At 44.6% G+C, this 62,290-nt stretch overlaps 4 non-coding genes across 4 annotated transcripts; 1 reads left to right on the forward strand and 3 right to left on the reverse strand.

Moving 5' to 3' along the window:
• Positions 1 to 26,053: 26,053 nt before the first annotated feature.
• Positions 26,054 to 26,125, reverse strand: trnac-gca (transfer RNA cysteine (anticodon GCA)). The gene has a single exon. It is a non-coding gene; the product is annotated as a tRNA-Cys (tRNA).
• Positions 26,126 to 26,351: 226 nt separating this feature from the next.
• trnas-gcu (transfer RNA serine (anticodon GCU)) lies at positions 26,352 to 26,433 on the forward strand. Its single transcript has one exon. It is a non-coding gene; the product is annotated as a tRNA-Ser (tRNA).
• A 23,937-nt stretch (positions 26,434 to 50,370) lies between these two features.
• trnas-cga (transfer RNA serine (anticodon CGA)) lies at positions 50,371 to 50,452 on the reverse strand. Its single transcript has one exon. It is a non-coding gene; the product is annotated as a tRNA-Ser (tRNA).
• An 8,243-nt stretch (positions 50,453 to 58,695) lies between these two features.
• trnar-ucu (transfer RNA arginine (anticodon UCU)) lies at positions 58,696 to 58,786 on the reverse strand. The gene is given in 2 exon segments: positions 58,696 to 58,731; positions 58,750 to 58,786. It is a non-coding gene; the product is annotated as a tRNA-Arg (tRNA).
• Between the last annotated feature and the right edge of the window lie 3,504 nt (positions 58,787 to 62,290).

Genomic DNA, 62,290 nt, shown 5'->3' on the forward strand with positions numbered 1-62,290 from the left:
GTAAAACGTTTTTTCACGCAGCGAGTGCTTAATGTGTGGAATGGACTGCTGGAGACTGGAGGAAGGTTCAATTGAAGCATTTCAAAATGAATTCGACTGCTATTAAAAAAATGAAAAATGTGCAGTGTTAGAACATAGAACATAGAAAGCCACAGCACAAACAGGCCCTTCGGCCCACAAGTTGCGCCGATCACATCCCCACCTCTAGGCCTATCTATAGCCCTCAATCCCATTAAATCCCAGGAAAAAGGCGGAGATATTCATTTTCTGCCAGAACGTTAATACATTCTCATTCGTCACTCATCACTGAATTGAGTTTGAACGGTTCGCTTGTCGTCTCCATACGAGGTGAAGTGCAGCAATGATTAAATGACAGAAGAGTTGTTGGTGTACGTCTTGAAGACGGGAATGGGTGAATGAATCTTGGAACACTTGAGCATTTAGACTCACCTCTGTAATACTTAAGAGATTCGTGAGGGGTACTGGAGAATTCATTGTTTTTGTTAAAATTCATTGTTTTCGTGCATCCAGACCAGATAAGAGGAACAAATATTCCTGCTGTCTCCAGCTTATCGTATTCAGGAACGCGGCTAACCCAGCTCGAATAAGCTAAGCTGGATTCCATTTTTTGTTACTTTCTTGAACATGATGGAGTTGACATGTATGCCTTCTGTGACCGTATAATCATAGATTCACATATATTCATGATATTCATCCTCACTATATAGATATAGAGTGTTATACAGACCCTGATACCCTTGTATACATATCATTTAACTTGTTTGTGCAAAACCTGTGATGTTTTTCAAGGCTATGAATGACGAACAGGATAGAGCAGAAACAATCGCGGCCTTGGAGATTGCACAAACTACGCAAGGGAAGAAACTGTCGGTGCAGCAAGAGCCACACAATGAACAATGAACAGTCACATATATCTTGGAAAGTTGCAATGTAATAAAGAGCGGGAACCGGTCTGTATAAAACTCTGTTCTTACTTGTGTTCGAGGAGAAAGGCTGGGGCTCCGCTGTTAGGAACCTGGCTTCTGCCAGAATTGTGAAAATAAACACTGCATTTTGATGTACGGCTAGGCTGAGGTATTTTTTACCTACATCAATCTAAAGGGGAAGGGGAAGAAACCAGATGTGTGTCTAAAATGTGGTGAGGATGGCAGAGTGATGAACAGCCCGAAAGAAAAACAAGAGTAGACAAGAGAATAAAATAGAAACCTGCAAAGAAAATTGGAACAGAATGGATCTGAGTTTAATGTCTGAAATTGTTTGACTCGATGCTGAGTCTGAAAGGCAGCAACGTGCTTCATTGAGGGATGAGTTTCCATTTCTGGAGTTTACATTGAGCATCATTGGAACATTGCAGGAGGCTGAGATGGAAAAATCAGTAAAAAGCAAGATTTAGAATTAAAATGATAGAAGACTGAAATCCAAGTAATGTTTCTTGACTGAATACAGGTGTTTCACAACGTCTGCCCAATATGACAGACAACTTTATCAGCATTATAACGCCTTTAGATAAGAAATATAGAAATTAATGTGACACCTGGATTGCGTGGTGAGGGCTCTGAGCAGTGAGGATGGAAAATGGAACACATCAACCCACAATTCTGATCAATTTTCTATGTCCTCAAAAGATGATCTGCTCGCACTAGTGTTGATGTGGAAGTGCCGGCGTTGGACTGAGGTGGGCACAGTGAGAAGTCTCACAACACCAGCTTAAAGATGGAATCACCAGCTTTCGGAGCGCTGCTCCTTCTTCAGATGAGTTGAAGGAGGTTGACAAATAGACGCAAATACAATAGTACGAGAATTACAGATTGAAGTGAAAACAATGGTTCGAATGCGAGTCTTTTCAGGTAATCTAGACGTTAAAGATACAGACAGCAAGGGTGGAGGGAGGGATAATCACAGATTAAAGAAGTGTGTCTTCTGTCAAGTCAGGACAGTTAGAACGATTTTGCAAACTCAGAGAGTATGGTGGAAGTTATGTGTCGGGTAACTTGAACCCAAGATCCCGGTTGAGCACTTCCTCATGCATGTGGAACTTGCCTGTCTGTTTCTGTTCGGCGATTCTGCGTTGTCGTTTGTCTTGAAGAGACCTGAAGATCGGAGGCTGAATGGCCTTGACTGCGGAAGAGTTCCCCTGTTGGAAGGCAATACTGCAAACTGGTGATGTCGTTGAGGCCGCAAACACTTTCCGGTGGTTTGGTGGTTAGGATTCGGCGCTTTCACCACCGTGGCCTGTGTTCCATTCCGAGTCAGGCAAGCTACTTTCCATTCCCAAAACAAAGGAATTTCATTCCCAAACGAAATTTGGCATGTCAGCTATGACTCTTAGCAACGTTTACAGATTCACGAAATAAGCTTTCTTTCTTGTTCTATCACAGTTTGGTGTGGATCGTGATCTGTGCTCCACTGCAAGGAACAACAAAAGGTTGTGAATGTTGCCCAATCCATCACGCAAACCAGCCTCTCATCAATTGACTCTGACTACACTTCCCGCTGCCTCGGCAAAACAGCCAGCATAATTAAGGACCCCACGCAACCCGGACGTACTCTCTTCCACCCTCTTCCGTCGGGAAAAAGATACCAACGCCAGATGTCACGTACCAACCGACTCACGAACATCTTATCCACTGCTGCTGTCAGCCTTTTGAATGGACTTACCTTGCATTAAGTTGGCCTTTCTCTACATCCTATCTATGACTGGAACACTACATTCTGCACTCTCTCATTTTCTTCTCTATTAACGGTATGTTTTGTTTGTAGAGCGCGCAAGAATCAATATTTTTCACTGTATGGCTAATGCATGTGACAAAAATAAATCAAATCAAATCAAATCAAATGAAACAACTGATCAGATCACATCAGACTCTGGCGAGTGGCTTGCTTTTGCGCTGCAGGGATTACGTGGTTCTATGTTGCAGACACTGCTTGGAAATCTGTTTGATTATCGAATCCGTGGCCGAACCATGGACAGCAGAGCCTCAATTGAGCTTCTTAAAATTATCATCTGAGATACAGAATAATTAACCTTCAACTTCATGAATTCAGAAACGGTTTGTAAACTTGGTTCATTTTCCAGTGGCTCACGAGATATGCACCAATAAGATTTTAACTGAGGCAGCTTTTATCAAATGAATCGAAATCAAACAACTGATGAGATGATAATAGCCACAGAAATAAGTTTTCCATGATTATGTGAGAGTGGGAATGATATTGTCTGTCTTTGCTCAATCTGCACCTATCCCTCGAGCAATGCAAAAGACAATATAATTGAAGGAAAGCATCTCAGCTGTAAAGCACTTTGGAACTTCCAGCGGTTTGGAAATAAAAACGCAGTTCCAGACAAGATAAAAGCAAAATACTGCCGATGCTGGAATCTGAAACAACAAATGAAAATGCTAGAACATCTCAGCAGGTCGGACATCATCTGTGGAGAGAGACCAGCTGAGATTGTCTCGCATGTTCAGATTTCAAGACACGCCGTTTTTCCTCCAAAATTAAAAAGAACATTCAGTTTGAAATGAACGGTAAATGCGCCTTTCTGTCTCCACCTGGTTCTTGTTCTTTTTCATGCATCCATCTCATTGTCTTTCCTGCCAATCCAAAAGTCTTTATTTGTTGGTTAAAGCCGCTGTTTGCATTAAATGGTACTCCGTAATGGGGAAAAGAACTGATCTCGTCAGAACTCAGTTGCCGCTCTGAAAGTGTAAGTGGCAAGTGTACAATACATCAAACATCGCTTCTTCGTTAGTATAGTGGTTAGTATCCCCGCCTGTCACGCGGGAGACCGGTGTTCAATTCCCCGAAGGGGAGCATCTTGCAATTTTATTTTGTCAAATTGTTCCTGTGTTGTTCTCCAAGATTGAAAACAAAACCCTCACCTGAGATCAACCCGAACCTGAGATCAACGCTCGTTCGATTCATCAGCATTTTGGCTCACCTTTGATGTGGCGATGCCAATGTTTGGGTGGGGTGGACACAGTAAGAAGTCTCACAACACCAGGTTAAAGTTCAACAAGTTTATTTGGAATCACGATCGCTTGGTGCGCTGCTCCTTCATCAGGTGAGTGGAGGTTGGTTCACAAACAGGGCATCGACAGGCAAAAACACAATTGCAAGGTAATTTCAATTTGGAATGTGAACAATGGTTCGAATGCGAGTCTTTACAAAGAATCAAGTCTTTAAAGGTACAGGCAGTGCGACTGGAGGGAGGGATAAACATAAGTTAAAGAGGTGTGAATTGTCGTAAGTCAGGACAATTAGTAGGATTTTGCAAACCCAGAAAGTATGTTGGGGGTTATGTGTCATGTGAACTGAACCCAAGATCCTGGTTGAGGCCTTCCTCATGCATGCAGATCTTGCCTGTCAGTTTCTGCTCGGAGATTCTGCGTTGTCGTGTGTCTTGAAGGCCACCTTGCAGATAGCTGACCCGAAGATCAGAAGCTGAATGCCCTTGACAGCTGAAGTGTTCACCGACTCGAAGGTAGCACTCCTGCCTGGTGATGTCTCTGTTGTCATGTACGCCCTGATGGTCTCGTGGTTGGGATTCGACGCTTTTACCGCCACAGCTCTGGTTTGATTCCCAGTCTCGGAAACAACTTTTCATTCCCAGAACAACAACATCGGGCTCTGGCGGGGAATTTTTTTCATCGCTTATTTATTTCACGACAAGCACTCTATTGTACAATATTTCAAATGTTTGCAAAGTTACCAAGGGTATATGGGATGTCAGGCAAAACTGCGAAGTGTCCCACGTATCAGCGTCGATGTTATTGGCCTCGGTCAGTGGTAGTGCAGAGCAAGATGGTGAAATGATGAAAGTTCCGTCCTTACTCGATGGGACAAATGGTTTGATTTTGCGCTGCAGAGATTCCGTGGTTCTAGTAATCACTGCTAGTCGTGAAATAAATAAGTGATAAAAAAGAATTCTCCGCCAGAGACCGATGTGATCTCATCAGTTGTTTTGGGAAGGAAAAATAACTTTCTTAACCGGGAATCGAACCCGAATTAGCATTTTTACCGTGCTAAACCTCCTGACACAAATGGCCATTTTCGCATGATCAATCCTGCTACTACATGCGATTCGGGAAAGACAAAATCTGCCACAAGTCATGCAAATGAAACTGGCATCTTCTTTTGAGCTTTTGAAACCACATGTTTTCATGGAGGCAAACTCCTGCCTCAAGCTGGTATCCTGATTTGAATCGATTGTCAGCTTGAGGTTTTCATTGGATTAGAAATATGGGAATATGGAATGTTGCTGGTCTATTCACCCCCTCAAGCCTGTTGGTCCAAACTTCATCTTGTTTCCGTGAACCTCGACACATTAACTGAACGAATAATCAGTTCACCCTCAATGCGGAGGCAGAGCAAAATCATCACCAACGAAGATGGGATTCAAACCCACGTGTATAGAGCATAGTAGAGGAGCAGTTATATCGTCTGCACCACTCGGCCACCGCGTCATGCTAAAGGTCGCACCAAAGCAACTCTTGTGTTTTTCACGCCCGGAACAAAAACACATTTCTCCCCCAGGATTATGTTGTGTTTCTGCTCTCTCGTTAATCTTGTTTCACTGTTACTCTTCCATTCGATGTAATTCCACAGAAGGCTAAAAAGGGAGACAGTTCTCGTGGCGCAACGGTAGCGTTCTGACTCTAGGTTGGAAAGTTGCGTGTTCCAATCGCGTCAGGTTCACGGAACGTTTCTGCAGTTGGTCTTTAGATTTTGTGTCTTGGTAAAGTTGATCGTTTGCAAATGTTCCCAAAATTATGAATTTCTAAACTATGATAGAAATGATATTTTAGGGATGCTTCCTGTTCACATGCTCAGTTTATATTTTTGTTTGCACAGTTTTACATCCAGACAAGGTGTGAGGGATGTGATGTGTCCATGGCTTGTAACATTACAGCAAGATCCACATTCCCAGATATTTCTTTGGGTCGTCTAAGACGAGAGCTGACTGGTGGTGATTTATCCGGAGGATACACTCCTCAGGCGAGTAGCAAGGCGAAGAAGGCGGGGCCTTCGTGAATAATCTCAACCAATACAGGAAATGATCCCGAGCTGTTGGCTCAATGAACTGTCTAGCCAACTTGGACAAATGCACTGTTCCACCCACTGTAATGGAGATCAAGATAATGAGGCAAATTTAATGCTGAGAAAGTCAGGATATGCCAGTGGGCAGCAGCCGATCCATCGACCTTTGGGTTGTGGGCCCAGCACGCTTTCGCCGCGCCACTCTGCTCCATACGTCGAAGCTCTCCTGCCTATTACCGTTGCGCGGGAGCCAAAAAAACGATTCACTGTCTCTTTTTATTTAAAAAAAAGACCCACGTGTTGGGAAGCTCACCCTCGTTGGACAATAATACGTAACATCAACCCGCATGTAGCAGACAGAGAAAGACACACAGAAAAGCAGTCAGAGACCATCAGGACACACACACAACGTAGACAGAAAAGATGCCGAGCAAACAAGCAAGATACTGAGCTGGTCAGCTGATTATTTATGAAAAGCTGTTTCCTGTTACACAAAGGTAGGCCCTGTTTTGAAATGTATTTCCTGTTGTGTAACTGTGCTCTCTGCTGCGAAACGGCTCTCTCTGTTGTGGAACTGGGACTCTGCCGCTGACAAATCCTAACTGTGGTTGTTTCAAATTCTTACCTGCTGTGTAAATTTGTTCCCGGTTGTGTAAACATCATCCGCCTTGTGCAGAAGTTTTCTCTGTTCTATAAACGTGTTACCTGTTGCGTGAAATGTTTTCAGTTGTTCTGCGAAGATGTTTTCTGTGGGAAAGCAATGGACGGGAATTTCAAGGCCGCTGCTGTTGAAGCTAGCTTTCAATTACAGAATTATTTAGGCCGAATAGACTACTTCTGTTTCTGTTTGCTCTCCATGTTTCTATGTATTACATCAGTGAATTTAAATTTCGCCAACTGCAGAGGTGAGATTTACTCCGTATCCCCAAAGGTCAATACGGCCTCTGGATTACCAGCCCAGTGACATAACATTTCATCCGTGTAAACACAAACAGTCAATTCAGCTCATTATTAATCCTCTTCCTGAGGAGATTAGGATTTCCTCTACATAATTTCAATCAACCGATTGATTCAAATTTTGTTCGACTTTGGAACATCAATAATGTATCCAGATCAAACAGACATTGTGGAATTGTTGGGAGCTAAAAATACCGACATTACTTAAAGCTTAATGGGCAAAAGTACAAGGAAATACATTCTGAGAAAGAGCCTTGCAACGTTTGGAAGAAAAAGAGGATTTCAGATGATGAGCGAGAACTCTGTTCCCAGCAAATAACACAGATTCTATATAAAGTGACTGCGGCATGACACGAACCTGCAATCTTTCGTTCCCACGAAATCATGAGCAAGATGGAAGCCAGATACTTCATCCATCATACCACTTAGTCAACACGCCGACAGCTGCCCTGATATTAGCATACTGTCAATAAATACTGTGATTTTATATTTTTTCAGTTCTATTTTTGGATGATCCACTGATTCCCAGATCCCCGAAAATACAAAGGAAACCTCCAGCTGCCGCACATTGTGTTTTTCAATCTTGGAAAAACCTTTGAGTCTGTGAGTTGTGAAGATTCATGCAGCGTGATGGATGGAGTATTAATGAATGACTGTAAGAGCAGGAAGGTTCACATCGAGCTGGACAAATTTTCGGTGACGCCACATCACCATGAACCACTACAGTAAGGATTTGATTGCTCTGGAGAGGGTGCAGTGGCCATTTACTAGATCGTTTCCTGGGATGGAGAATTTGAGCTATGAAGAGGTACTGGATTGTGTCAGGTTGTTTTATTTCAAGCAGTAAAAGCTGAGAGGAGACCTGATTGAGGTGTGTACGATTTTTAGACTATGCACAGAGTGAATAGGAAGTTGCTGCTGCCTCATAGCACTGGGGACCGGGGTTTGTGTCACTGTCTGTGTGGAGTCTCCACGTTCTCCCGTATTTGCATGGATTTTCTCTGGGTGAACAAAGAACCAAGAAAATTACAGCACAAGAACAGGCCCTTCGGCCATCCAAGTCTGCACCGACTATGCTGCCCGACTTAACTAATACCCCCTACCATTCCGGGGACCATATCCCTCTATTCCCATCCGATTCATGTATTTGTCAAGACGCCCCTGAAAAGTCACTGTCGCATCCACTTGCACTACCTCCCGTGGCAACGGGTTCCGGGCACCCACCACCCTTTGTGTACAAAATCTGCCTCGTACATCTCCTTTAAACCTTGCCCGTCACACCTTAAACCTGTGCCCCCTTGTAATTGATTCTTCCACCCTTGGAAAAAGCTTCTGACTATCCACTCTGTCGATGCCTCTCATAATCTTGTAGACTTGTAGCAGGTCGCTCCTCAAACTCCGTCGTTCCAGTGAGAACAAATCAAGTTTCTCCAATCTCTCCTCATAGCTAAAACCCTCCATACAAGGCAACATCCTGCTGAATATTTTCTGTACCCTCTCAAAAGCCGCCACATCCTTCTGGTAGTGTGGACACCAGAAATGAACACTGTATTCCAAGTGAGGCCTAACTAAGGTTCTATAAAAGTGCCACATGACTTGCCAATTTTTAAACTCAATGCCCTGGCCGATGAAGTAAGCATGCCGTATGCCTTCTTGACTACCTTCTCCACATGCATTGCCACTTTCAGTGACCTGTGTACCTGTGCACCCAGATCCCTTTGCCTATCAATACTCTTAAGAGTTCTGCCATTTACTGTATATTTCCTATCTGTATTAGACCTTCCAAAATGCATCAACTCACATTTGTCCGGATGAAACTCCATCTGCCATCTCACTGTCCAAGTCTCCAACTGATCTATGTCCTGATGTATCCTCTGATGGTCCTCATCAATATCCACAAATCCACCAACCTCTGTGTCGTCCACAAACTTACGAATCAAACCAGTTACATTTTCCTCCAAATCATTTATATAATATTGCAGCAGCAAAGGTCCCAGCACTGATCCCTGAGGATCGCCACTTGTCACAGCTCTCCATTCAGAAACTTACCCTTCCACTGCTATCCTCTGTCTTCTTTGAATGAGCCAGTTTTTTATGCACCTTGCCAGCTCACCCCTGATCCCATGCGACTTCACCTTCTGCAACAGTCTGCCGTGAGGAACCTTGTCAAAGGCCTTACTGAAGTCCATGTCGACAACATCCACTGCCCTACCCTCATCAGTCATCTTCGTCACTTCTTCGAAAAACTCGATGAAGGTCGTGTGACACGGCCTGCCTTTACAAAACCATGTTGCCTCTCACTAATACGGCCACTCATTTCCATGTGGGAATATATCCAATCTCGAAGAATCCTCTCCAATAATTTCCCTACCACTGATGTAGGGCTCACCGCTCTGTAATTACCTGGATTATACTTGCGACCCTTCTTAAACAAAGGAACAACATTGGCGAATCTCCAATGATCTGGGACCTCCCCTGTACCCAGTGCGGATACAAAGATTTCTCTCAAGGCTCCAACAATTCCCTCCCTTGTCTCTCTCAATATTCTGGAGTATCTCCCATCAGGCCCACTTTTTCTACCTTAATGTTTCTCAACAATACCAATACTTCCTTCTTTTTGACCTCAACATGACCGATACGATCTGCACGTTCTTTCTCAGACTCATCATCAACCTAGTCCTTCTCTTTGGTGGAAACTAATGCAAAGTATTCATTTAATCCCTCACCCATTTTCTCTACCTCCACGCAGAGATTCCCTCCCTTGTTCTTGAGTGGGCCAACCCTCTCCCTGGCTCCCTTCGTGCTTTTTACGTATGAGTAAAAAACTTTGGGATTTTCCTTAATCCTGCTGGCCAATGCTTTTTCGTGACCACTTTTAGCCCATTGTTAATGATATTTTCTATCTTCCTCATCATACAAGGAGCCCTGGCTTTGGTTCCCCTCCCTTTCACCCTTATTGAAATGTACAGAATCTGTGCCTGAAACATTTCGTCCTGAAAGATCACCCATTGTTCTGTTACAGTTTTTCCTGCCAGATTTTGGGTCCATTTGACTCTGGCTCAATCCCAGCTCCTCCCATTGAAGTTAGTCCTCTTCCAATTCAGATTGTTTCTTTAGATTGTTTCTTGCTCATGTCAAGCTTGTGATACAATGATCACTGTTACCCAAGTGACCACCCACTGACACTTCGTTCATATGGTCAACCTTCCTGTCAGTCTGTGAACACAGTAAGCAGTCTCACAAAACCAGGTTATAGTCCAACAGGTTTATTCGGTAGCACGAGCATTCGGAGCGCCTTCATCAGATAGCTCGTGCTCCCAAATAAACCTGTTGGACTTTAACCTGGTGTTGTGAGACTACTTAATGTGCCTATCCCAGTCCAACGCCGGCAACTCCACGTCAGTCTGTGAGAGAATGTAATTAATTCTACATCTGTCATCCATGATCTGCATACAGATTTGCTCCTCTATCTCTTTCTCACCACACCTCTCTTTTTTCCTTCTCTATCACTCCTGTTCACATTGTATTGAATAGTAATTGCCCGGTGTTCTCCATTTCTGAACCGCATTTTCATCATTGCCATTCTCATGTATTCCTGTCTGGATTTTTGTGCTTCTAACTCACCAACCGTATTCACCACCCTTTGTGTGATTACACGGATGCTTTCTAAACCTGTCCTTGTTTTCCTCTTAGATTCCATCTTCATCCACTCCTATCTTATATGGTCCTATTTCCTTCTCTGGATATTCCTCCTTTCTAATTCTATATACTGTTGCCCATCCCCCTGCCAGTTTAATTCAAACCCTCCTCATCCACACAAGTGACTCTCCTCATGAGGACAGAGACATTGTGTCCAGAATCATGCAAGTTTTGCTGAGCCTTTAGAAAGCTCTGATTGGACCACAGCTGGAGTATTGAGTCCAGTTCTGCTCAGCACCCTTGAGGAAACGTGTGAGGATCATTCAGCGGGTGCAGAGGAGATTTGCCAGAATGGTTTCAGCAATGAGGGGTTTTAGCCACAAGGTTGGATTGGAGAAGCTGGGGTTGACCTTTTTGGAGCACAGCAGATTGACGGGCAGATCTGACAGAGGTGGACAGGATTATGGCAGGTCTGGATCAGGTAGACAAAGAAACGCTGTTCCCATTCGCTGACAGTACAAGGACGAGGGGGCACAAGTTGAAGGATTTGGGAAGACACAGAGAGGGCACGTGTGGAAGTACTTTTCATGCAGTGAGTAACAACCTGGAAGTTGGTACCCCTGAGGGTAGAAACAGAGACGTTGAATAATTTCAAAGAGGAATTGCGATTGACATTTGAGGAAAGTAAACTTACAGGGCTATGGGGATAGTGCAGGGAAATGGGACTGACTGGATTGTTGCATGGAGAGCCAGCATGGACTGGATGTGTTTCCTGAGATTCATTTGCAATCCCACAATCAGTCAGAGCTGGAGAGACAGACATTGTTTCCATGTCACTCCAACTCAATACCACTGACAGGTAGATACATAAATCTCAGTCCAAATTTTCACCCACGATCAGGTTGTCAGTGTGTCAGTCCGATAATGTTGCAGCATTGGCTGCAATTAAATTAAATACCAAATACGACTGAATAATCGTATAACCCGAGACACAAATGTGATTATTAAAATAAGAATACATATAAATTTGATGAGTATAGCCTGAGATACAGATCACATATCCAAACTAATGCCTCATACAGTGTATGGCAGATATTATATTCTAACAGTGAAAACTAAGCTCAACATTCACGTATAAAGTTCTTACAACCAGAGTGAATGATGAAAGCATCAATTTGATTAATAAAAATTGAGTAACACTTTCTTACACTTTGCAACGATTGTGAGATGCAAAGATACATGGTCCTTCCCAATTGTGTTCAAATAGAAAGTGATTTAATACTAGGCCAAATTCTCAATCATTTCATTTAAACCTACATTAATGGTTTGTTTCTGTCCTGAAATTTCAATATGGAATGAACTCAGATTGTTAAACAGTCCCAGAGCCTGAGGTTCTGTAATGTATACCACACTGATAGAGGAGCAGAACTGACAGATGGAGAACCATTCTCGAGCACATGTCCATTACCAGACACTGACAGATACAGACTGTTACTGAACTCATCCTGAATGACACTAATCAATCTGAAACACAGATATGGTACCACTGACAGAGTCAGAAATCATCACAAATCCACATATACTGATTAATGTGCCCACACACTACACACTCCATATTCAAGAATGAGAGTTCCAGACCCACATTTTCATACAGGTTTTCCACATTCCCAGAGAGGATCACTGAACTATAACAAAATAATGCAATACTCATACCCAGCATCAGATCCTGGCAGACACAGAATGAATTTCACATTCACATAGAGCACCAGAATCTGGTATGAGTATTCAACACAGTCAAACACAGAGAGACACACTTCTTACACCACTGAAAGAGGATTTTTGGCCTGTCAATTCCTGGCTGTCCAAGCGAGTAACACACCTAGTGCCACTCTCCCCACATCTCTGCACATTCTTCCATTTCAGGCAATGATCCGATTCTTTCTTGAATGCCTCGAGTTGAAGCAACCTCTCGCAAACTGTTTGGACCCACATCTCATATCATAATCACTCGCTGAATGAAAAAGTTTCCCATCATGTATCCATTCCTTCTTTTCCCAATTCCCTTGAATCTGTTCTCTCTGCTTCTCAATACTTCCAGCAATGGGAACAGTTTTTCTCTGTCGACTCTGTCCAGACTCCTCGTGATTCTGAATACTGTTATCAAATCTCCTCTCAATCTTGTCTGCTCCAAGGAAAGTGGTCCCAACTTCCCCAGTTTATCTCAAAAGATTCTCATCCTTTACAATGTGATTCCCTTACACATGCTTGAGGCTACATATGTTTGTATACAGGGTCCGAACAATTGATCCCAATCTCATACTCAGCACCACCGACTGATAGAATAAATCCTACTCTCACAAACAACGCTGAAGAGAAACAGATGGAGAATTGGTGTCAAAGATCCCCTGATTTTGAAAATGATTCCCACATTCCCATTCATTGCGAGTCGCTGACAGATACATGCTGAATTCCAATATCACATTGTGCAGAGAACACACTCGGTGGCCCAGACTGAAAGGGGGTTTTAGTTCAGATGGGCAGCATGGTTGGTGCAGGCTTGGAGGGCCGAAGGGCCTGTTGCGATGCTGTAATTTTATTTGTTCTCTGATAACCAAAGAACACACACTAATTTGCACTGCCCCGGAGACTGACAATGAGCGGATGATTCTCACAGAGAGTTGCAGAGATTGATAAGTAAAGAATGAACCCAGACACCTCATGTAGTGGCCGAGAAGGACAGTTAAAACATTAATCCCAAACTGGCATACCATTCCAGGGAGAGAATGAATCCCGCACTCACTCTCAGCCCCCAGTAACTTGCAAACACACAATGAGTCTCCAACACAACCAGAGGCAGAATGACTCCATCAGCAACATAGTGCCCGAGACTGAAAGATACAGAATGATCGTCACCTTCACACACTAACAGAGAGTTAGTAAATCCCACACTCTCACTATATCAGCGAGTAGTAAATCCCACACACACACTGTGCCAAAGTGTCAGGGACCCAGGTTCAATTCCACCTACGTTGATTGTGTGGTGTTCCCACGTCCTCCCCTTATTTGCATTTCGGTGGATTGACCATGCTAAATTGCCCCTTGGTGTCCCAAAGATATTGGTTTGCGGTATTAGCAGGATAAATATATGGGGTTACCAGGATAGGTTCTGGGTGAGATGCTGTGTCAGAGAATCGGTGCAGACTCGATGGGCCAAATGGCCTCCATCTGCATGGTCGGGATTGTATGACAGTTAAGGCTGAAATGGACAAACTTTGGTTTCTCAGAGAATCAAGGAATAAAATCGAGATGAAACCGAAGATCAGAAACTCGACAAGCAGTTGGTACGCCCAGCCTGCACCCACATTTTGGAATCCGCACTTTCAAAGAAAAATACAGCTCATGGAGAGAGTGCAAATATGTGTTACCAGGAAAATGGAAGGCATGCAGGAATACTTTATGAGGGATTGAAGAGTTATTGGATTGCAATCTTTAGAGAAGGCTGATTTATGGTTCACTTCAAGTTTATAAATTGACACATTTTAATTTGACATGGAAGTATTCTATGAAAAGTCTGACACTGAGAAGTTCTGAAGAACAAACGGACCTTCGCGTGTTTTCCATAGATCTCTGCAGGCGGAAAGGCAGGTTAATAGGATGGTGGAAAAGACATATGGCACACTCGCCTTTATCAATCGGGATATAGATTGCAAAAATTGAGGGGTCAGGATGGAGTTGTATGGAGCTTTGGTGAGGCCACAGCTGGAATACTGTGTGCAGTTCTGGTCGCCACATCATAGGAAGGACGTGAACGGACTGCAGGGGGTGCACAGGAGATTTACCAGGATGCTGCCTGGGTGGAACATTTAATTTATGAAGACATCTTGGACAGGCTTGGTTTGTTTTCGTTGGTGCATAGAAGACTGAGGGCGACCTGATTGATGTGATAAAGATTATGAGGGGCATGGACAGGATGAATAAGAAGCAGCTAGCCCCCTTTAGTTGAAGTGTCAGTTACGAGGGGACAAAAGTTAAAAGTGGGTGGTGCGAAGTTTAGGGGGGATTTGAGGAAAAACGATTTTACTCAGAGGATGGTGACGGTCAGGAATATGCTGTCTGGGAAAGTGGTAGCGGATGGGTGCCTCATATCCTTTAGAAGGTACTTGGATGAGTATTTGGCACATCATAACATTCAATGCTATGGGCCGAGTGCTGGCAAGTGGGATTCGGTGTGCAGGCCACGGCATTTCGTGCATCGGCCTCTTCTACACTGTCGTAATCTGTGATTCTGTAATACATGGTCTTACTACACAAGCTTGAAAAGTTAATTATCCATAGATAATGTATTTTGTGTGTGCGTCAGTCTAAACTACAGAAATTTGATTCAGAGTTAATAGTCACAGTTTTTTTTCCCGCATAGAATTGTTGATATTTCAAACGCTTTTCCTGATTTTTTGTGAATGCTGAAAATGTCGTGACCTTTAGAACACTTGTCAGAAACATGGTGTGATTTCTATCTATGCATTGTCTGATGTTGTTGTTGCTGTTCTTGTTCTTAATACTGTGACTGTGTTTTTCACTGTCTGGCAATAAATAAATGAATGACTCATGATCGAATTGAATGGTGGAACAGAGTCAATGTGCCATGTGGTCAATGTCTGTTCTTAATTGCTGTGTTCTTGTTACTGGAAGAGACGGATCCATGGATACTGAGGGAAATAAGGGTGGAAATTGCAGAGGCAATGGGTAAATGTTTTCCCACCCAGCTAGCTATATGAATGGTGCCGGAGGACTGAAGAACTGCAAATGGTAAACACCCACTTCAGAAAAAGCTATAAGTATCAGTCCAATCAGTTCAACATCAGCAATGTGGAATATTCTCCAAATAATAACTGGAGATAAAATTAACACTCACTTGAGCTAATGTGAATTAATTAAGGAAAACCCCGACGTCATTACATAGAAACATAGAAAAGCTACAGCACAAACAGGCGCATCGGCCCACAAGTTGTGCTGAACACATCCCTTCCTTCTCGACCTACCTATAACCCTCCATCCTATTAAGATCCATGTACTCATCCAGGAGTCTCTTAAAAGACCCTATTGAGTTTGCCTCCACCACCACTGACGAAAGCCTATTCCACTCGCCCACCACCCTCCGTGTGAAAAACTTACCCCTAACATCTCCCCTGTACCTACCCCCCAGCACCCTAAACCTGTGTCCTCTCGTAGCAGCCATTTCCACCCTGGGAAAAATCCTCTGAGTGTCCACCCGATCTATGCCTCTCAACATCTTATACACCTCTATTAGGTCTCCTCTCATCCTTCGTCTCTCCAAGGAGAAAAGACCGAGCTCCCTCAGCCTATCCTCATAAGGCATGCCACTCAATCCAGGCAACATCCTTGTAAATCTCCTCAGCACCCTTTCAATCTTTTCCACATCCTTCCTATAGTGAGGCGACCAGAATTGAGCACAGTACTCCAAGTGGGGTCTGACGAGGGTCTTATATAGCTGCATCATTATGCCCGGAGTCCTGAACTCAATCCCTCGATTGATAAAGGCCCGCACACCATATGCCTTCTTAACGACTTCCTCCCCCTGCGAATGGTGAATCGCATTTCATGAAATTGCTCGATATTTTCATGAGGGCAATGGAAAAGGCGAGGGTTCAAATCCCATTCCTGACATTGCTTGGGAGAGGCAGTGGCATCGTGGACAAGTAATCCAGAGATCTTGGGTAATGGGGACTTGCGTTCAAAAGGGCAGATGGTGAAATTTTAATTCAAGACAAATCTGCAACTAATTCTCGATTTGTAATAAAACGCCATGTGGTTTACTGATGCCCTTTAGGGAAGGAAATCTGCTGGGCAGGAGGAGTGTATTTGAATCAGCAAGTCCAGAGGTAACAAAAGCATGGATGAGGGTTTCAGGTACAGGTGAGTTCAGGCATTATCAACAACGTGTGAAGTGACACAGCTGGAAATAGGTGATCTTGGTGGAGAAACAGATATGTGGTCCGAATCTAATTTCCGGGTGTAATGATGTGCCAGGGACGAGGGAGAGTGATGGAATCATTAACTGGGAATGGAATTTGTGGTGGGATCTTTGGTCTTCCAGATATTATTTGGGGAATTCTCCGCTTATCTGGTACAGGATATCGGATAAGCAGTCGAATTATTTATTAAGAGGGATTGGTTCTGAGTGGTGATGGTGAGCATGAACTGGGTGTTGTCAGCATACATGTGAAAACGAGCACTGTTCTTCAGATAATGCCACTGAGGGGTAAGGTGTAGAAAAAAGAGGGAGCCAAGGATAGATCCTAGGGGGATTCGGAAGGTAACAACACAGGAGGGAGAAGAGAAACCATTGCGGGTGATATTGTGCCTCTGACGAGAAAGATAAGAATAGGACGAGGCGAGTGCAGTCTTCCCCAGCTGGACAACCCGCGTCATCCCTCTCCACACCTTTGACATGGTTGGCTGCACCATCATGCTCCAATATATTTCCACTGTCAGGTCACTGTTCACAGCAGATGAAGATGTTAATGTACCTGACAACCTGAGGAAACGAATGAGGAAGGAGCGGCTGGGCCTCAGTGAGCGAGTGTAGAGAAGGGTGGAGTCCTGAATCATCATCATCTCGGGTGAGATCAGGCCATTCTGCCCAGTCAGGAACACCCAGACTGACTGTCAGAGAGAGAGAGTCTGTAATTAGAACCAAACAGTGTGAGAGATCCATTCAGAGAAACCAAGCATCACCCCCAAAGCACAGGACAGGAATATCCCAGTTTCTTTCCTTGGCCTCTGCAATGTGAAATGCTCTAACCCGGTGTGGCACTGAGACCCACACACAGAGCACAGGAAAATCCCAGTCTCTGTGCTGATTGGTCTGACTCCACGGGGTTTGCAGCGCCGCCACTGCCTAGACTGGGCAACTGCAGCGTGACATGTTTACATAGGAAGCTGCCGTTGGAAGCACTCAGCTGCGGAGTTGCAGCCAGGCGGAACGGAATCTCCGCTGCCAAAACCCTTCGCGGATCTGGAGTTCCACTGCTGACTCAGGATCCAGACATTGTCGCCAGGTGTCTGATGGGCCCAGAGTAATCCCCGTCCTCTGTCCAATCACAGAAGCCGACCTGTCACCGACAGCGAACGAAACCAATCAGAAATTGAGACATTCTTGTCATCCAGTAAACGCTGTGCGCTGATTGATCCTGATCACCCAATCGGTGAGCTCAGTCTGTCTGAAATGTGCGCGAACAATGGAAATGACGCTTCATAACGGCCAGGAGCAGAGCGATCTGCTCCGCTCAACCCCCGCCCACTATACGATTGACATCGATTTGAGCCAATTGAAGAACGCCGTTGTAACACACATACCAATCGGTTTGCGGTGCTGTTGTTCGACTCCAGCAGCGTCTCTCCCAAATCAGCGTCATTGCGTCATACCGCATGTTGCGATCTGCGGCTGAACCCTCTGAGAAATCAGACAGCTGGAGGCGGGTAAATAATTCTTAAAGCGGAACCGTTGTGAGAATTACCGTTGGACAACCATAATTCTCTTATGGCTGTAAAAGCAACAACAGGATTGGTGAAAGTCAGAGCGTGGGTAAAGTAGAACTTGAGGGAAAGAAGAGAGGAAATAAATGGACGAAACGCGATAGAAATGGAAGAGGAGGAAAGCATGATCGAGGCAGTGAGGTTGAGAGAATGAATTCTGGAGCTGAGTCCCAGAGAACTGGAAGCACGGCCATCACTGGTGGAGTGAATCGAATCAGGGATGCTCAGGAGGCCAAAACTGGAGGAGTTCCGATATCTCAGTGGGGTGTTGGGCTGGAAATGAGAAAAAGGGTGAAAGAACTGAGGCAATTGAGGGACTTGGAAACACGGGTAAGAATTTTAAAATGCAGGCATTGCTTAACCACGAGTCGGTGTTTGTCAGTAAGCACAGAGTGAATGGGTTAACGGTATTTGGAGTGAAATCTAAAATGTGAAATGCATAGTAAAACGGAGGAGATAGTCATCCACTTCAGCAAGCAGAGTGGAGGACATGCCTCCGTCTACATCAACTGTGATGAAGTGGAAATGGTCGAGTGCTTCAAATTTCTCGGTGTTCAGGTCAGCAACAACCTGTCCTGCTCACTCCATGCTGATGCTATTGCTCAGAAAGCCCACCAACACCTCTACTTTATCAGGATTCTTCGGAAATTTGGCATGTCCGGTACGATTCTCACCAGTTTTTTCCTATGCACCATAGAAAACACCCTTTCTGGATGTATCTCAGCTTGCTATGGCTTCTGCTCTGACAAAGATCACAAAAAACAACGAAGGGTTGCGAACGGAGGCCAGTGCATCACGTAAAATAGCCTCCCATCCATTAATTCCATCCACAGTTCCTCAGCAAAGCAGCCAGCATCACCACACACACCGACACACAATCTTCCACGTTTTTCATTTAGGAAAAAGGTACTAACTAAACTTACCAGCTGACTTTACAGCAACATGGGATTTAGAGTTGAATTTCCCTACTTCTGATTCTTCGAGCCTGCTGTTCCATTGCGGCAGATTATGGCAGACCTTTCCCTGGGCTCAAGAATAGCGTTTTCCCTGCTGCCATCGGGCTTTTGAGTGGACATACCGTTTATTAGCTTGATCTTTCCCTGCACCCTAGCTATGACTGTAACACTATATTCTACACCCTCCCCTTTCCTTCTCCCCTATGTACTCTAAGAATGGTATACTTTATCTGTATAGCGTGCAAGAAACAATACTTTTCACTGTATCTCAATACATGAGACAATAATGAATCAAATCAAATCAAATGGTCAAAACTCACCGAGTTCAACGGAAACAGACAGGGAATAAAGAGCAGAGAACGGAATATAAATGATAAATTAGGAACTGAGTGACACCAAGCTTCAGTGTGAGAGCCTGTAGACTTCAGGTGGGGAGGATAGAGTTCAGTCGTTATCAGATGCAGAGAGAGAACAAGGAAAGATTGCTATGCATTCCAACAGAGTGAGGATATAGGAGAGGCAAACTGTCAGACGGTGTATTGAGGCTGTAGGAGGGACAAGAGAGGGATAGGCTATAGGATTCCTAGGGTGTTTGCCAGGGTAGATGCAGAGAGTTTGCTTCTCCTTATGGAAGAGTCGAGGACCAGATGGCATAATCTCACATAAAGGCGCTGCCCAGTTAAAAAATAGGCATTTAGCAATTTCTTCTCTCAGACATTTGCGAACCTGTTGAATTTTTACCACAGGAAGCTGTAGAGGCTGGGTCAGTAAGCATGCTTAAAGCTGAGGTAGACAGATATTTTGATCATACCGGATCTATCATGATCTCACGAAGGTGGAGCAGATACGGCGGGCTGGACGGTCATCTGTTCCCAAGTCTTCTGGTTTTATGAAATCATTTTTTCTTCATTTATTGGCTGAACTGCCGATTCTGGAAAAATAGAATCTGCCACGATGGCCGCAAATGAAGCTGGCGTCTGCTTTGAAGCTTCTGAAACCATATGTTTTCATGGTGGCAAACTCCGGCCCAAAGCTGGTGTCCTGTTTTGAATCGATCATCAGCTCGAATTTCTCCTGTGGTTAGGAATATGAAAACATGGAATAGTGCTGGACTCTTCACCACACAAATCTGACTCGAAATTTCATTCGTGAATTCCAAAACAAATCATTGATTCGCCCTGAATAAGGGAACGTGTCACTGACAAGCATGAGATTCAAAGAGACTCGTGCAGAGCACAATGGACCAGTCGTCCATTGCCTTAACCACTCAGCCACCTCATCAGGAAATGCTTTACCAAACCAGCTGTTAACACCCTTCAAAAATCTGAAAGAAGGTTGGCTTTCACACAGGTCCTAACTCCGCAGCCAGATGTGAAATGTTGGAAATGTAGTTTCTGTCAGTAAATTCCATTTCCATCACAGCAGCTCAGGGGTTGTTATGAATGAACTGATGTGAAACACTTCAACACCATATCCAACATCTTTCCACACATTGCAAATACAACACCGCGGAAAGACTGAAAGATACAATCGTTTGATGTAAAGGCAATTAATTTGGAATGTAACCAAAAATTTGGTGGTCGGCTTACTCTTCAGCCAGTGCAGTCCATGTAATGTATGGACATACAGTTTGCTGTTCGGGAAGGAATTCCAGGACAGCGAGCCAGCCACAGAAACGGGAGATATTTCCTGGTCAGGGTGGGCTTGAAGTAGAACTTGCAGATGGCCATTGTTTTACAGTATCTGCTGCCCTTGGGCATCCAAGTGAAAGAGTTCGTAGGTTGGATGGTGCCTAGTCAAGGGTAAAAACAGACAATCTCAGGAAAGGGATTTGAATGCAAGCCTCCAGAGAAAACTGCGACCTGATTACAGCGCCTTAGACCAGTCGACCACCGTGACACACTTGGTAATGGATATACACTCTCCACACAAACTGTTTTGAATTCCATTTTCATCTTTGTTTTTCTGTTGTTCCCACCAAAATGAATCACTTCATTCTTCAACTGCCACATGTTCTCCCATTCCACCAACTTCCCCACACACTCTGACATACAATCTTCCACGAGTTCGACTGGAATTTCTGCAGCTCTTTTCACAACCACAGGACCTCCCAAACCATTTTACTGACAATAAAGTATTTTGAAATGTCGTCACTGTCCAACTGCTGAACTTTTGAACTGTTTGTTCAAAAACGTCAGAAATTCCCATATGGGAAATGGGATGGGAAATAAATGCTGGAGGTGTGGCTCTAAGGTGCAACGGCTGGCATGTTGAACTTCGAATTATTGTCTGATAAGAGATTCAAAGGTTGTGTGTTCGAATCCCGGCGGGTCTTCCTTTCCATAAAGTTTGAAAAAGTAGGAACAGGTTTTTCAATGTTCTCTGAAAAGTGAACAACCGGCCCGAGCTTCATTCTGTTAAAGGCAACTCCAATCATTCCCCACTTTCCCATCAGAACAACTTCACAGAAATAAACTCATCACAATCTCAGAACAACCATTCAGCACAAAAATCAAATCTTTCCAAAATGTTGACCAGAGTCAGTCTGCTCACTCCTCGGGCAGATTGCAAACTGGACATTTACATCAGCGGGTACCTGCTCAATAGATTTTCCAGACTCCTTGTGACAGACAGCTCGAAAGAAGGATGATGTGAATCTACACCACTGAACGTAAAGACCGACACGTTCATCATAGATGTAATAAGCAGCTCCTGTTGCAGCTTTCGATCAGACAGTGGAGGATTATCGTCGGCGCTCTGTCAGGCAGCTTGTTCCTTCAGAAAGCTTTCCAACTGGACACATGGAATGAGCGGCTGTGCGAAGGCGAGTGGTTCAGAGCGAGATGCTTCACTGACCAGACTGGAGGAAATGAAAGATTTGGATGAAATATATCTCAGATACAATGTACCAGAAAATGACAGATAGGGAATAAATCTAACATTCACCGATAGCTCCACTGACAATGTATCCTGACAAGTTCAGAATGTCTCTGACACTCTCACACAGTACTAATGACTAACAGAGACAGAGACTTGAAAATCGAGCTGGCGAGGAATTTGGCCACACTGTCACAGGTGAAGTTTGGACACAGCGTTTGATAGGCTTGAGGAGTGAATAGTAGAGCACCATTCAATATACCCATCTTTCTAATCCTATGAGAAAGACGAGTTGGCAATTTCAGCAATTATTTGAGAAAAAAGTTCCATCAGCGAATGCAGACAGGCAGGAGGAGATACCTGTAACTCAATGCTCAGACAATGTGTGAAAGGACGTGTGTGTTCCGATGGTCAGTGTTCTGTGTGAAGCTGGGAGGGGTTTGATTTTTCCTATTTATCTGCAATCCTTCAGTTAGTTCTTTGTGGAGCTGTTTCTGTGTGTGTTTCCGAGTCAGGGATGTTGGGAATGATCTTTAGTTTTCTGAATGTTACCGACCAAATTCCTATCTGCTTCTCAGAAGGAACGCTCAGGGAGCTGAGGCCATGTTTCTGAGTGAACACCCACTCAAGCTTTCCCTGCAGCCGAGACCATAAGACCATAAGACATCGGAGCAGAATTAGGCCACTCGGCCGATCGAGTCTGCTCCGCCATTCAATCATGGCTGATATTTTTCTCATCCCCATTCTCCTGCCTTTCCCCCAAAACCCCAGATCCCCTAATTAATCAAGAACCTATCTATCTCTGTCTTAAAGACACTCAATGACCTGGCCTCCACAGCCTTCTGCGGCAAAGAGTTTCACAGATTCACTACTATCTGGATGAAGAAATTCCTCCTCATCCCTGTTTTAAAGGATCGTCCCTTTCGCCTGAGGTTGTGCCCTCTGATTCTAGTTTTGCAGTTTGCAGTTTACAATTTGCAGTTTTTCCTACCAGTGGAAACATCCTCTCCACGTCCACTCTATTCAGGCCTCGCAGTATCCTGTAAGTTTCAAGAAGGTCCCCCCTCATCCTTCTAAACTCCAGCGAGCACAGACCCAGAGTCCTCAACCGTTCCTCATACGACAAGCTCTTCATTCCAGGGATCATTCTTGTGAACATCCTCTGGACCCTTTCAAGGCCAGCACATCCTTAGATATGGGGGCCAAAACTGCTCACAATACTCCAAATGGGGTCTGACCAGAGCATTATACAGCCTCAGAAGTACATCCCTGTTCTTGTATTCTGGCCCTCTCGACATGAATGCTAACATTGCATTTGCCTCCCTAACTGCCGACAGAACCTGCATGTTAACCTTAAGAGGATCTTGAACAATGACTCCCAAGTCCCTTTGTGTTTCTGATTTCCTAAGCATTTTCCCATTTAGAAAATAGTCTATGCCTCCATTCCTCCTTCCAAAGTGCATAACCTCAATGACTGAAGAGAAATTTTGCCTTTAAAATGAAGAGGGTGCAGGTTGAACAATTTCCTGTCCTTCCTTTGATAATCTCCAGAGTAAGTTGCTGGGTGACAGGTGCAGTATTGCAGTGAGGAAAATGGAAAAGAGAATTGGGGCAACGTCACAACCTTGTTTGGCTGCAGACTTCACTGAACGGGGTTTGTGTTGTTTCACTTGGTGAGTGTCACTGACTGCATGTGATTGTGGAGTAGGCAGAGGATGGTGACACATGTCAGTGAGCAGCCAAGTCTTAGGATAATGGCGAGAGAGTCATGCAGTACAGAAGAGGCGCCTCAGCTCACCAAATCTGCACCGACAATCCTACATTAAACCTGCACCAATCCTACCCTCCAGCACTGGGCCCATGGTCCTGAACGTTATGACATTTCAAGTGTTCTTCCACATGCTTTGAAAATTTAGTGACATTTTCCCGCCTCTACTACCTTCCCAGGGATTGCAATCCAAGAGTCTCACCAAGCATTGGGTGTAAAAAATATTTCCCTCAAATCCCTTCTAAACGTCCTGCCCCTCACCTTAAAATTCTGCCCTTGTTATCAATCCTGAAACTGAGAAGAACATCTGCTTCCTATCCAAAATGTCCATAACCTTCATAATCTTATACACCTCAATCAAGTCTCCCCTCAGCCTTCTCTGCTCCAAAGAAAACAACCCGAGCCTATGAAATCTCCCTTCTCGTCAACATCCTGGTGAATGGCATGAGTACCCTCTCCAGTACAATCCTATCCTTCCTGTAGTGATTTGACCAGAACTGCAATCAGTACTTAAACTGTGGCCTCACCAATGTTTTGTGCAGCTCCAACATTGCCTTGCTGCTCTTATAATCATACACTCATGCTCCATTCCTGACGCTCCATGTATCTTCACGACTCACAGAGTTAAAGGCTTTTTCGACGTCGAAAAGTATTACGCACGTTGCTGGAGCTTTCCCTTGTATTTTCGGGGATCTGGGAATCTTTGGGTCATCTTACAATGGAATGAAAAATAATATTGTCACTATATTTGTTCACATGGTGCTCACGTCAGCTGAGGCGTACGTGAGCTGACCGCATGGCCTGACGTCGGTATTTCTTACGATGATATCAGAAGTTTCCACGTTCGAGTCTTGCCGCGGCCGCTTTATACCGAAATCTGGTGGAACTTCATGGGAACCGAGTTTTTTCGCGTCATATGAAGTCTACTTTTTCTTCCAAACGTTGCAGGGCTCTTTCTCACAATACATTTCCTTGTTATTTTGTCAATTAAACTCCCACTCATGCCAATAATTTTACCTCCGAACAATTCCACAATATCTGTTTGTTCTGGATAAATTATTGATGTTCCCAACTGGCACAAAATGCTTTGTTTCGATCGGTTTCATGAAATTCTGTGAAGGAAATTCTCATCTCCTCGGAAGAGGATTAATAATGATCTAAATGAACTGCTTTTGTTTACAGGGATGAAAGGTTATGTCGCTGGGCTGGTAATCCAGTAACCCGCACTAATCTTTGGGGACACGGAGTAAATCCCACCGCGGCAGCTGGTGAAATTTAAATTCACTGATTTGACACATGGAAACATGGATAGAAAACAGCAACAGGAGTAGGCCATTCAGCCAATCTAAGTCTGGAATTGAAAGCAAGTCTCTGTAATGGTGGCCTTGTAATTTCCGTCGATTGTTTTCCACAGACAACATATAGAACAACTGAAAACATGTCACACAACAGGAAACACCTTTACAGACCAGAGAAAACTTCTCCTCAAGAAGGATCATATATACACAACCGGGAACATATATTTACATAACAGGGAAGAATTTGACACAACCACAGTGAAGATCTGTCAACGTCAGATCACAGTTCCACAACAGAGAGAAGAGTTACATGTCATTGTCCAGCCATGGTGCGCTTCCCAAAACGCGGGTCTTATTTGAAATAAAAATGCAATGAACAGCTTCCTCTCTCCAGCGCACCAGGAATAGGCAGGGACCGGAAGACATTCCGGAGCAGAGTGGCATCGCGGAAGCGTGCTGGGCCTATAACCCAGAGGTCGCTGGATTGAAACCATTCTCTTGCTGTCATATTCTCACTCACTCACGTCAAATGAAACATTCGGCTGCTGCCCAATTTTCTCAACCACCTGGTCGAAAACAGATTGTGATAACTGAAGTTACCAGTCTCGTTATCCTTACTCTTTGCCTCAGTTGGCTGGACAGCCTTTTCAGCTAAAAGCTCGGGATCAATCCTTGTATTAATTGAGATTGTTCATGAAGGCCCCGGCTTCTCAGCCTTGCTCCTCGCCTGAGGTGCGACTCCTTCGGTTAAATCACCACCAATTATCTATCCCCTTTGATGACCACGACAAACACTTGGGACTGTGTACCTTGCTTTAACTTTAGAAGCAATGTACGAATCACATCCCTGACACATTGTTCAAACATAAAAGTACTGAGCATGCGAACCGGAAGTATCCATAAAATTTAACTCCTTTCGTAGTTTTGAGATTTGTCGTTTTCCAAGAGCCTGACGTGATTTGAACACGCAATCTTCTGATCTGCAGTCAGACGCGCTACCGTTGCGCCACAAGCTCACAGTGTTGGCTGCTCTTTTACATCTGGGATATGTTCGTTGAATTCAAAACTCAAACAGGGAATTGACTCCCTCTTTTCTTGCTCGGGATTTACATCGAATGAAAGAGTAACAGCGAACCAAAATTAACGAGAAGGTAGAAACACAACATTATCCTGCAGGAGAAATGTGTTCTTGGTGCCATGTGTTAAAATCACAAGAGGTGATTAGAAACGTTGGCATTGCATGTCGAGGTGGCCGAGTGGTTAAGGCGATGGACTGCTAATCCATTGTGCTCTGCACGCGTGGGTTCGAATCCCATCCTCGTCGGTGGTGCGTTTTCTCTTTATTGAGTGTGAACTGATGATTGGTTGGTATTTTGAGATTCACGGAACCAAGATGAAGGTTGGACACAGAGTTGGACAGGCTTGATGGGTGGATATTCCAACTCAAATCCATATTCCAGATTCCAAATCCAATGAGAAGCTCGATCTGGCATCGATTCAAATCAGGACACTAGCTTTGGGCGGGAGATTGGCACCACGAGAACATGTGGTTTCAGAATCCCCAAAGTAGACTCCAGCTTCATTTGCGGCCCGAGTGATATGTGAGGTTCCGGGGATGCGGCCTGCGTCGGATTGTTGTCGGTGCAGCTCGATGGGCCGAATGTCCTTCTTCTGCACTGTGGGGATTCTATGAAGTTCGAGGCGGCAGTTTCACTTCTCTGAGAACATTGATACACCAGTTCCTTATTTCTACAAACTTTATCTAAAAAGCCGACTCCGATGAGATTCTGACCCACAACTTTTGAATATCTCACCAGACAATGATGAGAAGTCCAACATGTCATTCTTTGCGCCACAGAGCCACAGCTGCAGCATTTATTCCCCATTCCCATATGGGAATTTCTGACGTCGTTGAACAAACAGTTCAAAAGTTGAGCAATTGTATAGTTTCAAAAATACTTCATTGTCATTAAAATATTTTGGGACATCCTGTGGTTGTGAAATGAGCTCCAAAAATTTCAGTAGAACTCCGATAGGACACAGACAGGTTGGTCAAATGGGAGGACATGTGGCAGATGAAGAATGAAGTGATTCCTTTTGGTGGGAAAAACACAAAGAGACAACATGAAAGAAAGGGTATAATTACAAAACGAGGCGCAGGAACCGCGGGAAATGGGTGGGCATTTGTATAAATCATTGAAGGTGGCAGGACAGGTTGGAAGTGCCGTTAATAAAGCGGACAGTACCCATGGCTTTATAACCAAAAGCAAGGACCTGATAACAATTTACTGCAAAGAAAATGCTGATTAGCTATTAGATAGCACTTTAGGTATTCTCAGCCTTGCCTCTCGACTGAGGTATGGTAATCCTGAGACTAAATCATCACCAGTAGACCCTCCCTGTTGAGATGGGGATCAGTGGATGGTCATTTGGGACTATGCTGACTTTACCTTTATATCTGTGTCATATTCAGACTGTGTTTTTCATTATCTGCTGCTGTGTGAGGGTTGGGATCTTTCTTATTCTGTCATGGAACTGTGCGTGTACAAGCGATTTGTTCTGACAGTCAGCTCCGGGAACTGTAATTTAGTTTTGAATTCATTCCGTGTTTGCAATGTCTAGGATTGTAAACGAGTTGATGGATCACCTCATTTTGAATCTCCGATGTATTTTTTTCAGCGTCGCTGACAGGGCCAACATTTTGTTTTTATTCATTCATGGGGCTTGGGCGTCACTGGCTGGGCAGCATTTATTGCCCAAACCTAGCTACCGAGGGCAGTTGAGATGTAATCACACTGCTGTGGCTCTGGAGTCACATTTAGGCCAGACCGGGCAAGGGCGGCAGATGTTGTTCCCTGAAGGGCATTAGTTTACAATATAAGTTTTTCCGACGATGGTCAGTAATTTCATGGTCATCAGTAGATTCTTGATTACAGATATTTTTTATTGAATTCAAATTTCACCAGCTGCAATGGCCCCTGAATATTAACTGAGTTTCTGGATTAATATTCCAGCAATGATACCACAAAACCATCGCCTCCAAATTTTCCTCAAACCAAATGCTTTGGTAGGTCAACTCCAAGAGTAGCTCAGGGTGAACTACATTGCTGTGTGTCGGAAGTCACATGTAGGCCAGACCAAGAAACCCTTCCCAATAGAACATTACAGAATCAGTTTTTCTTTACGACAATCGATTCAAGGTCATTAATCCAGATATTTTTATAGATTTCGAATTTCACCGTGTGTGTGTGTGCACTTGTGTGCGCTTGTGTGTGTGTGTGTGTGTGTGTGTGTGTATGTGTGTTTGTGTGTGCGCGAGAGAGAGAGAGAGATTGACTCATTATCAGGCTGTTCGTGAGTGTGCATCAATCCCTTATTTTCCCTCAGAAGCACAGTGCTGCTCCTGCGCTTGTCAAATCCTATGAAAAAACACTTCTACCACTGTGACCCTGGTGGGCGGGTGGGGTTGGGAAGAGGTTTGACGGCAATGCCTCAGGATGCTGAGTGTGATAACAGCCGATTTTAAAGCATGTGTGTCAGAAGGTGAAGAGTGAACTTGTCTGTGAGAAGATCAGAACAGCCGTGTCTGGAGCTGTGTTCGAGAGACAGGCTTTGGGTTGCCAGTAAATGAACTCCTGAAATGAAGACACAAAATGAGAAACAGGAAATGCTGGAAATATTCAGCAGTTCTGAAAGCAGCTGTGGAGGGATATTCCTGTTGCCAGGATGTAACTCTCCAATTGGATAGAAGGGGATAGATAGAGTGAACGTTCAAAGACTATTTCGTCGGGTGGATGGAGCTATTACAAGGGGGCATAACTATAGGGTTCATGGTGGGAGATATATGAAGGTTATCAGAGGTAGGTTCTTTACGCAGAAAGTGGTCGGGGTGTGGAATGGACTGCCTGCAGTGATAGTGGAGTCAGACACTTTAGGAACATTTAAGCAGTTATTGGATAGGCACATGGAGCACACCAGGATAGTGGTGAGTGGGATAGCTTGATCTTGGTTTCAGATAAAGCTCGACGCAACATCGTGGGCCGAAGGGCCTGTTCTGTGCTGTACTGTTCTATGTTCTATGTTCACGTTGCTCAGATTTTACAATCTCAAAATCTTCGTCTCAGGAACAGGGAGGACGGGAATTGGATCTTTGTTGATTTGAGCAAACAGAGCAATGCAGCAATAAGAAGCTCTCCCCCCCCCCCCCCCACCCCCCCCCCCCCCCCCCCACCCCCACTCCCCGCCGGCTTCGGGAAGGATGGGACTCAGATACGGGCTCCTGGCTGGGGTTGAAAAATGGAAAAGCAGATCGAGTTTTAAATGAGATGACAATGAATATGCAATTCAAATCGACTTGTGCAGATTCGGTTGTCTAACAAGGGAGTCAGGCTGGCCAAGCAGTTTAAGGCGCTGCGTTAAGGTCGCTGTCTCCTCTAGCGGCGTGAGTTCAAATTCCACGCCTGGTATTGCTTTTTCCTCCTACGCCAGGGACCATCCAAACCCGCGAAATCTCCCACCTGGAAGCACAAGGGCAGCAGATGCACAGAAAAAACGACCATCTGCAAGTCCCACTCCGATAGACACACACCATCCTGACTTGGAAATATATTGCCGTTTCTGTGGCTGGCTCACAATCCTGGAACTCCCTGTCCGAAGGGAGTGCAGTGGCTCAATAATGAATTCACTCTCAAATTCTGGGAGATAATTAATTCTGGACAATAAATGTTTCGCGGGCCAGCGACACACATGTTCCGTATAAATGAAGTTCTGAAGATATCATCTCTTGTCACAGGAGGAGCACATCTGAATTCAGAGCAGAAAATTGGGTGTGTGAATCACATCCTGAACATGGCTACTTTTATATCAGATGTGTATCTGAACACAGTAAATGGAACCCAGCTCACGATAGGCCGCTCAATGTTCAGCCGAGTGGTTTCACTGAGTGATGTGTGTGATATTCTCTGATGTACAATGTCGGGGGGCGGGGGGAAGGACAGATTTGAAAAGTTTACAGGGAAATTGGTGCAGTCTCGATTGGCCACTGTAGGGATTCTGTATTTTTTTGACTTATGATTCTATACCCAACCCATTACATCTGTGGAGTGAGAAACAGGTCGGTCTAGTGAAAGGTCAAGATTTGAAATGTGAGCTATCTCTATTTTCACAGATACTCCCACAGCTGAAATTTATTTCCGACATTCCATTGTAGTGCGATTAAATCTCTTTCAAGTGATCTATGCTATCGCACAAGGCCAAGTATCACTTTCTTGCAAGTTAATATTGTTTTTCACTTTCCAGTAGGTGTTCTGCAGAGATACAAAATAACCACATTTCGATACTTCCCGCAAATATCTCTGCTGTTTATTTAGAGGATACAGGAATTTTCATCAGCTCCCGCTTGAAGTAAACTATTTAATCTGCAACAAACTCACTGCTGTAAATGCTACAAACACAGCATTCCCCCTTTCTCTTCGTGAATTTCTAACACAGTCTGTTTGCCTGAGAATCATAGAATCACCACAGTACTGAAGGAGAACGTTCTGCGCTTTGAATCTGTACCGACTATCCGATAGAGCATTCCACACAGGCCTTATCCCCAGAGCGCCATGCATCCACCCCGCCAATCTACTTACCTACACATCTTGGGAAACGGAAGGGCAATCTTGCATGGCCAATCCACCCAACCTGCACATCTTTAGACTGTGGGAGGAGGTCAGAGCACCTGGTTTCCTGAGGTAACTTTCCTGGGTGTCTGCATCTTGAGCAACAGTACAGACGTTTAACACAATCTAGGATAAAGCATCTAATTTCATTGTCTTCCCATCCACACACATTCACTCCCTGCACCACGGACGCACAATGGCAGCAGTGTGCACCATCGCCACGTTGCACTGCAGAAATTCGCCAAAGGTTCCTTTGACAGCACCTTCCAACACTCACAACCACTCTAGACTGGAAGAGTAAGCGCAGCGCATACATCGGAACAACACCAGCTCTTTGCAGGACACTATTATGTATTGATTATTTATATTTATTTATAAATTGTTTGTTTGAGTGTGTTCCTTAATCTTCTTTACGTTTCGTTTAGTGTAAAAAAGCTAAATATCTAATTGAACAGGATGTTACTGTAACTAACTGAACTGGCGAACGTTGTGCCAAACTTTATTAAAGAAAAACAGGATTTGCGATTTATTCTCAAATCCGTGGTTTCTCTGGGAACCGAGTAAACAACGTGGAGAGATGGCAGAGCAAAAAATGTTGCCGCAGCTTCCCCTCTCTGAAACACATCAATGTAGCAGCAACTTGTTTGATTTGATTTGGTTTGATTTATTATTGTCATGTGTATCAACATAAAGTGAAAAGTATTGTTTCTTGCGCGCTATACAAACAAAACATACCGTTCATAGCGAAGGAAATGAGAGAGTGCAGAATGTAGTGTTGGAGTCATAGCTTGGGTGTAGAGAAAGGTCAACTTAATGCAAGGTAAGTCCATTCAAAAGTCTGACAGCAGCAGGGAAGAATCTGTTCTTGAGTCGGTTGGTGCGTGACCTCAGACTTTTGTATCTTTTTTCCGACGGAAGAAGGTGGAAGACAGAATGTCCGGGGTGTGTGGGGTCCTTAATTATGTTGGCTGCTTTGCCGAGGCAGTCGGAAGTGTAGCCAGAGTCAATGGATGGGAGGCTGGTTTGCGTGATGGATTGGTCTACATTCACGACCGTTTGTAGTTCCTTGTGGCCTTGGGCAGAACAGGAGCCATACCAAGCTGTGATACAACCAGAAAGAATGCTTTCTATCTTGCATCTGCAAAAGTTGGTGAGAGTCGTAGCTGACATGCCAAATGTCCTTATTCTTCTGAGAAAGTAGAGGTGTGGGGGGACCAGGACAGGTTGTCGGTTATCTGGACACCTAAAAATTTGCAGCTCTGAACCTACTGCCCACCTGATTCAGAGTGAGAGTTTGCTGGGATTCGAATCTATAACGTTTAACGGCTGACTATCATGTAGAAGTCCAACGCACTATCCATTGTGCCACAGTCCTCTCCGCACAGAGCTGAATTTAGAAGCTCATGTATGGATTTTTGACAATGTAGAAACTCTCCCTAAGTCCAACAATCTCGTAGTTACAACATCGAAAACTGTGAAGAGGAACTTCGTTGATTACAAGTCGTATCGGGACATCTTATGTCTGTTAAAAGAGCTGTGCAAATACACATATTTGTGTCCTCTATAAACGATATCTGTCCAACACAGAATGCTCCTCCCTCGCTCTCTCTCTTCCTCATTCTCCTGGACAATCTCGCAGGTTTGATAGTCTGGAGCCACATTCTAGTCTGCCTGCCGCAGGGCTGATCAGAAAGTGTTCCCTGTTCCAGGTAAACACCTGCACAGAACACAGAGCAAAATAATGTGGTTGCTGGAAATCTGAAACACAAACAGAAAATGCTGGAAACAGCTCAGCAGGTGAGGCAACACTTTTGATGAATGAAGATTTCTGTAAAACAAGTTCCTGAAGCACTGCACAGCAGCACAGTTTAAAGTTTCCTTTCATCCACATGGATGCTCCATTGTATGATTTTGAACAATTCAAATTAATAAAATTAATTGTTATTCTGGTTGCTCCAGCCTGAAAACGTCTCCCAGCAACACCCTGAGATGTGTAAATATTGAAATCCATTCTCTTTTTTTAAAGTCTCTTTTGGAACTGTGTCCATCACCCGCTCAGTTCTTTGTTAATGAAAAGAGAATTGAAGATATATTTGGATAAGACAATAAGAGCAGGCATAGGAGCAGAATTCGGCCAGTGGCCCATCAAGTCTGCTCCGCCATTCAATCATGGCTGATATCTTTCTCATCCACATTCTCCTGCCTATTCCCAATAACCCCTGACCCCCTTATTAATGAAGAACCTACCTAATTTCCCTTTGACAAAATTTGTACAGAAGCATAAAGAAGGGAATCACACACAGCACTTCATGAAACTCACCGCTAAACATTAAAAAGTGACAGTGTTTAATCATGGATGGTCTATTTGTTCACTTGTTATTCATGGAGCATAACAAAGGTGAGACAGTGTGCAATCTGAGCAATATAACTGAGCAAGCTTAAACACAATGAGGATTGGGCAGGATAAACCACCATTGGCAGTGGACAAAGTGGAGGTGCCAATGTTGACTGGGTTGTGTGACAGAACAGGAAGACGTGGCAGGGAGAAGGTAAATAGGAAAGTGGGAACGCTAAATGTTTAATGATCACTGTACAAATAGACGGTGCAATGTAGACTGCAGGCTGGATATTCAATGGGGTCTGAGATGGGTGAATAGGCTGTGGAATCTTGGTTTGGTAAAGGTTCAATAGTGATAAGGACCGGTAAAGGTATACTCTTTATTTCATATCACCTATCCTCGACCTTCTGAACAAAATGTGTCACTTCACACTTCTTTACATTCATTACATTGTACCTGTCACGTGATTGCCCCATTCCGTCAGCCAGTCTATATCTTCTTGACGACTATCAAGTTCCTCCTTCATTTGGCGCATAATATTTCAGAGTCTTGCATCATTGGAAAGTTGTTCTGAGTTCTGAGATGGGTGAATAAACTGTGGAACCTTGGCATGGTAAAAGTGCAACAGGGATTAGGAAGAGGATATCACCTCTCATCGACCTTCGGACTGAAATGTATCACTTCACACTTGTTACATAAATTAAAGTTTATTTATTAATCACAAGTAGGCTGACATGAACACTGCAATGAAATTACTGTGAAAATCCTCAAATTAAACGTCATGTGCCACGTGTCTGCCCATTCCAAAAGCCTGTATATATCTTCTTAAAGTCGTGCAATATCCTACTCACTCAAGTTAATTATATTCCAAGTCTTCCATCATTGGCAAATTTTGAGATTGAAACCTATACACCAAGATATAGGTCAGTAATATAAATCAAGAAAAGAAAGTTTCTCTCTATATTCCATCCCCAATCAAAGGCAAGAAAACTTTACTGTGTTCGATGTTTGAATAGGTTTGCACTAGTAATTAAACTGCTGCTTAACGAAATTCCAACTATGCTAAACAGCTATGATTCAAAATGCCACTTGGTTCAAAATAAAATGCCTACTGGCACTAATCTTTTCACTTAAAAAGCATAGCCTTGCTCATTTATCGGGATTTAAATGGTGAATACAGGGGAAAGCAGCGTATTGATAGATTAGGAAATGATATGGCCAATGCATGTAGCATTCCTAAATTCCTCCGTCCCAGGTTCAATATAATTCAATATAACAAGTTCCAAATTATACCGACTACATGGGAAAGTACATTAATATTGAATTCTTTATGGGATTTAATGCTGACATCCAATCATTAATTCCTGTTGGATCTACCTCTGCAACAGGGACAGTTCATGTAAATATCTTCCGCTCTGTTGCAGTTCTGAGTTGCGGCCAGTAGATGTCAGCACACTCGAGCAGGCTGAAATTTAGACAACTGACAGGGACACAACAATGTCGAAACTTCAGTCTACCAGAGTGTGCTGACATCTACTGGCCGCAACCCAGAACTGCTACAGAGCGAAAGATACCGACCTGAACTGTCAGTGTTGCAGAGTCAGATCAAACAGGAATTAATGATTGGATGTCAGCGTTAAATCCAACAGAGAATTCAATATTAATGTACTTTCCCATGTAGTCGGTATAGTTTGGAACTTGTTATAGGCTGGAGCAGTTGACTCGATTAATTCAGCTGTATTTAAGCTGAAATCTAGGTAATGAGACGATGGGCAATGAAATTCAGAGATAAGCAGGTGATGTTACATTAAAGATTTGACCAGAGAATCGTGTGGAATTATGTACTAAGTGCACCAAAAGGCCCAATTTCAATTCGATATCTTCCGGGTAGAATGAGTACAGATTTGCAAAGTGTCTCAAAGAACAAAGAACAAAGAACAGTATAGCACAGGAAACAGGCCTGTTGGACCTCCAAGCCTGTGCCGCTCATTGGTCCAACTAGACCATTCGTTTGTATCCCTCCATTCCCAGACTGCTCATGTGACTGTCCAGGTAAGTCTTAAACGATGCCAGCGTGTCTGCCTCCACCACCCTACTTGGCAGCGCATCCCAGGCCCCCACCACTCTCTGGTTAAAAAATGACCCTCTGATATCTGAGTTATACCTCGCGCCTCTCACCTTGAGCCCGTGACCCCTCGTGATCGTCACCTCTGAAGGAAGGATTCCTCTCAGAATCCTTCTGACTCCTCTCAGAAGGATTTATAATGAATATCACACACTTATGTTGTACCGGAGACAGAATGCGTCCAGCACCTGCAGAATCTTAGAATAGATACAAAAGAGAGAGAGAGAGAGAGACCATTACACCCTTTGTCTGTGTGCTGTCCTGTCCAAGAACAAATCATCTCGTCCCTTTCCCAGCCATTGTATCATAAACCTGCAAATCATTTCTCTTCAGGTGCTAATTCCTTTCCCCTTTGACAATTCTGATTTGATGCTGTCTCTGCCACACGCTCAGGCAGTGCATTCCAGTTCCTAAACTCTCAGCACATTAAAAAATATCCTTCTCCACTCTGCCAATGGGAACAGTATTTCTACATCTAGTCTCCTTGGACAGCACAATCAAACCCACGACTGCTACCGTCTAGGAGGTCAGTGGCAGCAGATACATGGGAACACCAGCACCTCGAAGTTGTCCTCCAAGGTACTCACCGTCCTGGCTTGGAAAAATGTCACCGTCCCTTCACTGTCGCAAAATCCTGGAACAACCTCCCGAACACTATTCGGTTACGAGCACTGTGGCGGTACCTACATCTCAGGGACTGCAGCGGTTCAAGAAGGAAGCTCACCACCACATTTTCAAGGACAACGATGGACGATACACTGGTGTTGGGGTTAAATAACAATACAGCAATGAATATTTCTCTGGCGATATTAATAGGCAGCAAAAGTTCAGAGTGCTGGAGCAAAGTGGCACTGCGGAATCGTGCTGGGCCCATCAGCCAGAAGTCGATGGATCAAAATCATCCTCTGCTAACTTCTGTTAATATTGATAATAAAATCTCTTGAAATCAACACCAATGCATTTGTCACTGTTACGTGGAGTATGCAGACATTCGCTTCAGTTTTTTCGTTAAATGCCGCAATCTGCAGTGAATCACGTGTAGATGCACACAAGCTCGAAATACTGTGAAAATGCACCAGCATGTATTAGTGTTCGAGGTAATGTTGCACAGGGCAGAGTTCCTGAATTTGTGGATAATGTGAAACTTGGAAGTGTTGCGAAATGTGAGGAGGATCGTGCAAATCTTTAAAAAGGACATAGACAAGTTGTTCGAATGAATGGAAAAGAGGCCGGTGGAATTTAAAGCAGAGAATTGTGAAGGGATTCATTCTGGTGGGAAGATGAGAGAGACAAAATAAAGTAAAGGGTACAACTCCAAATGAGGTGCAGGAGCAGACGGAACTGGTTGTGCGTGTGTATATGTCACTGAACAATTCAGGGCAGGTTAAGATACGTTTAATAAAGCATATTGAAGGCTACCCTTTATGAACAGGGTCATGGAGTACAATAGCAAGGAGGTTATGTTCAAATGGTGTTAGACACTTAAAAACATCCAGCTGGAGTATTGTAGCCTGTTTTGGATGCCACGCTTTAGGAAAAATGAAAAGGCATTGGAGAGAGTGCATAAAAGGTTCATGAGATTGTTTGTGACTGAGAATCTTCACGAATGAAATGGATCAAAGACTTTGGACTTGCTCTCCTTGGAGAAGGGAAAATTGAAGGAGATTTAATAGGGATATTAAATGTCATGAATCGTCTGGATGGAGTGGATAGGGACAAACTGTAACTACTCTTGGAATGATCAAGGATGAGAAAGCAGATGTAACACCATTAGCAAAGGATGGAATAGAAACACAAACAGAACCTTTCTCACACAGTGAATGCTTAATTTGAGGAATGCACTGCCGGAGAGTGTGATGGAGGTAAGTTCAATTGAAGCATTCTAAAAAGAATTAGGCTGTTACATGAAAAAGAAAAATGTGCAAGGTTACAGGGAGAAGTTGGAGATGTTCATTTTCTGTCAGCACATTAATAAATTCTCATTCGTCACTCATCACTGAATCGAGTGTGAACTGTTCTCTTGTTGCATCTAAACACGTGAATTACAGCAATGCTTCAATGACAAAACAGTTGGTGGGGTAAGTCTAAACGGGAGGTAAAGAAACCAAGTTTGTGTTGAGAAGGAAGTGAAACCAAAAACAAGAGTAAACATGAGGGTAAAAACCAAAACCTGCAAAGAAATTTTGGAAGCAAAATGGAGCTGAGTTTAATGTCGGAAATTGTTTGACTCGGTGCTGCGTCTGGAAGGCTGTAAAATGTTTCATTGAGAGATGAGTTTCTGTTCCTGGAAATTACATTGAGCTTCATTGGAATATTGCAGGAGGCTGAGATGGAAAGATCAGTATAAAGCAAGGTTGAAAATTGAAATGACAGAAGACTGTGAAATCCGAGTGATGTTTATTAACTGAACAGAAGTGTTTCACGAAGCAGTCACTTCCTCTGCGACTGGATCCTGAACTTCCGAACTTACAGACCACAGTAAGAAAGGGTAGACAATAAGACCTTCTCCACGATCATCCTCAGCACCGGTGCCCCACAGGGCTGTGTTCTCAGCCCCCTACTATACTTCTTATACACCTATGGAGAGGAGTTTGTTAGGTGTGTCCAGGAGAGTTTCCTGACACAGTATGTGGATAAGCCTACTAGAGGAGAGGCTGTACTTGATCTGGTGCTGGCTAATGAACCTGGACAGGTGGAGGATCTCTCGGTGGGTGAGCATCTTGGGGATAGCGATCATAATTCTATCTCCTTCACGATAGCATTGGAAAGAGATAGGATCAGGCAGGCTAGGAAAGTGTTTCTCTGGAGTAAAGGGAAATACAGTGTCATCAGGGAGGAAATTAGACGGGTAAATTGGAAGGAGGCATTCTTGGGGAAAAGTACCGAAGGAAAGTGGAGGATTTTCAAGGAATGTTTGTCTGGAGCTCTGCATGACAACGTTCCGATGAGACAGGGGGGTGTTGGTAGGGTACGGGAACCGTGGTGCACGAAGGTTGTGATGAGCCTGGTGAATAAGAAAAGAGAGGCGTACAGAAGGTTCAGAGAGCTAGGAGGTGTTAAGGATTTAGAGGAGTATACGGGATGTAGGAAGGAGCTTAAGAAGGAAATTAGGAGAGCGAGAAGGGGTCATGATAAGGCCTTGGCGGGTAAGATTAAGGAGAATCCCAAGGCTTTCTACAAATATGTCAAGAGTAAAAGGATGAGATGTGAAGGCATAGGACCCTTAAAAGGTGAAGGGAGAAAAGTTTGTGCGGAACCGTTAGAAATGGCGGAGCTGCTTAATGAATACTTTACCTCGGTATTCACGGTGGAAAGGGATCTGGGTGGTTGTACTGCTGGTTTGCGGTGGACAGAAAGGATCGAGCATGTGGACATAAAGAAAGAGGATGTGTTGGAACTATTGAATGGCATCAAGGTTGGTAAGTCGCCGGGACCGGATGGGATGTACCCCAGGTTACTGTGGGAGGCGAGGGAGGAGATTGCGGAGCCTTTGGCGATGATCTTTGCATCGTCGATGGAGACGGGAGAGGTTCCGGAGGATTGGAGGATTGCAGATGTGGTCCCTATATTCAAGAAAGGGAACAGGGACAGCCCGGGAAATTACCGACCGGTGAGTCTAACCTCAGTGGTTGGTAAGTTGATGGAGAGGATCCTGAGAGACAGGATTTATGATCATCTAGAGAAGTTTAGTATGATCAAAAGTAGTCAGCACGGCTTTGTCAAAGGCAGGTCGTGCCTTACGAGCCTGGTTGAGTTCTTTGAAAATGTGACCAAACACATTGACGAAGGAAGAGCGGTGGATGTGGTCTATATGGACTTCAGCAAGGCGTTCGATAAGGTCCCCCATGCAAGACTTCTTGAGAAAGTGAGAGGGCATGGGATCCAAGGGGCTGTTGCCTTGTGGATCCAGAACTGGCTTGCCTGCAGAAGGCAGAGAGTGGCTGTGGAGGGGTCTTTCTCTGCATGGAGGTCAGTGACCAGTGGAGTGCCCCAGGGATCTGTTCTGGGACCCTTGCTGTTTGTCATTTTCATAAATGACCTGGATGAGGAAGTGGAGGGATGGGTTGGTAAGTTTGCTGACGACACCAAGTAGGTGGTGTTGTGGATAGTTTGGAGGGATGTCAGAAGTTGCAGCGAGACATAGATAGAATGCAAGACTGGGCGGAGAAGTGGCAGATGGACTTCAACCCGGATAAGTGTGTGGTGATCCATTTTGGCAGATCCAATGGGATGAAGCAGCAGTATAATATGAAGGGTACCATTCTTAGCAGTGTAGAGGATCAGAAGGACCTTGGGGTCCGGGTCCATAGGACTCTTAAATCGGCCTCGCAGGTGGAGGATGCGGTCAAGAAGGCGTACGGCGTACTGGCCTTCATTAATCGAGGGATTGAGTTTAGGAGTCGGGAGATAATGCTGCAGCTTTATAGGACCCTGGTTAGACCCCACTTGGAGTACTGCGCGCAGTTCTGGTCACCTCATTACAGGAAAGATGTTGAAGCCATTGAAAGGGTGCAGAGGAGATTTACAAGGATGTTGCCTGGATTGGGGGGCATGCCTTATGAGGATAGGTTGAGGGAGCTTGGTCTCTTCTCCCTGGAGAGACGAAGGATGAGAGGTGACCTGATAGAGGTTTACAAGATGTTGAGAGGTCTGGATAGGGTAGACTCTCAGAGGCTATTTCCAAGGGCTGAAATGGTTGCTACGAGAGGGCACAGGTTTAAGGTGCTGGGGGGTAGGTACAGAGGAGATGTCAGGGGTAAGTTTTTCACTCAGAGGGTGGTGGGTGAGTGGAATCGGCTGACGTCGGTGGTGGTGGAGGCAAACTCGTTGGGGTCTTTTAAGAGACTTCTGGATGAGTACATGGGATTTAATGGGATTGAGGGCTATATATAGGCCTAGAGGTGGGGATGTGATCGGCGCAACTTGTGGGCCGAAGGGCCTGTTTGTGCTGTGGCTTTCTATGTTCTATGACTGTGTGGCAAAATTCCCCTCCAATTCGATTTTCAAGTTTGCTGACGACACTACCGTAGTGGGTCTGATCTCAAACAATGATAAGACAGAGTACAGGAATGAGTGAGAGAATCTGGTGAACTGGTGCGCCAACAATAATCTCTCCCTCAATGTCGACAAAATGAGAGATTGTCATCTACTTCATGAAGCGTAAAGGAGAACATGCTCCTGTCGACATCAACGGGTACGAAGTAGAAAGGTTCGAGAGCTTCAAGTTTTTAGGTGTCCAGATCACCAACAACCTGTCCTGGTCCACCCATGCCGACACTATAGTTAAGAAAGCCAACCAATGCCTCTACTTTCTCAGAAGACGAAGGAAATTTGGCATGTCAGCTACGACTCTCAGCAACGTTTACAGATGCACCAAAGAAAGCATTATTTCTGGTTATATCTCAGCTTGGTATGGCTCCTGCTCTGCCCAAGACCGCAAGGAACTACGAAAGGTCATGAATATAGCGCAATCCAACAGGCAAACCAGCCTCCCATCCATTGGCTCTGTCTACATTTCCCGCTGCCTCGGCAAAGCAGCCAGCACAATTAAGGATCACAGGACCCTGGACGATTCCATCTTCTTCCGTCGAGAAAAAGATACAAAAGTGTGAGGTAACGTACCAACCAACTCAAGAACAGCTTCTTCCCTGCTGCCATCAGCCTTTTGAATGGACTTACCTTGCACTAAGTTGATCTTTCTCTACACCCAAGCTACGACTGTAACACGACATTCTGCACTCTCTCGTTTCCTTCTCTATGAACGGTATGTTTTGTCTGTTATAGCACGCAAGAAACAATATTTTTCACTGTATGTAAATACATATGTCAATAGGACATCAAATAATAAATAATACATATATAAATAATTTCCCCAATATGACAGACAGCTTTATAAGCAAAACAACATGTTCAAAAAAAGAAATATGGAAATCAATCTTACAATTGGAATTTGTGTTTCGGGATCTGAACAGTGAGGAAGGAATATGGAACTTATCACACCAACAATTCGCATCCATTTTCCTGTTTCCTCACCCGATGATCTGCTCCCACTGAGGTTGACAGGGATTTCAAGCTTTTATGTCCCACTTCCTTTTTTTCACCCTCATCCCTTCCCCTCTGAAACGATGAAAGTTTTCCCCTTTTCATCACGGCGACACAGTGGTGCAATGATTAGCACTGCTGCCTTACAGCGCCAGGAACCTGGGTTCGATTGCTGGCTTAGGTCACAATCTGCTTGAAGTTTGTACGCTGTCCCCATGGCTGCGTGAATTTCTTCTGGGTGCTCCAGCTTCCTCCAACAGTCCGAAAGATATGCTGGTTAGGTGCACTGGCCATGCTAAATTCTCCCTCAGTGTACTGAAACAGGTACTGGAGTGCAGCGACTAGGGGACTTTCACCGTAACTTCATTGCAGTGTTAATGTCTGCCTACTTGTGACACTAATAAATAAACAAACTTCACTTTACCTTCTTCCCCAATATTCTTCTCATTCAATGCATCATCCTTTGTCATTTCTGCCAGCTCTAGATTGTTGCCACCACTAGAATTCCACTCCCCTCTGCAGTCCTTTCAATTTTCTGAGTGGAGATTTTCCTCTTTACACCTTCGCCCATGTCCTATCAATTAAAGCAATTCCGCCCCCCCCCACCCATCCCCGCCCCCCACCCGCGATCAAATCTACTCAATGTCCAACGCCTCTAACATTACTTCCAGATGAAAAGACAATTTCCTCTCCCAAATTAATCGTATTTGCTGTTCACATCATGCTCTGCTCTGGTTTGTGGATTCCAAACAAATATTGATTAATAACCCTGTGGGATTCCTCCATTCAGTCCAAAATTGTGGATCCACTTCTGCTCAGAATTCTGGTCCACGGCCTTTTTAATTCTTCACTTGTTTTCACTCTGATCTCTATGTCCTTCGTCTTCTCTCGTGTTCCAATGAAGCTCAGTGCACAATTCCTGAACGCACTATTTTGATATCTTCACTTGTTATTTTTCTATTCATGGTAGTCTTGAACCACCAGTTCCTGCATTTCATCTCTCTTGTACTGAACACAATAACATACTTTCTATTTTGTCCCTTTTTTTTCTGCCGTTATCAATCTGCCATTTTCTTTTGGTCGAGAGCTTCAAGTTTTTAGGTGTGCAGATCACCAACAACCTGTCCTGGTCCCTCCAGGCCAAGGGAAAGCCCCCCAACGCTTATATATTCTCAGCAAGCTAAGGAAATTCTGCATGTCTACTCCGACTCTCAGCAACTTTTACAGATGCACCAGAGAAAACATTATTTCCGGTTGCATCACAGGCTCCTGCACTGACCAAGACTGGAAGCAAGTACAAAGGGTCATGAACGAAGCCCAGTCCATCACACACACCAGCCTCCCATCCATTAACTCTGTCTACACATCCCGCTGCCTCAGAAATGCAGCCAGCATAATCAAGGATCACACAAACCACCGACATACTCTCTTCGACCTTCCGTTGGGAAAAAGATGCAAAAGTCAGTGATCACGTATCAACTGACTCAAGAATAGCTGCTTTCCTGCTGCCATCAAACTCTTGAATAGACCTACCTTACATTCAACTAATCTTTTTCTACATCCTAGCCATGACTGGAATACTACATTCTCCTTTCCTTTTCTATGATTGGTAAACGTTGTCTGTATAGCATACAAGAAACAATATTTTTCACAAGATACTAATACAGGTAACAATAATAAATCAAACCAAAAATCAAATAAAAACAAATTTAAGGCACGAGGGTGGTCTCAGTGTTTAGCACTGTTGCCTCAGAGCGCCAGCGTCCCGTGTTCATTCCAGCCTCGGGTGACTGTCTGTGTGCAGTTTGCATGTTCTCGCTGTGTCCTCGTGGTTTTCGTTTGGGTGCTGCTGTTGCCCCCGACACTCCAAAGATGTGTGCCTTAGGTTGATTGGCCATGTTATAATTGTCCCTTAGTGTCAGGGGGACAAGCAAGGTAAATACATGGGGTTACGGGGAATGGAACTGGGTGGGTTGTTCTCTGTGCTGGCGTGATGGCCGAAACGGCCTCCTTCTGCACTGCAGGGATTATATGATTCTTCTTTGAAATTGTTGCATTTCTTTGAGATTGTAATCTCTGTCCCAATTTTGTACATTTCTTGGAAGTTTACGCACATTTATAGTTTCAGCACGAGTGCATTTATCTTAGCCTCATACCATCAACTCCTTTGTCATTTAATGTCTCCTGCCCTCAACGATGCTTTGAAGCCAGAAGAGAAATAGTCATGCTAAATTCAGTGATAAGTATCGAGAACGAATTAATTAATATTCTGACAGCAGCGAAGCATTCAGCAATGAGTGACCACAATATTTTTGAGGCAGCGCAAGATCACACAAGTGCTGTAAGTTTTACCTTATCTGAGGTTGATATGGACAGAATGAGCGGTAAGTTGAACTTGTTAAATTGGAACAGGTGCCAACAGGCAAACACAAACAATCGGAGACACAGAAAGAAACATATGGAACAATATGTATCTAATACAACCGGAAAGGATGGAAACTTCACTTTATCAATTCACGGTGATTTTGGGAATTAAATTCCATGTTTTAAACCAGTGGTTAAGAAGGAATGTTGATTTCTGTCCAAATAATGATGAACTATGTCTTTAACGTGGTGCTGTTTCCACTGTGCTGATACTCTCGTCCCTCCCGACGGCACATGTCATAGGGAGGACGCTGCTTTCCAAATAAGCATGGTGACTTATTGCAGGGTGTCCGGTAGATTAGACACACTGCAGCTAATATGGATAAACTATTTCTGTGAAATCAGTGATCGTATGTGCTTCCACCACCCTCATAGAGAACGAGATTGATCCATTACTCGCAGTGAAAGGGGGCTCTTTGGCCGAGTGATGGTGCTGGAATGGTGAGCACAGCTGCTTCCCAGGCAGTTGACCGAGATCGATTCCCGCTATCGCATTGGTTTAATTTATTTGAGGCGGCACAATGATTAGCACTGCTCCCTCAGAGCTCCGGAGCCTCAGGTTCGATTGCCGGCTTGGTTCACTGTCTGTGCGAAGCTTGCACGTTCTCCTCGTGTCTGCGTGGGTTTCGTCTGGGTGCTCCAGTTTCCTCCAACATTCCAAAGATGTGCAGGTTAGGTGAATCGGTAAATTCTCCCTCGGTGTACCCGAACAGTCGCCGGAATTTGGCGACTCGGAGATTTTCACAGTAACTTCATTGCAGTGTGAATGTAAGCCTACTCTGACAAATAAATAAAATTATCTTATCTACAACCACTTTTACTGTTGCCTCACAGGGCCAGTGACCCGGTTTCAAATCTGTCCGTGATTCACTGTCTGTGTGGAGTTTCCAATCCGGTTCCAAGTGGAGAGGATCTCCAAGAAGGTCGCGCATATCGACACAGACATCAAGTTTCTACAAAGATGCAAGAAAGCAGACATCTCCACATGTGTGGAGTTTGCACCTTCTTCCAGTGCCCTCATGGGTTTCCTGAAAGATGTGCAGCTTTGGTGAATTGACCGTGCTAAATTATCCTATAATGTCACAGGATGTTTGGGTTAGGGGGAATATCGGGGTAATTACCTGGGAATAGAGTGGGATGCTCTGTCAGAGAGCCGGTACAGACTCAATCGACTGCATGCTTCCTTCTGAAGTGCGATGACCCTATGCTTCCTATACTTTTTAAATCTTCACTGTTCCCAAATCTTTCTGCTCGCAGTTACTGCAACGATTTCAGCCTAAGTACTTCAGTTCAAAATTAGGCACGAGGATTCTATGTGAGATCCTCTCTGGCTAAGTCGAAGGCATCCTGAAAGCTTTCGAAAAGGAGCCGCCAGCTTCTGAAGCGACACCACGAATTTCTTAAAGAAGCTCAGCACCCATGGAACAGTTGAACCAGGAATACTCCTCGTCACAATGGACGTCTCGGCACTCTCCACCAGCAACCCCCACGACGACGGCATTGCTGCAACAGCCTCAGCAGTCAATACTGACGCCGGCATCTCCACATCTTAGTTCAATATGTTATACACTTTCACGCATCTCTCAGAGTCGCAGTTAATTCAGTGTACTTCAACGAGAGGAACTCTGTATTCTCCAAACAAATCTGGCATCTAAAATCCCTCATCGCTGTGTCCAATTCAGTAAATCTCATTTACACCGACCTAAGGACCCTGACACACTTCCTAAAATCTCCCCAACTCTTCTGTAAAAATGCAGCATTTTTCCTGAGTGGAATGAATAATGTGTCTCTGCTACAATATCAGTGAGAGCTGACACTGCAATTTCTGTTTCTCCAAGAGAATCCTTCTGTATATTGCCGGAATTTACAGGGATTTCAGTCACTGAGACATTGCCTGGCCGTCGGTGTCTCACTACTCGAACTCACTCTGTCTCTGTCTATCACTCGAACCCCTTTCATTAACTCAATATAAAGGTGGGATATTGTTGCTTAGCAACTGAGTGCACACAATCTGTATCTTCATCTGATCAAATAGAATTCAGCTTGTGAACAGCATCATCATTTCAACCAGTTCTGGGTTAACCTCGGCACAGCTCTGATTGGAGACAGCCCCCTGAATCTCGGGAACAGACACTGTGAACATTCCTGGCCTCAGAGACTTTAACAGTTACTGAACAGGGAAACTCCAACTAATCCCGGAGAATCCACAGCACAGAGCGAGAGGAGAGGAAAGCCTGTCGTGGGAGCTCTCAATCTGAGACACAGATTGGCCTAACAATGCGCAGATGTGAACCTGCTCCTTCCATTCCCAAACTGTTATAATCAGGAATACCTAACGCCCAGTAATGACCAGCTTGTTGCAATGTGTTTGAATGAACACGATGTCAGATCATCTAAGCAGCATTTTGAAATTCTCATTCATTCAATACATTCTGATGAAATGTATTTCTTATGCTCTGTGTGTCATTGCATAAGAATATTCCTCTGATATGAGACCTTGTTTTGCCCTGGTGCCCTGATGCTGATTTTTTAAAAATTATCTTCATGCTGTGATTTTCCTCATGGAACCACAGAAAGAACCAAAGAAAGGTTACAGCAAACAAGGAACCCATTCGGCTTAGCTTGTCCATGCCAGCCCGGGATACTAAGATGTCATTTCCAAGTTCACCCAGCTGCACCCGGCCCGGAGCCATGCAGCTGAAAGCATGATGGAGATCCAAAACCTTCATACCAAACATTCACTGGGATTTGCGGCTCTGTGAAGCAGCCGAAGTAAACACTTGCAATCATAATCTCTGCGAGCAAGGTTCGAAGCTGCGTGGGGAAACCCTGTTGGATTCCACCTCACTAAAGTTCATATTAACTTCATCTGGCACCAGGATTGTGCAGAGCACAGTGTCTGAGGTAAAATTTGTTCCTGTCCTTTGTATCTTTGTCTCTAACTGAGAACTCGTTTATTAGGTCAGAGACTTGTTTTTCTATTTCAATACATTTTCATCAGAAACGAATTACGTCCGAATAAAAAATGAAAAAGAGAAATCTCCATTTTATTTCATGACTGTCAAATGTTGCGTTCGCCCTGTTTCTGTCGCGAAAAGTTTCGAAATAAATTACCAAATCGATGGTCGGGAATAGAACCCGGGTCAGTCTTTAGAAAAAGCAGCGAGACTCACCACGATACCACATTCACTCACTTTGCTGAAACAACCTTTATTCTCATTAGTTATAATTACGGAACTGCCTTAGTTGCTGATTTCATCAGGCTCCAGGTGTGTCCATTGCACAGCTTATAAACTCAACTTGGCTTGTCTCGTTTTTTAGGACGGCTGCCAGCAGTTTACTGTTGCTTCAGACTGAGGACTTATTGATTAGCTTTGAGGCATGTTTTTTGATTTAAACAAAGTTTCCACTGACAGCAACTTTAAACTGGATTTTACCTTAGACACACATGGATGATGGCAATATTTCTGAGGCCAAAACATTGAATGTTTTCACAGCAGTTAGATATAGCACTTGAGGCAAAGTGGAGCAAAGGATATGTGGGTACAATGTGGGACCAGGCGATTGAGTTGGATGATCAGCCATGATCATAATGAAAGGCGGAGCAGGCTCGAAGGACCGAATGGCCTCCTCCAGCGGCTATGTTATGTTTCTGTGTTTTTTTCACTGTATCTGTTAATTTGCAGAAAGTTCAGCTCTGACAGTGAATCTGGTTTCCTCCAGGCCCTATCGGAGGGTGGTCAGAAACTGTCTGTCACTGTCAGAAACTCCATTATCAGCGACTGTGGGATGATTATTTAACTGGCTGTCATTGGTTGTTGAGGGTGTGATTTACTGTTATCTGTCAGTGCAGGAGAAACAAATAAAACAGGAAATCCAGAGATTCCGAGAGCAGATAATTTGTATTTTCACCCGAAAGAAACGCAATGACATCTGTAATCACTATAATAATTTTAAAAAACAGATATGATTGGCTCTTGCCACGGAATCTGGTGAACAGATGTGGTCCTGCACCACATGTACTCCAGCGGTTCCAGAAGGCAGCTCACCACCACCTTCCCAAGGGCAATTAAGGATGGGCAATAAATGCTGACCCAGACAGCGACGCCCACATTCCATGAATGAATTCAAAGGTAATCTGCAGGAAGTGGGCCTCAAAGTGTAACTGAGGCGAAGAATAGTTACTGAGGTGAAGAACTATAACTCACCACCTGGAATCCGGAGCAAAAGGACGAGAAATTACATTTGGTGAAAGTTTTGTCCAGTGAATGTGTAGGTGTGAATATTGTGTAAGAGAGTGTGTATGAACGGGGCGGGCGGGTCAGGCTATTCTCACTGTGTCAGTGTGTCTGTTCTGATCATGGGATCTCCGAGTCTCTCTTGAGTAAAATAAACGACTTTTCAAGTTAATAGTCCTTCTAATCCTCCTGCTGAGCCCCAAAGTTAGATTTCACAACAACAGTTTCAATGAATTCAAGATTCCAGTCGAAAAGTAGAGAACATATCAGCTATCGCGTGCCCGCACGTTACCTCAAATCCCCAATACCTGTCCCCGAATCCCGCTACTAGCAATTAATGTAACACAAGATGTAAAAATGAAGCATATCTGCCCTGCTTTGATGTATTAAAGAGAGTGGCAAAGTGGCACAGTAGTTAGCAATGCTGCACGTGTTTAATTCGGGCTTTGGGTGCCTGTCTGTGTGGAGCTTGCACGTTCTCCTTGTGTCTGCGCGGGTTTCCTCTGGGGGTTCCGGTTTCCTCCCACAGTCCAAAGAAGTGCTGGTTAGGTGCATGGGCTATGCTAAATTGCCCCTTAGTGTCCCAGCATGTGGAGGTTCGGGGGATTAACCATGGTAAAATTGCGCGAAAGATGCTGTTTCAGAGAGTCGGTGCAGACTCGATGGGTCAATTGGCTTCCTTCTGCAATTCAGAGATTCTATGTATACAAAGTGTCTTGACTTATGAAACCCAGAATCCCTTTCGTTTTCCTGGCGTCTCTTTTAAAATGTCCTCTCATCTTCAAAGATCTCTCTGAACCTTAGGTCCATCTGGGCCTACACACTGTTTAGAACTGGACCATTCAGTTTCTATTGCCTCTCCCCATCTTTGCTGTCAAAATTCAGCAATGTTCCTGAGTGTGGGATTAATAACGTGTCTCTGCTACAATATCAGTAAGAGCTGAGACTGCAGCTTCAGTTTCTCCAGGAGAATCTTTCTTGATAAAGCCGGAATTTACAAGGAATTCTGTCACTGAGACATTACTACCAGAAGGACGTGGAGGCTTTGGAGAGAGTACAGAGGAGGTTTACCAGGATGTTGCCTGGTATGGAGGGGCTTAGTTTTGAGGAGAGATTCGGTAAACTGGGGTTGTTCTCACTGGAAAGACGGAGGATGAGGGGAGACTTAATAGAGGTGTATAAAATTATGAAAGGCATAGATAGGGTGAACGGTGGGAAGCTTTTCCCCAGGTCGGTGGTGACGTTCACGAGGGGTCATAGGTTCAAGGTGAAGGGGGGGAGGTTTAACACAGATATCAGAAGGACATATTTTACACAGAGGGTGATGGGGGCCTGGAATGCGCTGCCAGGCAAGGTGGTGGAGGCGGACACACTGGGAACGTTTAAGACTTATCGAGATAGCCACATGAATGGAGTGGGAATGGAGGGATACAAAAGAATGGTCTAGTTTGGACCAGGGAGCGGCACGGGCTTGGAGGACCGAAGGGCCTGTTCCTGTGCTGTATTGTTCTTTGTTCTTTGTTCTTTATTCTATTACCTGGCCGTCTGTGTCTCACTGCCCTAACTCACTCTGTCTCTTTCTATCCCTCTACCCCATCTCATCCACTCTATATGAAGACGGGATACTGTTGTTTCGTGACTGAGTGCACACAATCTGTATCTTCATTTGATCAAATACAATTCAGTTCGTGAACAATATCATCATTTCAACCAGTTCTGGGTTATCCCCGGAACAACTCTGATTGGTTGCAGCCCCCTGAATCTGAGGAACAGACACTGTGAGCATTGCCGGCCTCAGAGGCTTTAACAGTTACTGAGCTGGGAAACCCCAACTAATCCCCGAGAATCCACAGCACAGAGCGAGAGGAGAGGAAAACCTGTCCTGGGAGCTGTCAATCTGAGACACAGTTTGACCTTGACAATGTGCAGGTGTGAACCTCTTCCTTCCATTCCCAATCCGTTTTAGCCAGGAAAACCTAACGCCCAGTAATGACCAGCTCGTATCAATGTGTTTGAATGAACACGATGACATATCATCTAAGCAGCATTTTGATATTCACATTCATTCAATTCATTCTGATTAAATGTATTTCTTAAGCTCTGTGTATCTTGACATAAGAATCTTCCTCTGACGTGAGACCTTGTTTTGTCCTTGTGCACCTGATGCTGATTTTTTTTCCATTCTGCTCACGTTATGATTTTCCTCATGGAACAGCAGAAAAAAAACTAGAGAAAGGCATTAGCGCAAGAGGAACCCATTCAGCCTATCACATCCATGCCAGCCCGCGGACGCCCAGGTGTCCTTTCCAAGCTCAGCTTCCGACACCCGGCCCAGAGCCATGCAGCTGAAAGCATGTTGGAGATCCACATACTTAATAGAGAAAGTTGGCGACTTCGTACGTGCCTGAAGCAAACATTTCCAACCGTAATCGCTGCGAGTCGGGTTCGAACCTGCGCGGGGAAACCCCACTGGATTTCGAGTCCAACGTCTTAACCACTCGGCCATCGCAGCTGCTTATTTGTCGCACGAATGTAACCACCTCAGTAACGTGCAGATATTAACTTCATCAGTACCAGGATTGGACAGAGCACAGTGTGTGAGCTGAAATTTGTTCCTCAACTTTTACTTTGTATCTATGTCTCTGAATTCATTTATTAGGTCAGAGACTTGTTTTTTTTTCTATTTAAATAATTTTTCAGTGAAAACTAATTACGTCCGAAGAGAAAATGAAAAAGAAAAGTGTATCTATTACTGTCGAATGTTGCGTTCGCCCTGTTTTTGTTCACTCGTTTTAAAATACAAGAGGCCGCCGATAAGGTTCTAACTAAATTACCAATGCGATGGTTGGGAATCGAACCCATATCAGCTGCTTGAAAAGCAGCTATACCACCATCGCTCGCGCTGCATCGGCCATCGTTATTTGCATTAGTTGCAATTACGGACGTACCTTAGTTGCTGATTTCATCAGGCGTGCCCGTCGTCAACTGAAATTGGCTTGTCTCGTTTTAGCCACCTTTTTACTATTGTTTCATACTGGGAATTCATTGATCAATTTTGAGGCCTGTTCTTTTATTGAACAAAGTTTCCACTCAAAGTAAATTGAAGCTGAATTTTCCATTAGAAAGATCGTGATGGTGAGGATTTCATTTTAAGGGTGCCCACCTACTGTTATGACCTGCGATAACTAATTAAAGAAATCAGAACTGTGATGGCCAGGAACTGACCCTCGTTCAAATGCTCGCACAGTCACCACTCCACCACCATCGCTCACCTGGTTCTGCCACCCACTCTGTAAGAAAGTTCAGCTCTGACAGTGAATCTGGTTTCCTCCAGGTCCAATCTGAGGATGGTCAGAAACTGTCTGTCACTGTAAGAAACTCCATTAACAGCGAGTGCAGGATGATCATTTAACTGGCTGTCACTGGTTGTTGTGGTTGTGATTTACTGTCACCTGTCAGTGCAAGTGCAACAAATGAAACTATACAATCACTTATTTGGAGAAAGGGCTTCTCTTGTGGCACTGGGAGCATTTGCGTAATGGGTGTCTGGTTTTCAGTTTGACGGCAGTCACGTCTGATGCACATTGATTCTTGTATTTTTTTTCCCATGATACCCTTTCCCTATCGCGATGTGTCGTGTTTATTTACTCGTTTGCCTAAATGTTGAACTGGAACCAATTGGAATTGGCCTATTATTTCAGCAAGATGCACTTTCTACTCTGAACAAACACTCTTTGATGCAATATGAGCGCTGCAGCTGCGGATCTGTGGCGCAAAGAATGGCATGTAGGACTTCTCATCATTGTTTTATTTAATTTGATTTGATTTGTTATTGTCAGATGTATTAATATAGAGTGAAAAAGTATGTTTTCTTTTGCGCTGTAGAGGCAAAGCATACCGTTCATGGAGAAGGAAAGAAGAGACTGCAGAATGTAGTGTTACAATCATAGCTCGGGTGTCGAGAAAGATCAACGTAATGCAAGGGAGGTCCATTCAGAGGTCTGATGGCAGTAGGGCAGAAGCTGTTCTTGAGTCGGTTGGTGGGTGACCCCAGACTGATGTATCTTTTTCCCGATAGAAGAAGGTGGAAGAGAGAATGTTGTCTGGTGAGACATTCAAAAGTTGTGGGTCAGAATCTCATCGAAGTTGGCTTTTTAGGTAAAGTTTTAAGAAATCAGGAACTGGTGTATCAGTGCTCTCAGAGAAGTGAAACTGCCGCCTCGAACTTCGTGAGAATGCCAACAGGGCAGAACGAGAACATACGGTCCATCGGGCCTACACCGACAACAATCCCACACAGCCTGTATCCTCGTAACCCCACATATTTACCGTGCTAATCCCCCTGACACTGAGGGACTATTTAGCATGGGCAATCCTGCTAAGACGGCACTAATTTTCATGGCTGAGCTGCCTATTCCAGAAAGACAAAATCTGCCATTCCGGCCGCAAATGAAGCTGGCGTCTGCTTTGGAACTTCTGAAACCACATATTTACCTGGTGGCAAACACCTGTCTAAAACTGGCGGCCTGATTTGAATCGATGGTCAGCTCTCGTTTCTCATCGGATGAGAAATATGGGAATCGGGACTTTTTCTGGAGAATTCACCCCTCAAGCCTGTGTCCCCAAACTTCATCTTGGTTCCGTGAGCCTCAAAACACTGAACGAATCATCAGTTCACCGGCAATAAGGATACAGAACAAATGAACCGAACGGAATTCGAACCCACGGGTGCAGAGCACAATAGATTAACAATCCAGCGCCTTTACCACTCGGCCACCTCGTCATACGATAGTTGCTCCCCAAACTACCTCTTGTATTTTAACATCCGTAACAAAGAACACATTTCTCCCACAGGAAAATGTTACAAAGAACAAAGAACAGTACAGCACAGGAAACAGGCCCTTCGACCATCCAAGCCTGTGCCGCTCCTTGGTCCAACTGGACCAATCGTTTGTATCCCTCCATTCACAGGCTGCTCATGTGACTATCCAGGTAAGTCTTAAACGATGTCAGCGTGCCTGCCTCCACCACCCTACTTGGCAGCGCATTCCAGGCCCCCACCACCCTCTGTGTAAAAAACATCCCTCTGATATCTGAGTTATACTTCGCCCCTCTCACCTTGAGCCCGTGACCCCTCGTGATCGTCACCTCCGACCTGGGAAAAAGCTTCCCACTGTTCACCCTATCTATCCCCTTCATAATCTTGTACACCTCTGTTAGATCTCCCCTCATTCTCCGTCTTTCCAGGGAGAACAACCCCAGTTTACCCAATCTCTCCTCATAGCTAAGACCCTCCATACCAGGCAACATCCTGGTAAACCTTCTCTGCACTCTCTCTAACGCCTCCACGTCCTTCTGGTAGTGCGGCGACCAGAACTGGACGCAGTACTCCAAATGTGGCCTAACCAGCGTTCTATACAGCTGCATCATCAGACTCCAGCTTTTATACTCTATACCCCGTCCTATAAAGGCAAGCATACCATATGCCTTCTTCACCACCTTCTCCACCTGTGTTGCCACCTTCAAGGATTTGTGGACTTGCACACCTAGGTCCCTCTGTGTTTCTATACTTCTGATGACTCTGCCATTTATTGTGTAGCTCCTCCCTACATTATTTCTTCCAAAATGCATCACTTCGCATTTATCCGGATTAAACTCCATCTGCCACCTCTCCGCCCAATTTTCCAGCCTATCTATATCTTGCTGTATTGCCCGACAATGCTCTTCGCTATCCGCAAGTCCAGCCTTTCTACTTTCTCGTTAATCTTGAATCGCTGTTGCTTTTTCATTTGATGTAAACCCAGAGAAAGTAAAGAGATGGGCTGTTCACCTCTCTGGTCCCTGTTTGGTTTTGAATTCACCGAACATGACCCTGATGTAAAAAGCAGCAAGTGCTGTGAGTTTGTGGCGCAAGGGCAGAGCGTCAGACTATGCGCGGCACGGTAGTATAGTGGTTATGGGCGGCACGGTAGCACACTGGCGATGGGCGGCCCGGTAGCACCATGGTTAGCACTGCTGCTTCACAGCTCCAGGAACCTTCGTTCGATTCCCGGCTTGGGTCGCTGTCTGTGTGGAGTTTGCATATTCTCCTCGTGCCTGCGTGGGTTTCCTCCATCAGTCCAAAGATGTGCAGGTTAGGTTGATTGGCCATGCTAAATATTGCCCTGAGAGTCTTGGGATGCGAAGGCTAGAGGGATTAGCGGGTGGATATGGCGGTAGGGACTGGTTGGGATTGTGGTCGGTGCAGACTCGATGGGCCGAATGGCCTCCTTCTGCACTGTAGGGTTTCTATGACTTCAGAGGAGAGGGCTGCGTGTTCGAATCGCGGAGCTATTCTGCGTAGGTGTTTGGATTTTGGTTGTTTCCGATTGTTCCTGAAACGATACAACTGTGATAGAAATGCTCAGTTTACTTTTTTGCACACTTTTATACTTGAACAATGTGTCAGAGAGATGATTCGTCCATTGTTTGGAAAATTAAAGCAAGGTCCACAGTCCCAGTTGTTTCTGGGAGGCATCAATGGGCAGAGCTGACTGGTGGTGATTTAACCAGAGGATTCACATCTCAGGCGAGGAGCAAGGCGGGGCCTTCATGAACAATCTCAACCGATACGGGAATTGATCCCGCGCTGCTGGCTGAATAAACTGTCCAGCCAACTGAGACAAATACGCTGTGCTACTCGTTAATGAAAATCAAGAAGGTGAAGCAAATGAACTGTAGAGAAAACCCTGATTTGCCTTTGGGCAGCAGCAGAACATTTCTATTTGATTGAGAGAGTACGTGATAGCAGAGGATGGTTTTGATCCATCGACCTCTGGGTTATGGGCCCAGCACGCTTCCGCTGCACCACTCTGCTTCGAAAGCTGATACCTCCCTGCTTGTTACTGCTGCCCGCGAGCCAGGAAACTATTCACTGTCTCTTTTTATTTCAAACATGGCCCACGTGTTGGGAAGCTCACCCTGGTTGAATAATAACACATAACATCATCCCGAATGTAACAGACAGAGAAAGATACACTATTAGGACACACACACAATGAGAGACAGAAAAGATTCGAGCAAGATACTGAGATAGAAAAACTGATTATGGATGAAAAGGGATTTTCTGTTCCACAAAGATAGGCCCTGTTTTGAAATGTATGTTCTGTTGTGTAACTGTGCTCTCTGCTGTGTAACTGTTCTCTCTGTTTGGAACTGTGACTCTGTCGTTGACAGATCTTCATTGCGGTTCTGACAAATTCATCCCTATTGTGTAAATGTGTTCCCGGTTTACAAATATGATCAGTCCTGAGCAGAAGTTTTCCTTTTGTGTGAAATGTTCTCTGCTGTTCTGTGAAGATGATTTCTGTGGGAAACAATCGACCGAAATTTCAAGGCCGCCATTTCTGAGGCTTGCTTTCAATTCCAGGTTTGTTTGGGCCGAATGGCCTACTCCTGTTTCTGTTTTCTATCCATGTGCCTATGTGTTAAATCAGTGAATTTGAGTTTCACCAGCTGGCATGGTGGGATTTACTCCGTGTCCCCAAAGATTAATCCGGGCCTCTGGATTACCAGCCGAGCGACATCACCTTTCATCCATGCAAACAAGAACAGTTCATTCAGCTCAGCATTAAACCTCTTTTTGACGAGGTTAGTATTCCTGTCACAGAACTTCAATCAGCCGATAGATACAGGGCATTTTGTGATCATAGAAACCCTACAGTGCAGAAGGAGGCCATTCGGCCCATCGAGTCTGCACCGACCACAATCCCACCCAGGCTCTACCCCCACATATTTACCTGCTAATCCCTCTAACCTACGCATCCCAGGAATCTAAGGGGCAATTTTTAACCTGGCCAATCAACCTAACCCGCACATCTTTGGACTGTGGGAGGAAACCAGAGCACCCGGAGGAAACCCACGCAGACACGAGGAGAATGTGCAAACTCGACACAGACAGTGACCCGAGCCGGGAATCGAACCCGGGACCCTGGAGCTGTGAAGCAGCAGTGCTAACCACTGTGCTACCGTGCCGCCCTGTTCCAGTTTGGAACATTGACAATTCATCCAGATCAAGCATACATCGTGGAAGAGTTCCGATCTAAAAATACTAAGATAAGTGAGAATTAAATGAACAAAGTTGCAAAGAAAGTAATTCTGAGAGAGCTGTTTGGAACTAACGGTGGATTTCAGTTAATGGGCGAAAGCTCGGTTTTCAGGAGTTTCCACCAGATTTCTGTATAAAGAGACTGGGCTGGAACCTGCCATGGTTGGATCGCAGCATGGACAGTCGCAAAATTAATCGCTTTACCCGTTCGGCTACGGCCACGCAAGACTGCCTGTTTGTGGAGTTTGTGGAATATTCCTTGTTCAGTCCTGTTCGTTCTTCAGTTAGTTAGTGGCAGTCCTCAGACTTTTGTCGCTGGTGCTCGACGGAAGCCGGTGGACGAGAGCATGAACAGCGTGCGTCCCTCCATGATTAAACAGGCTGCTTTTCCAAGACAGCGGAAAGTGTCAATAGATGGGAGGCTGGTTTGCGTGATTTCACGAGACTTTGTAGTTTTTTTGCGGTCTTGGACAGAGCAGGAGCCATAGCAAGCTGTGATGCAACCAGAAGGAATGCTTTCTCTGGTGCGCCTGTCTGTATTCAGACTGTGCTTTGCATTATCTGCTGCTCAATGAGGATTGGGATCTTTCTGATTCTATCAGCTGAACTGTGCGTGTACTAGTGACTTGTTCTGACTGTCAGCTTCCGGAACTGTAAAATAATTTATAAATTAATTCTTTATCTGTCAATTTTTGGTACTGCAGCTGACTTTCTGTCTCCCCTCATTTTGAATCACTGATTAATTTTCTTTATTGATTCCTGGGATGTGGGTGTCGCTGGCTGGGCCCGCAAATATTGCCCATCCTAAATTTTCCTTGAACTGAGCAGCTTTATAGGTGACCTCAGAGGGCAGCTCAGAGTCAACCACATTGCTGTGGGTCGGGGGCCACATGTCGGTCCAGACCAGGTAAAAAAACATTCCTTAAAGGACATTAGTGAACCAGCTGTGTTACTTTATGACAATCGATTCGTGGTCATTGGACTTTTAATTCCAGGTGTTTTTCCTGATGTCAAATTTCACCATCTGCCGTGTGTGTGTGTGTGTGAGAGAGAGAGAGAGATATTCTCACATAATCAGTCTGTTTGTGAGTATGGATTAATCCTTTATATTCCCTCATAAACACCGTGATTCCCTGTCTTTGTGAATTCCTCAGATACACTTGTACCACTGAGAATCTGGTGTGTGGGTGGAGGGTGGGATGAGGTTTAAAGGCAATGCCGCAGGGTGCTCAGTGTGAAAACAGCCGATTTTAAAGTACTTGTGTCGGAAAGTGAATAGTGAACTTGTCTGTGTGAAGATCACAGAAAAGCTCTATCTGGTGCTCCGTCCAAGAGACAACTTTTGGGTTGTCAGTAAATGAACTCCTATAATGAAGGCACAAAATCAGAAACAGGAAATGCTGGAAAAATGCAGCAGCTCCGAAAGCAGCTGTGGAGAGATATTCCTGTCGCCAGGATGAAACCTTCCATAGTTCCCGTTGCTCAGACCTGTCAATCTTCGTGCCTTCGTGCAAGGAACACGTAGGGTGGGATTTGGGTCTTTGTTGACTTGAGCAAACAGGACATTGCACAAGCCGAGTAAACAGGAGATCCCGGTTTCAAATCCCAGCGAGAACCTTGAGTCCTTACAAGTGATCAGTGCAATTGTGCAAGTCGCAATGTCCTATCCTTGCTCGTCGATATTGTCTTTACCATTACAGTGGATGATCTACAAAGATGAAACAAAAATATGTTTCGAGACTCCCCACAAATATGTCTACTATTTATTTACTCGATCAGGTATTTTCATCATTGTGCAGAAAAAAAAATCTGCAATAAAGCCAATGGTGTAAATTCTACAAATACAACTTTCCATTTTTTTTTCTCAGGGAATTTCTGACACAGTCGAATGGCCTTCCAATCATACAATCCCAACAGTGCTGATGGAGACAATTCTGCCCACCGAGTCTGTATCGACACTCCAACAGAGAGCACACAGGACCTATCCCCACGGCAATACGCATCCACCCCGCTAATCTACCTATACAAACACCTTCGGGATCAAGGGGCAATCTAGCATGGCCAATACACCCAACTTGCTCATCTTTGGACTGTGAGGGGAAACAGAAGCACTCGGTTTCCTGAGATAACGTGCCTGGGTGAATGCAGCTTGAACAGCACTACAGAAGTTTAGCACCATCCAGGACAAAGCATCCCACTTCATTCGCTTCCCACGCATAAAAATTCACTCCCTCCACTACAGCAGTGCGCACCATCGAGACGATGCACGGCAGCAACTCAGCAAGGCTCCTTTGCCAGCAGCTTCCAAACCCACGACTACGACAGCCTGGAAGGACAAGCGCAGCAGACACACCAGAATAACACCACCAGGTTGCAGGGCACTGATATTTATTTATTGATTGTAGCTATTTGTCAACTGCTGTTGTTGCGTGTGTGTTCTTTGATCTTTTTTTATCTCCCAGAAGAAGTGAAATATCGAACCAGCGAACGTTGTGTCAAACTTTAAGAAAGCCCCCGGGGTTTGCGATTTATTCTCGAGTCAGTGGTTTCCCTGGGAGCCGAGTCAACAGAAACAGCATGGAGAGATGGCAGAGCAGGAATTGTCGGTGCCGAAGCTGAATCACATCAGTGAAGCAGCAAACTATTTGCCACGAATCTGATCAAAAATGCGACTCTCGTGGGACTCGAACCCACAGCCTTTGAATGGCTAACTTGCTCTTATTTAGAAGTCCAATGCGCTATCCATTGCGCCACAGAGTCGCGTAGCGGAACCTTCGTTTACTTGTCCATCTATGGATTTTTAAAAATGCAGAAACTATTCGTCAGTTCAACAATCTCATCGTTAAAGCGTCAAGAACTGTTAAGAGGAACTTCGTTGATTGCAACTCGTGTTGGAACATCTTATGTATTTTGAAACAGTTGTGGAAATGGGGCACAGGTTTAAGATGCGAGGGGCAAGGTTTAAAGGAGATGCACGAGGCAGATTTTTTACACAGAGAGTAGTGGGTGCCTGGAACTCTTTGCCGAGAGAGGTAGTGGAAGCGGATATGGGAGTGACATTTAAGGGGCGTCTTGACAAATACATGAATAGGATGGGAATAGAGGGATATGGTCCCCGGAAGGGTAGGGGGTTTTAGTTCAGTCGGGCAGCATGGTCGGTTCAGGCTTGGAGGGCTGAAGGGCCTATTCCTGTGGTGTAATTTTCTTTGTTCTATAACTTCAAATTTGCTATTACCTGGAGCATTTGAGTCGACGAGCACAGGTGTACGAAAGGAAAATCTCGGTAATGAGACGATGGAGATTGAATTTCAGAGATAAGCAGATGATGTTACGTTGAAGAGTTTGAGTAGAGGATCGTGTGGAATCATGTACTAATTAGAACAAAAGGCCCAGTTTCAATTAAGTATCTTCCAGGTAGAATGTGTACAGATTTGCAAAGTCTCTCAGATTGATTTAGAAATTAATATCACAGACATATGTCGCATTAGAGACAGAAAGATACAGATTGAGTCCAACACTCATATATCTAGAATGTCAGAATGGATACAACAAAGAGAGGGAGACCATTCGGCCCTTTATCTGTATGCTGGTCTGTAAAAGAGCATCTCATCTCATCCCTTTCCAAGTCCTTGTCTCATAAACCTGGATATCCTTTCACTTCAGGTGCTGATCCCATTCCCCCTGGACAGCCCTGATTTGATGCTGCCTCTGCCACCCTCCCAGGCAGAGCATCCCAGGTCCTCAACACTCAGCACATTAAAAACCATCCTTCTCTCCTCTGGCAATGGGAACAATATTTCTTCATCTACTCTTCTTCGACTGCACCAAAAAACCCAACACCTCTACCAACTCGAAGGACAGTGGCAGTAGATATATGGGAACACCAGCTCTGCAAGCTCCCCCTCAAGCCACTCACCATCCTGACTTGGAAATACATCACGGCTCCTTCACTGTCGCAGTGGCAAAATCCTGAAAGACTGTTTGGTTAACAGCACTGTGGCTGTACCGACACCTCAGGGACTGCAGCAGTTCAATAAAGCAGCAAACCACCACCTTCTTAAGGTCAGTTAGAGATTGGCAACGAATGCTGGCCTCGTCACCTCTCGAAATGAATAAAACAAAAACGAACTCGCAACTTCAACCAGAGACGGAAGAATACTGAACAAATCTCACTCACGTGCCTTTGTTGGATACAATGTGAATCCCCCAATCACATTCACTAACAGAGGGTAAAATGCAGTCGAAATTGGGCGATCGTTATCCAGTTTAACCAGACTTTGATACAAGAATCGAGAACATCTTAGCACAACGTGCAACATTTTAACCTAATATGGAATATCATGAGACCACTTAATTATCTTTCTGCCGAACATAAAACATCTTCACGGTGAATATTTTGACACAGCAGGGAACTCGTTTTCAGAGCAGGGCATATATTAACAGAACATTATCATCATAGAAATCACAGAAACCCGACAATACAGAAAGAGGCCATTCGGCCCATCGAGTCTGCACCGACCACAATCCCACCCAGGCCCTACCCCCATATCCCATTTTAAAAAATACACAAGATGGGCCATATTTATACAGCCGAAAAGATACTTACAACATGAGGGAAGCATTTTACACAACGGCAGAAAACACCTCTCAACAACAGAGAGCACAGTTACACAGCAGGAATTATATTTACAAACATGTATTTGCAACAGAAAATTCCTTTTAAAATAGTGATTGATTTTCCAATTCCGTGTTTTGCCAGTTTTTCATCACCTTTGTCTGTCGTTACGTGTCCAGACAGTCTCTCTTACAGCTATTGTGTGTTTTTCCCTGTTTTATTCTCGGTGTGATGCAGTGGCTGAACCTCCTGACACTGGAACTAGTATGAAATGATACAACGGCGAAAATCTGCCTGACTACATTGATAGACAGCACAGCTGACTTTTACGATAGCAGAGTGGCGCAGCAGAAGCGTGCTGGATCCATAACCCAGAAGTCGGTGGATCACAACCATTCTCTGCTATTCCTATTATCACTGATAATGAAACGACTTGTGACTTTTACATGGAAACTGCAGACAGGTATTTACATCGGCTTCTCTTTTCCCCAAAAAACATCGATCTGCAGTGAATCACTTTTATATGCAAGAAAGCATATGAACGGGGAACATCTTAACACAATATGCAACAATTTACTGACAGAAACATCTTCACGGAGAATCTTCTCACACAACATAGAACACATTTGAAGAGCAGGGGCCATATAAACAGGACAGAAAAAAAAAATTACACAGCCGGAAACACAGCAGGGGAGCATTTTACACAACGGCAGAGATAATCTCCAAACAACAATTGAGACAGTTACATGGGTAAGATGGGTTTGGAGGGATATGGGACAAACGCGGGCAATTGGGAATAGCTCAGTGGTAAAAAAAAACTGGGCGGCATGGACAAGTTGGGCCGATGGGGCTGTTTCCATGCTGTAAACCTCTATATCATAGAGCACAGCAGGAAAAACAGTGAAACACTTTGCACAACAACAGTGAACATCTTTGAACTGCGGGGGTGGGGGGGAGGGGTAGAGGGGGGAGGGTCAAGGGGAGGGGGAGGGGGAGGGGGAGCGGACGAGGGGGGAGGGGGAGGGAACGAGGGGGGAGGGGACGAGGGGGAGGGGGGAGGGGACGAGGGGGGAGGGGACGAAGGGGGAGGACGGAGAGGAGGAGAGGGGGAGAGGGGGAGGGGGACAGGGGAAGGGGGAAGGTGGGGGGAGGGGAGGAGAGAAGAGGGAGAGGGGGTGGAGGCAGTGGGGGAGGAGGGGTGGAGGCGGGAGGGGAGGAGGCGAAGCTGGGCTTGCCGTAGCAGAGTGGCGCAGCTGAAGCATGCTGGGCCCATAGCTCAGAGGTCGATAGATCGAAAACATTCTCTGCTACTTCCTCTTAATAATAACAGAACTACTTGACTGCAATTCTGCAACATTTGCGTGGAATATGCAGGCAGGTATCTGCATTGGCTCCTCTTTTCTGTTATAAGCCTCAAACCAGTTTGGTAAGCACACGAGGTGTTGATACTGTGAACATGACTAGGATCTATTAGTGACAGACGTAATGGTGCACAGGACACTACTTCAGAATTTTTGGATGATGTGAAAGTTGGAAGCATTGTGACCTGTGAGGAGGATAGTGTGAACCTTCAAAAAGGACATAGACAAGTTGACGCAATGAGTGGAGAAGTTGCAGATGAAATTGAAAGGTGAGAATTGTGAAGTGAT

This window comes from Mustelus asterias, unplaced genomic scaffold (assembly GCF_964213995.1).
Source record: "Mustelus asterias unplaced genomic scaffold, sMusAst1.hap1.1 HAP1_SCAFFOLD_152, whole genome shotgun sequence".
Taxonomy (NCBI): domain Eukaryota; kingdom Metazoa; phylum Chordata; class Chondrichthyes; order Carcharhiniformes; family Triakidae; genus Mustelus; species Mustelus asterias.